A 72089-nucleotide genomic window follows, 5' to 3' on the forward strand; every position below is an offset into this window, starting at 1 on the left:
ATTTTTATTACTTTAGAACACTTTTAATTTTTGACGTTACTGTTCCTTTAAGCTTCACAGTGAATGATGTATAATTATTGTAACGCACTGAATAATATGTTGGCAGTTGGCACTGTTTAAATAAATTTATATAAATAAATACATTTTTTTAATAAATAATAGTTCTGGTCCAAAAATCACGCAAACTGTTACAAACAGCTGTTTATTAATATTTTATCTAAATTAGATGACCTTATTATTTTCTTATAAATGAAATATATATTTTGCACATAGAATACATTAGGCTTGGGGCAAATGGGTACATTTAATCATTATGACCCTATTCGCTAATGAGAAACAGAGCACATTAAAGAGCATTCCAAAGATAGTATTGGGGAGCTGGGAAAGACCAAAACTCTGCTTCCAAACAGTATCACTTGAAATATCTCCCACTGGGCTCTGACCAGTTAGCAAGGTCTGTGCGATGTAAGTAAACGGCAAAATGACAAACCTATTACTCCAATTTTATCAGAAAAATTTACAAGCATGTCTAAACAATTTTTTTAGGGTATAATTTTTTTTCAACAGTCTGAAGTAATTTTAAAGCACAATTACAGGTAGGGGATCTATTATCTGGAAACCCGAAATCCAAAAAGCCCTGAATTACGAAAAGTCCATCTCCCATAGACTACATTATAATCAAATAGTCAACATTTTGAAATATTGTTTCCATTTTCTCTGTAAAAATAAAACAGTAACTTGTATTTGACCCAAATAAAGATATACTGTAATCCATCCCTACTGGAAGCTATATCAGCCTATTGGGTTTATTTAATGTTTACATGGGGGGCCCATTTACTTAGCTTGAGTGAAGGAATAGAGTAAAAAAAAACTTTGAATTTCGAATGATTTTTTTGGCTACTTCGACCATCGAATGGGCTACTTCGACCTTCGACTACGACTTTGAATCGAACGATTCAAACTAAAAATCGTTCGACTATTCGACCATTCGATAGTCGAAGTACTGTCTCTTTAAGAAAAAACTTCGACCCCCTAGTTCGCCACCTAAAAGCTGCCAAATTCAATGTTAGCCTATGGGGAAGGTCCCCATAGGCTTCCTAAGCTTTTTTGGGTTGAACAAAATGGTTCGATCGATGGATTAAAATCCTTCGAATCGAAGGATTTAATCGTTCGATCAAATGATTTTTCGCTAAATCCTTCGACTTCGATATTCGAAGTCGAACGATTTAACTTCGACAGTCGAATATCGAGGGTTAATTAACCCTCGATATTCGACCTTAAGTAAATCTGCCCCCTATGGTATGAAGATCCAAATCATGGAAATATACGTTATCCAGAAAACTCCAGGTCCCATGCATTCTGAATAACAGGTCCCATACCTGTATATCCAGAATTAAAATGTTTGATTCATTTGTCAATGCAAAGACAATGTTCCATATCTAGCCCCCTCCACCCAAGAGTCAAACTCTATTTACTGTAACTGTAGCTACAGACAAGAATGCACTTAAATAAATAATTTTAATCTCACATTACACACAAAACATACTAGATTATATGACTTTTTTTTAAAACAAAAAATGTCACCATAACAACACCATGAGGGCACTGTAATACAATTTTCAAAAAGAACAAGAATACAGTTTTGCATATAGCAAATTTAATATTCATTAGGCTTTTATTGCACTGCAAATCTCAATTGTGCATTGCAAACTTTCAAGACTTGTTTGAAGGTGGAGTAAACTTTTGAAGCAAAAGTAATGACTTTTTCATTAAGAAGTTTTATTACATAAGCTGCACACTCGAATCACAATTGAAAACATTTGCAATCACTATCCTACTGTCACGTGAGGGACAAAGGGTTTGCAAAATGTTCACAAAGGGAAAATTGTTTACAATGCTAACATTTACGTTTTCATTAGCAATCAATATTGCATTCTCCCACATATGAGCAAATGGGAAAAAAAAACAAATGTTACTTTGGTTTGTTGAGTCACTAATAAATAATTTGAAGTAACTGGTGTATATTTATCTATGAGTTTCAAGGTTGTTGCTTACCTTCCAACATTTTTTTCGTTCAGTTGTTTTCAGATAGTTCACCAGAAATAAAGACTTTTTTTTAACTATAGGTACAGTATATCTAGTATAGGTCAATCTAAAAACAACTGGACTTGCTGAGTAATCAATGAAGACGTTTCACTACTCATCCGAGCATCTTCCTCAGTTCAACTGACTGGTGTGGGAAATTCTCGGCATATAAACTCTTCCACTAATCCATTTACAATGGCACATTGTAACTCTTCAAAGAGGTGACATCTGAAGAAACTCACAGAGGTGTTGATTCTGTGTAGTTGTGATAGGATTATCCAATGTGTCATGCAACTCCTAGATACAGGTGTTACTTGTGAGAGTTGCATGAATGGATGTGTGAAGTGTTCTGAATCCGCCGGGGTACAGATGTTAGAACAGCATTGTATGTAGCAGACAGGTGGTGTCGAAGGCCCCCACCTCTGTTCAGAGATGGTCTCTCCACCTTGACATGAATCGCCTCTTTCACGCCTCGTTCAAACCAGCGGTCTTCTTTATCCAAGATTTGGACCTTGCTGTCTTCAAAGGAGTGTCCCTTGTCTTTTAAGTGTAGAAAGACAGCTGAGTTTTGCCCTGTAGAGTTTTTAGATTGACCTATACTAGATATACTATGACCTGGATGAATGAAAATCTTCATAGTCATATAGGTACAGTATGTGACCAGTTTTCCAGAATGCTTGGGAACTGGGATATTCCAGATAACAGATCTACCCATAATTTGGACCTACATACCTTAAGTCCACTAGAAAATCATGTAAACATTAAATAAACCCAATGGGCTGGTTTTGCTTCCAATAAAGATTAATTATATCTTAGTTGGGATCAAGTACAAGCTACTATTTTATTATTACAGGGGAAAAAGGGAATTATTTTTAAAAATTTGGATTATTTTGATACAATGAAATCTATGGGAGACAGCCCTTCGGTAATTCGGAGCTTTCTGGATAAAGGGTTTCTGGGTAATGGATCCCATACCTGTATCTTCTATTTGTGACTGTTTTTGTAATATTGATTTAAAGATTAAAGTTTGATTTTTCACTTTATATCTTTCTGAAACAGTTCGGGAAGGGGGGGGGTCACTGATCCTGTAAACTGTTCTAAATTGATACAGTAGTTGATACATTTCTTAGCTGCTTCCCTGCTGAGCAGAATCCTTGAGTTTCACTAAAGACAGCTGTTAGAATTGATACAATAGTTGCTAATATTCCATATATGCTGCTGAAAACTGTATCAACAAATGTATCAAATTGTAACAGTTTAGAATCTGCACCTGGATTACTGAGCTACCAGACTTAAAGGGGAAGGAAACCTAGGTGGTGCAAAAACCCTCCCCCCTCCCGTTTGTTGCCCACCCTCCCTCCTCCCCCCTGGCCTACCTGTCCCGCTGGGCAAATGCTCCTAACTTGTTACTTACCCTTCTGCGCAGGTCCAGTCCAGGGAGTTCACAGACGACATCTTCTTCCACGCGATCTTCTTCCTGCTGTGAACGGCGTTTTGGCGCATGCGCAGTAGGTGGAGAAACTCAGTTTTTTTCCCTAAACATGGTTTATAGGTCAAGACCAAACAACTGCCAGAGGACATTGTTTCATGAGCACAGGGGTTAGTTCAGATGCAACTTTACAAACCTAGGCCATACTGCCATCTTTTGGTTCTTGTGGGTCTGTTGTTTGCACACAGTCGTCGCCATTGCCTATCACTTATTATGATTGTCATACTTTGTTTATGAGCAAATATGTGTTGTGGTCCTGCTGATTTGCTTAAATATGTTTGGCTGCTTCCATCCAATCTCACCTGCAACTATCAGGCCACACCCTTTAAGTTACAATAGATCACATCATACTTATTGTAAAAGGATTATCCTGCTACATAATGGTTTTGGTGGTCAAAATGGCATAATTGCTAGTGAAAACTATATGTTAACACCTTAATATATATAAAGGGAAATAATTTAGGTTCACGGACCAAACAGTGGATAATGTATTTCTTCAAATCATTATGGCTCTTCAGAAGGATTTTCCTAGTGTAGACTGCAATATTAACCTAAAGAAGAGGAACTGTGATTTTAGGACTCAAATCCAATTAATCCCCAGAACCATGTAATCCTCAAGAACACAAGAAGCCGCAGGAACCTTGAAAATTTTAAGTTACATTTTTTAGAGTAAGTTATACTGTCATGTTAGGTCCCCTGGAAAGAAAGGAATCATACTATACACTCTTCTTACTCACAAAGTAGGTATGCTGCCAAGATATGAAATCAAAGGCCTCTGTAGAAAGCATGCAAGCCAGCTTTTGAGTTTAGAAAACTGAAAGTGATCTGTTTAGGTAGAAGATTATAACAAAGGCTTCTCTGTGTCAATGATGGTGTGTAAATGTGTCACTTTATAGTGCTTGACATCATTAATAGTTAATGTTTTAAGGTAACATTTACCTTTTAGCATTTTCAAAGGCAGTACACAAACACTGACATCTTGTGTTATTGTCATAGTACTACAGTTATTTATATAGATTAATAAAACCAATGGCACAAATGGAGTGTTTATTATTTCTGTCTTGTGCCAAAAAAATGCAGTTCTGCAAGGTGTGGCGTATTTTGAGTATTTATTTCCATGTGTGTATAGGTGGAATCATACAAGCATTACTCGGATGTTCTTTTGGGCACTTAAGCAAATAGCACCTTTCTTTTTATCACTGTATAACGAGACATCATCATCATCATCATCATTTATTTATATAGCGCTGTCAATATACGCAGTGCTTTACTGCAGTTATAGCAAACAGGGAATAAATGGTGGATAACAAACAAGGATTACAGAATACAATGGGGTTAGAAGGACCTAGAGATTAGAGTTTGCAAACTAAATGTGAGGGTACAATTGAGACATTAGGATTATAATTATATAATTATAATTAAGGTACATCGAATAAGCCTCTTTAAACAGATGGGTCTTTAAGGAGTGCTTGAGTTTTGGAAAGTTTGGAAAGAAGGAGAAAGTCTGACGAAAGTCTGATGTTGAGTGGCGAGCTAGATGAATGAGTCTAGTGGCCGCGTTTAGAACAGATTGGAGTTGTGAAAGGTGACTTGTTGGAATACCTGTGAGGAGTAAGTTGCAGTAAAACAGAACTCATTATATTTCCTCCAAGATCTTCCCCTGTCCCTCAGATATCACTCACCGTAAACAACACCACCTTTCATTCTGAATCAGTGTTTTAGTTGATTCCGAACTGAGATTTTACAAGTGTTTGAATGTGTGGTGAAAAAGACAGATGAGAGTCTAAGATAACTCCTAGGCAGCCTGCCTGTGTGGTGGAATGAAAGGTGGTGTTGCTTACGGTGAGTGATATCTGAGGGACAGGGGAAGATCTTGAAGGAAATATAATGAGTTCTGTTTTAGAAAGGTTCAGTTTCAGGTGGCGCTGTGACATCCAGGAGGAGACAGCAGAGAGACAGTTTGTGACTTGGGAAAGGACAGAATTAGAAAGATCAGGAGTAGACAAGTAGAGTTGGGTGTCATCAGCATAAAGGTGATACTGAAGTTCAAATGACTGAATAAGTTTTCCTAGTGAAGTTGTATAGAGCGAGAACAGCAGGGGGCCAAGAACAGAGCCTTGAAGAACGCCAACAGAGAGTGGGAAAGTAGTAGAGGTAGAGTTAGAGAAGGAAACTTTAAAGGAACGGTCAGACAGATAAGATGTAAACCATGAAAGAGCAGTGTCCCGAATGCCAGCTGAGTGTAGAATGTCAAGGAGGAGTGCGTGGTCAACTGTGTCAAAGGCTGCAGAGAGATCTAGAAGGATTAGAATGGAATAGTGACCTTTAGACTTTGCCAATAGAAGATCATTGGTTACTTTGGTGAGTGCAGTTTCAGTCGAGTGTGATGGGTGGAAGCCAGATTGCAAGGGGTCGAGGAGGGAGTTGTGAGTGAGATGCTGGATCATACGTTTGTAAACAAGCCTTTCTAGTAATTTGGATGCGAATGGAATAAGGGAGACCGGTCGATAGTTAGTGGGAGAGCTGGGATCAAGGGAAGGTTTTTTGAGGATAGGAGTGATTAGTGCTTGTTTGTATAATGATGGAAAGGTACCAGTAGAGAGTGAAAGATTAAATAGGTGGGTAAGTGCAGGAGAGAGTGTATCAGAGATTGGGTGGAGGAGGCAAAAGGGTATGGGGTCAAGGGAGCAGGTGGTGGGTTTTGAGCAGGCAGAAGTTTGCTAACTTCATCTAGAGTTGCAGGGGTGAAGGAGTGCAAAGTAGATGTGAGTGGACTGCACGTTGGTCTGAGATTGTTGTCGGACGGTATGCTCAGCCTAATGAGATCGATTTTTTCATTAAAGAAATGAGCAAGGTTGGGCGGTAACATTAATAGGTGGAGGGGGTGGAGGGGGGCATGGGAGTGAGTTAAATGTGGCAAACAGCTGCTGTGGTTTGGAGGACATAGTAGATATTAGATAAGAGAGGTTTCGTTCTTTGGCTAATGATAGAGCTCGGTTATACCAGGAGAGTATGAATTTGAAGTGGATGAAGTCAGGATCAGTTTGTGACTTTCTCCACCGTCGCTACATCTTCTGAGGTACCGAGTTACACTAGTGTGCCAGGGTTGGGGTTTAGCTGGCCGGCTGTGACGGGTGGTAGAAGGTGCAAGGGAGTCAAGTGCTGTTGAAAGGGCATCGTTGTAGAGAGAAGCTGCCATATTGGGACAGGAGAGAGTATTAATATGAGATATGGATTGTGCTGATAGTGTTGATAATTGTTGTGGTTCAAAGGCATTAAGGTTTCTGTACGTGTGGGTAGAGAGAGATGGTTGTGAAGGTGCAGATGAAAGCAGTATCTGAAAGGAGAGTAGATGATGGTCAGATAGAGGGTAGGGAGAGTTAATTAAGTTGGATGGGCAGCATGAGTGGCAGAATATAAGGTCAAGAGCATGACCCTCGATGTGGGTAGGTGAGTCGGTCCACTGAGAGAGACCAAATGAAGCTGTTAGAGAGAGAAGTTTAGAGGTGGCAGCAGAAGCAGAGTTGTCAATGGGGATGTTGAAGTCCCCTAAAATGAGAGCAGGTGTCTCACTGGAGAGAAAGTATGGAAGCCAGGCAGCAAAGTGATCCAAGAAGGTGGAGTAGGGACCAGGGGGGCGATATATGACAACAACACGCAGAGAGATTGGAGAAAACAAACGTATGCTGTGGACTTCAAAAGAAGTGATGGAGAGAGAAGTCGGTGTAGTTAGATTTTGAAACCTACATTTGGGGGAGAGAAGTAATCCCACCCCACCGCCATGATGGCCATCCAGTCTAGGAGTGTGACTAATTGAGAAGCCTCCATAGCAGAGGGCAGCAGGTGAAGCAGTGTCTGAGGGGGAGAGCCATGTTTCAGTGATTGCAAGAAGGTGAAGGGATTTAGCTATAAAGAGGTCATGGACTGCTGTTAGTTTATTGCAGATTGACCGTGCATTCCAGAGGGCACATGAGAAAGGCAGGGAGGGTACTGGCTTTATGTGAATTACGTTTGCAAGATTAGAAGTGCGTAAAGTCTGAGAGACTGGAAAAGACTTTGTTGAATGCCTGAGAGTAGGAATAAGTGAGGGTACAAACGAGTGAGTCGGACCAGGGTTTGGGGAGATGTCCCCAGCTGCAAGTAACAGTAATAATGAGAGTGAGACAAGGAGTGACCTAGATTTGACAGTGCGAGCATTGTATTGTTTGATGGGATGAGAGGGGATAATAGATTTAACAATACAAGATAGTGTGCTTATATTGAGAGAGGGTGATGGGAGCAGTGAAGAGGAGATTACAATTTCAGGATAGTTTGATGGATGTTGGAGTGCAGAGGATATATGCAGAAGTATAGAGGAGAGAGAGAGAAAAAGAAGGCAATCAAATTAAACATAGTTAAACAGTATAATCCGTTTTATCTTGTTGATAGAAGAATTGATGAGCAGTGATGTCGAATGTTTGCTTGGAGATTCTGATCAAACTTTGATCCAACTGATGTCCAACTCTGTCTAACTCTATATGTTGTACTTAAACTTTCTGTACTTGAACTTGATGGACTTGTTGTTAAATCTGCCATAGCTCTCCTGCCATGCTCACCCCTGCTATGCTTCCCCTAGAATGAATGTCCTGATATACAGCAAGAGGGTCACATGGGTGAGGGCCAGCAATTGATTAATTAAGACAAGTTAAAGACAGAAGAATCTCTGAGTCTGGTCATCTAACAGACATCAATAGCAATAAAATGGACATACCAAACTATTCACTAAAGCAAGCAACAAATTGCTAGATAAATGTAAACTGATGCATTTTAACACCTACCCCACAATTGAATAATTGCCAATGGTAATAAAAAGATTTGCATCTTACAGCTCATACTAATGTAGCAAATGCAAATGTGTTGCCCTTGAAAAATTATTTGTAAATGGAGTTTGAAGGGGTAATGTCTATCCGGAGGGCTGTTACGTTCTCAAAAATCTGAGGCTTGGGGGCCTACACAGGTGTAACCAATTTGTGATCATGTCTTCCACATACTGTATGTACTATAGTACTAGGATGTGATTCTCTTTCTAGCAGTACTGTATGTGCATCTTTTCAGAAACTTGTTTCTACAGGGACAACATGGTGCTGCATCTTCCAGCAAGGATCTTGGGTTGAGTAGATAACAATTGCTGTAGGTTTGGTTCAGTTTTCACCCACAACCCCACTCTTTAGTCTACTAAACTCTAAAGTGCTGTGTAATGACAAACAAGTGTTTTATTGCTCACTATGCTGTACTTTACACTGTGTGGGTAATTAAAATTACCACTGTATTAAAATAATTTAACATAAAGTAGTACAGTATATCATTTCACCACTGTGGATACTTATACCCCCAAATCTATTCACCCATTAAGTCATAATGCCGTTCTGCATTTGCTACAGTGAATAGAGCATTCTGGTTTGTGTGCCTAATTTCCTTACAAAGAATCCTGTAATATTTTTAAGTTGGTTTTTGCTTCCTCGCTCCCTATTAACCCATCTCTTGTTTTCATTTTATATAAATCCTGGACTTGCTAACTTCTGACCCTTGGCTTCACTTTGTATCTGCCATCTGCTGTCTTTGCCATCACTTGGTTTGATTTAGGAATCTAGATCTAGTGTCCTCGATATTTTAATAAAGTATTAAAATTGTGATAAAATATTCCGTATACATTATGTACAGTATTAACTTTTAACCAGTCATAGTACAAATTTTCATCACTAGTTTGCTTACCATCTTCACTACTTCTTGAGACACATAAAAAGATGGCACGTGCATTGTGACTATATTCAAACTTCAGTTTTATACCACCAGATTTTACATTTTTACATACGTGTCACCCAGTGGTGTAACTATTTGCTGGTGGGCCCTGGTACAGAATGGGCACTCGGGCCCCCCCTATGAATCGCACGCTAAAGTGCCGCTGGCGTGCGCCCCATGTGTTCTAGGACATTATGTGTTCAGAAGGCATTATACATAGAACTGGCATTGTATTTATCCTACCATGAGCCACAAATGAAATATATAACTGCAGTTAGTTCACTGAAATGACTGAGGGACTGACTATTCAACAAATCCAGTGGCGTGACTACCAGGGGTGCACAGGGTGCAGTCACACACCACTGGGGCCCGGCGTTGGGAGGGAGGGCTGGACTAAGCACTTGCCCCCTCCTGGACTTGCCTGCAGAAGCAGCCTGGGACACAGACATTGACACTGCACTGTTTTTCAAAGTGTTTTCCCCCACTCCCTTGGACTATTTCTTATCTGCAGCCCGACATTTCATTTCACAGCTCCCTTGGTGCTCGCTCCTCCCTTGTCACACTGCCTGCCGGCGGATCAAATTACTTGGGCTGTGACAAGGAGAGAGAACATGAGCAGCAGCTGTGGAGCTGATTGGCCAGCGCTGTGGAGCTGATTGGCCAGCACTGATACTGCCCGCCTCCTTCAGTTCCCTGATTTCAGCGTGTGGAAAACGAAAACCAAGGAAGGAGCTGCTATTTATACAAGAAATTGCCACTTTGCCATCTTTGTGTGAGCTCTGGGGGTATTTATACTTGAAATTGCCACTTTACCATCCTTTATATTTAATAAAAATCGCCAAACTGGAATGATCCATTTGATGGTAGTGTCAGTAACAGAATGAAGATGCTATACGTATGCAATTTGTACTACTTTATATATTATATAAAAGCTTTGTGGATTCTGAAATTTGCCTCCTTGCCCCCCCCCCCCCTGGAAAATTTTCTGTGGACACCCATGTCTGTGATGCTCATGTGACCTCGCATCTCTTTTCCTGCCTTGTGCTCACATTCCAGCAGCAAGGTATGTGTCTATGGGAGTCGGCGGGATAAGTCCCTCACTATTAGCAGTCACTGAGCTGCTCTGACACTACCAGTTGCACATCCTGTTGTGGAGGGGGGAGGCTTGTGGGACTGGAGCTGCCACTAATTATACACTAATAATACTGCCCCCTGTCTAATCCATTATCTTTTCACCTTGGCTACAGAGAGCCTGGAAAAGGAGGAGGGTCAGGAGCAGCCAGCATTAGTGACTTTTCAGCAGTTCCCTTGATTGAGGTCCAAATCATCTCAACATAAATAATAATGTTTAGGTTTGGATGGGAAATAGATTACTCCAGCACATGCAGAAGGCGTCCCCCTCAAATAGAGTGACTGGAAAGTGGACCAGTAGCCAGCACAGGCAACTTAGAAAAACACAAAAGCAGAGCCACTGGCCGTGTGAGTGAGCTGAGCAGGCTGCAGTGTTTAAGGGTTAATAAGCAGCTCCTTCTTTGGTTTTCCTTTTCCTCGTGCTGAAAGCAGGGAACTGAAGGAGGCGGGCAGTATCAGTGCTGGCCAATCAGCTCCACAGCTGCTGCTCATGTTCTCTCTCTCCTTGTCACAGCCCAAGTAATTAGCAAGTGCTTAGTCCAGCCCTCCCTCCCAACGCCGGGCCCCAGTGGTGTGTGATTGCACCCTGCGCACCCCTGGTAGTTACATCACTGATCTCAATGCGTTCTGATTAAAATGATTTTCCCAACCATATTCTGTGCTCCCACTGCAATGATAGGTGCTGGGTCACAATGTGCTCCCCCAGCAGCCTCCAGGTTCTGTGACACCAATAAAAGCCTGTAACTGATACACAGCATTCCCCAGCAGCTGGAAGCTTTTTCTATGTAACCCCTGTCATGGTCAAACAACTACAAATCAACATTCCACCCCTCAATTCCTCCCTGCAACACTTCTTTATGCGGCGGTGCAGCAGTCCGCACATTTCTGAGCCAGCACAATTTTTTTTGCTTTTTACAACAATCTTAACATTCCCTGGAATGGCAGCAGCAATAACATTCAAGTTACATCCACCCACCCCATTATTGAATATGCACGCAGCGTGCTTACGTAATACAATTCACGTAACGTCAGATCCTTCTGTTCACATCTTGGTCATATGGTCGTGACATGACGTCTTTAACAAAGCCATGATGTTCCAGTGTGTTTCAGTGACTGCTGTGCTGAGCTCTGCACCATCATTACATCGTTAGCTTATTAGTTACTAGTCTGGCAGGCCGTGCTGGAAGCGGAGGTATAATCATTATGCAGATTTTGGAGCAATGCTTTTTATTTTTATATATATATACCGAATACTTTGACCCTACTCTACATCATTTGCTGAACTACGATTCCCAGAGTTCCTTGCGGCAGGAGGATTTAAAGCGGTCGCCCCCTATCTCGGTTATGTGTGAGTGCTGGGTTACTATCATCTTATTCTTAAAGGGGTTGTTCACCCTAAAATAAACTTTTAGTATGACGTAGAGAGGGATATTCTGAGACAATTTGCAATTGTTTGTCATGTTTTATTATTTATGGTTTTTGAGTTATTTCGCTTTTTATTCAGCAGCTCTCTAGTTTGCAATGTCAGCAATCTGGTTGCTAGGGTCCAAAATACCCCTGACAACCATGCATTGATTTGAATAAGAGACTGGAATATGAGTAGGAGAGGTCTGAATAGAAAGATGAGTGATAAAAAGTAGCAATGACAATAACTTTGTAGCCTTACGGAGCATTTGTTTTTTTAGATGGGGTCAGTAACCCCCATTTGAAAGTTGGACAGAGTCAGAAGAAAAAGGCAAGTTATTAAAAAAGCTATAAAAAATTAACAATGAAGACTAATTGAAAAGTTATTTATTAGCCATTCTGTAACATACTAAAAGTGAACCACCCCTTTAAACACACATATTTTAAATTATTATCATAACTCTTATAACCATTTATTTTAGGCAAATTAGTTTTTGCACAATGATGGAAATAGATCCTTTAAACCATATTTCCAACATACGTTATTCATAATTCCAATTTTAATTATTTGTGTAGCCACCTCTTTTGGTTCATTTCTCCAAAATGTAGCAAATGTTCTGAAACAGTTCTGCTCTATATGTATTAGTAAACTGGCTTCTTCTATATTGATTCAGGATAACCAAACAGTGCAGACAATATAAACAGTCAGACAGGTACTTACAGGTACTCACTTTAGTTGCAATTACATGCGCAAATAACTTTAAAACTACAGAAAAAAAATGTACATGTATAGAAAAGATGTTTTATTATGCAAAACAAATCTTTGATTGAAGAGACCCATTAATGGTAATAGTCTGTATTGAAATGTGTTAAAAACCACTGACCAGGTTTAAAAGCCTAGTTTGAATCAACTTTCAGTATGACGTATGTGACGGTTTGCGAATTTTAATTTTTTTTTTAATGTTTTGTGGGTTTAAGATTTCGTTCAGCAGCTTTTCAGTTTGGAATTTTATCAGCTATCTGGTTGCTAGGGTCTCTCATTTACCCTATGCAATGGTGTGAATGAAAGTAACTACATTGTAGCGTCATAGAGCAATATCTTTTTGGCTGCTAGGGTCAGTGACCCCCATTTGAAAGAGGCAGAAGAGAAATGCAAATAATTACATTTTTTATACAGTGCATGCAACCTCTTCCATCTTCTCTCCATTCTGGTCCAGATATGCACATACCTAGTAGGGTGAAAGCTGAACTTAGACACAAAAGTTGTCTTTTTTACTCTACTATACATGCGCATATCCAGGCCTGGAAAAAAAATGACAGTGGAAGAAGATGAACATCTACAGAAATACGCTGGGCTGGTGCAGTTTTCTGCTAACAGGAGCACCAGCCCAGAGTATCAGGCAAGCAATTCTAATCACTGAGGGGCAACTCCCTTTAGTTCTTATTGAAACAAACTTTTCTCTTTTAGGGGGGAGGGAGGAAAGTATAGGCAAATACAAATGTGGCTGTAAAGTGAGTGTGTGTGTAATGTCCTATCCTTATCATCATTTATTTGTATAGCACCCACAAGATACGCAGTGTACTTTTCAAATGATATGTACTCCATGTAAGAGCAGGTAATGTTTGCAGGGGTTTTTGCTGTCCCTGCAATGGTGCCCTTTAAGGAGAGTTTTTCATCTTGCCATTCAAATTATTTTGGCAGAAACAGCCCTGTTTAGCCCTGGAAAAAAGGTTGCCGACTTGTCTTTCTAAAGCTTCTTAGTGATCTGTGCAAGGAACAGAGCACTAGCAATTAAAGGAGTAGGAAAGTCATCTTGCACTTGGGGTTGCCAAATGTTAGGCAACCTTAAGTGAATGTATTGACTTACCTGAAACCCCGGGCTGGTGCTCCTATCAGCAGAAAACTGCACCAACCCGGAGTTCTTCCAGCGAGCACCACGGAGCAATCCTCTTCCGGCTTCTTCTTTATTCAATTTACCCGGGCAGACACATGCACAGTAGAATCAAATAGCAGACTTTTTAGTTAAAGTTCAGCTGTTCACTCAAATGCACATGCGCAGCCAGAAGAGGATTGCTCCATGTTGCTCACTGGTATAACTCCGGGTCGGTGCATTTTTTTTGCTGATAGGAGTGCCGGACTGGGATTTCAAGTAAGTAAATACATTCACTTGGGGGTGCCTAACTGTAAAATGACTTTCCTTCTTCTTTAAGGAATGTGGTGTTTCCTAGCCCATAGACAATAATAGATTTTAGTTGCATCATATAAATATATTTTAATTCATCCCATTAAAGAATTAATAGTTTGTATTGTTTGCTGATAAATGACCTCTGTTTTCACAGAATATTTAATGGAATCTGTAAGATGGCATCTGCTGAAGGCTTTGACAGTGTTGAAAAGTTGATTACTCTTGATAGAACAGATTTGCAAAATGGTTTGAAGGATGAAAATTGTCAGACAGAAGAGGAACAGCTCTCAATGGATTTTCTTAGTTTACTTGAAATCGATTCAGATAATGACAGTTTAAATTCTTTGCCACAGGAAAGTGGGAAATGGTGTTCGGTAAGTATAAAGATCAGATTTATTTAATATGCTGTTAATGGGCCTGAAATGGAATCAACCAGAAGATAATTTACATTTTTTACCATCAAGGACACTGGCCATACATTACTCTCAACTTTTTAATATACTGCTCCATCATCCCATCGCAGCAATGCATTGTTATACATGCAGTAGAACCAGTAGTTGCTAGAGGCCATGGCATACAAGGAGTTTTCAGTTTTTTTACAGATGGAACAGATTTTGGCACTAGAAGGCATGCATTTTGATACCGAAAATCCACCCCATCTGTTACTAATAGGGCAATGCTGTGCTTGTCAATGCACATTGATTTTGGGGCAGAGATAAATTGGTCAACGTTTTCTCGCTTGGCGTAGATTCACTGTTGGAGAAAATGTCTCATGACATGGACCTTAAGCCTGACATATTTTGTTGTGATATTCACACTGCAGATATACCCTTTTGCCATTGTCCTTAAAGGAGAATTAAACCCCATTTAGCCAAAAGTTCCCACTGCCCCCTTCTCCCTGCCTCCCCCTGCACAGTCTTACCCTTGAATAGTCTTGCACCTGAATTGTGTCCTCTCTAGAAATACTGACCGGACATGCAGTGTCAGTGGAGCTCACGGGTGCCATCTTCCGGCGATTTGGTATTCTTCACGTCTTCTTCCTTCCCTTCGGCAATTTCCGTTACTTTCGGTTAGGGATACACAGAATCCACTATTTTGGATTCGGCCGAATACCAACCAAATCTGAATCCTAATTTGCATATGCAAATTAGGGGTTTGAAGGGGAAAACATTTTTTTTAATTCCTTGTTTTGTGACAAAAAGTCATGCGATTTCCCCTAATTTGCATTTGAAAATTCGGATTTGGTTCGGCCGGGCAGAAGGATTTAGCTGAATCAAATCCTGCTCAAAAAGGCCGAATCCTGAACCAAATCATGGATTCGGTGCATCCCTACTTTCTGTGCATGCGCAGTTGTCACGTACAGGAAGATTTTTCAACTGCGCGTGCACCAATACGGCGCTTACATTACAAAGAATACCGAAGTGCCGAAGTTGGCCCGTGAACTCCACTGAGCTGATTCTGCATGTGCGGTCAGTATTTGTAGAGGGGACACAATACACTGTGCAGGAGGGGGGGCAGTGGGGACTTTTGGCTAAAGGGGGGGGGTTAGTTCTACTTTAAGTAATGGTCATAAAACTTCATAAAGTGTCTCCCCAATAACTTCAAATCTACTTAATGACATGCATGTATCATAGAAAATGAATTGCATCTTCAAGCAATATGTGTGTCACAAGGCAGGAAAAGTTACAATTGTGATATTTCCCATACAAGTTTGCAATCACCCTAAAAAATCATATTCTGAATAAAACATGCAGTCAAAGAAACATCTCAAGTATTACAAAACTTCCAGTGTTAGTCAAAATATTATCGGATATGTCAAAGTAGAAGTTTATTTTCAGATTAATTACCTCTTTAATTAATTAAAATATTCCTATAATAATATATATTTTGTTTTTAGAGAAATGTTTTAAGGAAGCAGAGGCACTGGGAAAAAATCACAGCAGCCAAAAAATGTAAAAGAAAACAAGAAAAGGAAAGAAGAAAAGCAAAGAATGCCCAGGATTTACAAAAAGGTATTATCCAATGCCCGTGTGCTGGTTCAAATCAATCACATAGTTTGTTAGCAAAAAAACCGCACCAACCAGGACTTAGTATAAAGTATCAAATATCAAAATTTATTTTCAACGTTTCGGCTCCATAGCAAGTTTTTGTTTCCTGAAGACGGCTCAAGCTATGGAGCCGAAACGTTGAAAATAAATTTTGATACTTTATACTAAGTCCTGGAGCTCCCAGAGTTTCAAATATGTAGATAAGTAGATGCCTGTGCACACAGGGAATTTTTTTAAATCAATTATCCTTTATTTTTTCTACGCTTCGGTCCTCTACTGGGGCCTTTCTCTATCGATACAATAAAGGATAATTGATTTGAAAAAATTCCCTGTGTGCACCAGCATCTACTTGTATGTATGTGTGTATATATATATATATATATATCTGTATATATATATATATATATATATATATCTATATATATATATATATATATATATATATATATATATATATATATATATATATCTATATCTATATATATATATATCCTTTAGTCTGTATCTGCAGAAATCAATACGTTGGTAAATATCTAACATATCTAAACATATTTATTCATTTAAAATGAGAGCATCAAGATGTACAATTGTAACAGTATGCAGGGGCGATCCTGGCCCCTCTGCCGCCTGAGGCAGCAGCAGTTGCTGCTGCCCCCCTCCCCCCGAAATTTGCTCTTAAAGTACCAGGAACAGCATTTTTGCTGCCCCTGGTACCTAGTGGGGTGCTGCTGCCTCATTGGTGAAGCACCCCTGACAGTATGTCTTCTTTTAATAGGAGCAACTGAGCAGAAGCATAGTAAGAAATTTCTGAAAGCTTTGACAAAAGAGCACCTGCTGGAAGCAAAAGATTCAGGTCCCAGACTTTGCATCGATTTGAGCATGACCCAGCACATGACCAAAAAGGTAACAAAAAATGTAGCCTGCATGCTTTGTTAGTCCAACCAAACAAAGACATTTCCTCCTACTGATTTTGTTTTTGCTTAGCAGTGTTCAAAACCACATTGTTGAGCCACAAAGGGGTGTTTCACCTTTAAGGTAACTTTTATTATGTTATAAAATGGGCAATTTATAAGCAACTTTTTAATTGCTTTTTATTATTTATGTTTTATAGTTATTTGCCTTTTTCTTCTGACTCTTTGCAGCTTTCTAATGGGCGTCGCTGACTTGTAAGGCTACAAATGTATTGTTATTGTTACTTTTTATTACTGATCCTTCTATTCAGGTGCTCTCCTATTCATATTCCAGTCTCTTATTTAAATCAATGCATGGCTGCTAGGGTAATTTGGACCCTAGTTAGCAGATTGCTTAAAATGCAAATTGAAGAGCTGCTAAATAATAAAAAATGAAAACCAAATGCAAATTGTCTCAAAACATCACTCTCTACATCATACTAAAAGTTATCTCAAAGGTGAACAACCCCTTTTAAAATAAGTAGAGAAAGAATAAGAGTGACTTATGTTTATAGAAAGAAAGCATTCTGTACAAAATACGGGCTGTAGCAATAAAGTTGAGAATGAAGTGGGGAAATAGTTACTTAACTTTCCATCAGTCTTGTTAATGTATATAGGAGGATTTTCTTAGAAAAATGTGGAGGGCCCATTAGGTAGTATCTAACTTATAAAGTAGTAGATTAGATTCAACAGTTGTTCCCCTAGCTTGGCACATAAGGTACAGGGTAGGGTGCATTATGTTCGCTGTAGGAGTTTTCTGTTATGCTGATTGGATAATACACACATAAGGAATGTCCAAGTACATTTCCATATCATGCACCCATGCAACCCCCCTTATACAGCAGGAACAGCTGTGCATGTAATTCACTACAAAGTGCAAATCTTTGCTTTCTAGTATCATCAGCCAAAATTTGCATCAGTTGGTGGCAGGCATCATTATACTGCAATTTCGGTATAGTAGTATACGTTGTGGATAAAAATATACTAGTTTCACTATTTTTTTCACATTGTTTAGCTAGCTTTTGCTTTTTATTTAAGAAAACTAAATAACAAAATGTTTTGCCCAATTGTAATGTTCAACATTTTGTACCCAACTGTAATGTTTGCAGTTAACATCCCTTTTTTGTTTTGATTATTTTACTCTCTATTTGACTTAAAGTTTAAAACACTTCCTGGAAGCTGGTAACCAAAAAGCTGCTGATTTTTTTTTTAAAGATGTTTAGGTCATCTCCTATTTTACATACTTAATTTTGTCAATAAATCCATTGCTAGGGTCAGTGTTTAACTTTCCCTTTCAAGGAGAAAGGTCCCCAGGTGGGTCCAAAACGTTGGATAAAATGTGTTTTCAAATGTGTGATCAAATACGTTTTTTGATCTTTTTCACCTTAAAAAAAAAAGTGCTGATCCATTTGAATGATGTATTACGGTTTTTGATCTTGTACCTCGCATAAATTCTTTTTTTGGTTTGAGTGCTGGCATATTCGAATTACTAGAGAGAGAGAGAGAGAGAGACTGACTGGTGATTAGAATTTCTCACACTATACAGTGTAATTTATGTACTATGTGTAGTTGTCATTGTTCATTTTGTTTGTTATCTTAGGAAATAAGTCGTCTTGCAGCCCAGATCAGAAGGCTCTATGGATCAAACAAAAAAGCTGAAAAACCATTTTGGCTATACCTGACCAGTTTTGTTGTAAACGGTCTACTATATGATGAATGTGTGCGAATGAATGATGGCTTTGTCAATTATCTTGTAAGTTAATTAAAACTGTTGTATTATTTTGTTACAATTAAATATTTTTAGTTGGTTAGAAACATTGCAACAGAACATACTTTGCAATTTTTTCAACCCCCCTTTAAAGAATAATAATAAATATCTACAAAATTTGTTAAACTACTTCTACTATCTTTTAACATGAAGGGGGAGATTTATTTAAATGTGAGATTAGAACTCACCACAGAAAAACTCACCGATGTTCTTTTCATTCCTATGATTTTTACAATCAACGGAATTCACCATTTGATAAATATGCTTTTAAAAATCCCATAGGAATGAATAGAAAGTGAGTGAGTTTTTTCTGAGGTGAGTTCTAATCTTACATTTTAATAAATCTGCCCCAAAATGAGAGAATCATATTATATAGGTTTTTGTAACACTGATCCTTTTCAATCTATTTTCAGAGGTAGGTAGTATGGGGGATTGTATTTTATAGCCTTTTGTAATACAGTTTCATTCTATTTTCATAGGTAGATACTACGGAAAACAGCTTTCTTGACGTATTCCCATTGGAAACTGTTGTTTATCTTACCCCTGATTCGGACAATGGTAAAAGCTTTAGACATGTAAGGGGTTATGTAATTAAAAGAACTAAGTTTGCCCAGGGGCAGTAACCTATAGCAACCAATCAGCAGGTAGAATTTCCTGGTCACATGTTTAAAAGCAAACGTCTTATTGGTTGCTACTGGTTACTGCTCCTGGGCAAACTTAGTGCCTTTTATTACATGTGGGGGTTAGTGCGTAAAAGGTCTATCAATTGATTTTTCTACTAATTTGGGTATGTGTGTATTTTATTTTTGCCTGTGCTTAATACCGATCTACCTATAAATTGTATTTGCCGCATAAAATTGATTGTACCGATCAGTTCAGCATGCATTAGGTATTTCAGTCCAAGTCATATTGATATAGAAAATCTTTAAAAATTCTATTTCTGGCTAGGTAATTCATTATAAAATCAGAAGAGCATAAGAGGTATAGTATGGAACGGGGTTTTAATATTATCCATGGCTACAGGATACATTATGCCATTACTCAAGTTTTTTATGATATTCATAAAGAATTCAGTTGACACATACATTCCACTTTGTTATATATGGAGTCTATACTGTATTTATGAAGTCCAGTATCAGCCTTGTATCATTAATTATCTACATACTGTACCTTTGAGCTGGTTCCTAAGCTCAGATGACTGATAGCAGCCCAAACTATGTTCTTTGAATTCACAAAAGAAAAGATTGGGATCAATGGAAGACATCTTCAGAGTGAAATCCTTTATGTCTAAATATCTATTGTAGTGGCTTTGTTTTGGTACAGAATCCCAAAGCATATGAAGCATCATTGAAATGTAAAAGTGAGAAGAGCTAGGGTAAATCGCATTGACACCAAATAGAATGGTACTTACTTCTGTACTTGCATCCTTTCAATTTTTTGCATTGCCTATGTGCACATCTAGCCTTTGTTCTAAAAAAAAGGGGGGGAGAGTAAAGATAAGTAAATTTAGCTTGTAATCCTCCACAATATATGTAAACACTCTTCTTAAAGGTCTTCATGATGATGGTGCCTAGCCTATCTGTACGTACTGTAAAAGGAGGTGCACAGATTGAATTTCACGTGATATAAAGAACTTCAAAATAAACAGCATTAATAGGCACACTTAGCCCAAGCAGGAAAGCAGGCAAACTCTATACTTGTTGCTAGGACTTGTTGCTAGGCACTGGGCATGCTTTTCTTACAATAGAGAATGCTTGGCTGCAATTAGAGGGAACCATTGAAAGTACAGGCCATTCCTATTGAAGAGAAAAATGCCCAGCTGCCAGTAATCGGCAGTAGGGGTGGTGCTTTGTCTCAGTTTCCTGGCTGTTTTTGAGAAATCTTAAAAAAAAAAAAATTAGACTTCTCGGAATCCTTCTGGATTACCCAGCTCATTCTTTCATAAATCTACTTGAGTGTTTAGAACTGATCCACAGCATGCATAATGTCCTTCCACTGTAATACATACAAGTGTCCATTAGATGGCACCCGTAAACTAATAGTGAAACATTTTTATTCAGTCTGATAGGCTTGATAAATACTTTTCATAAAGCTATTTGTTTTCTTTTCTTTGACAGGTCAGGTATTTTTCTATTGCACTAGGAAATATATACGTGTTTGAGTTGTATATTACCCTTACTGGACTCCAATGACTCATTTCATACAGGACACTTTACTTGTAGCATGCAATGGGCATCAGTGAAGTTGCGATGTTACCTTGACACTTCTGTATCAGTAATGTCAATGTTTCAAAAAAGGTAGAAAAAAAGGTGAAATACTTTTAGTGCAGCTTCCTCATCCTCTTCATCAAACTCCTATGCCAAAGATAGTTTGATAAACTAAAAGGAAACCTTAAACATATATGTGGTTTACTAGTTCTAAAAATGCTTCACTTTCTAAAGACCAAAATATAACTGAGAGAGTGTAGCACATATACAGGCAATAGTGTAACGTACAATCATGCACCCTGGTGCAGTTTGTGTTTTTTAACGGATTCCCAAAAACACATTGCAAGATAACCTAATTCCTCTGCAAATGGGTCAATACAAGCAGCTTTAAAGGAACAGTTCAGTGTTAAACAGGCTGTGCAAAATAAAAAAATGTTTCTAATACAAAAATGTTATGTATAAAGGCTGGAGTGACTGGATGTATAACCAAACAGAACACTACTTCCTGCTTTTCAGCTCTCTAAAGGTGGCCATAGATGCAAAGATCCGCTCGTTTGGCGATGTTGCCAAACGAGCGGATCTTTCCCCGATATGCCATAACAGGCATGGCTATATCGGGGGTAATCTGATTGTTCGACCATATGGCTGAACAATCAGATTACGATGTGCCATGAGCTCCGGCGGGATCGGTCGGGTCAAAATCAAACCTGACCGATCGACCAAACGTCCGATCTCCGCCGGGCGAAAGATGTCGGCACACGCCACACACGATCCGAAAATCGTACGAATCCTCGATTCGTACGATCCGATCTGTGTGTCTATGGCCACCTTAACTCTGAGTTAGTCAGCGACTTAAAGGTGGCCCACATGGGACATAACTGTTCAGTGAGTTTGCCACTCTTAGGGTAACACACAGAAAGCCAAGCATTATTGGAAAGCCTTGATTCCCTCTGGTGTTCCGTTAAATCACCACTGGAATTGATTCAATCATAGGTTATGGAAATCAAAGGCAAACCGCAGAATACCTGCTAATCATTGCTTTATCGTGCAAAGGGCCCTTGCTGCCCGAAACATGTCGTGTGGACAAGCACTGATTAGCAGGTATTCTGCTGTTTGCCTTTGATTTCCATATCCTATGATTGGTTCAGTGAGTTTGCAAATGATCCTCAGCATGCAGCTCAGATTCAAAAGCTAAAGTTATGACCCATGTACCCCCCTCAATTCTCTGATTGGTTACTGCTTGGTAACCAATCAGTGGAAAGCAAGAGAGCTGAAAAGCAGGAAGTTATGTTCTGGCTGTTATGTTAGACCTCCAGTCACTCCAGCCTTTATACATTACATTTTTGCCTAACTAACTATATTAGAAACATTTTTTTATTTTGCACAGCCTATCTATTTACCCAGTTTTTATTTTTATACTGAACAATTCCTTTAAGTAAACATTGCAGATTCTGCAATTCCTTATGTGGGTTTTGGCTAATATCCCTTTACTGCACTAGCATTGTAAATTGTTCCATGACGGTAATCATTATGCAGTTGTTCTCCTTATATATGATCAATGTACCTTAATCTTGAAGTAAGGTTTAGTCTTATCAATGACAAATTGATAAGAACGATATTTGCCTTCACTTAAAAAAAACTTGTATGATTCAACACTGAACCTTTATGAAGTATTTCCAAACTGCAGGAAGTTACTACTTGTGTGCAAGTAATTTATTCCATTTTTGTGTCTGCTAATTATTGTACAAGTAGCAGCGTTGCTCTTTAAAGGAATTGTTCAGTGTAAAAATAAAAACTGGCTAAATAGATAGCCTGTGCAAAATAAACAATGTTTCTAATATAGTTAGTTAGCCAAAAATGCAATGTATAAAGGCTGGAGTGATTTGATGTATAACAAGTCAGTCAGAACCTGCTTTTCAGCTCTCTTGGTTTACACTGACTGGTTACCCTGGTTACCAGGCAGTATCCCATCAGAGACTTGAGGGGGGGCCACATGGGTCATATCTGTTGCTTTTGAATCTGAGCTGAATGCTGAGGATCAATTACAAACTCACTGAACAGAAATGTACCATGTGGCCCCCCTTCAAGTCGCTGACTAACTCAGAGTTATAGAGCTGAAAAGCAGGAAGTTGGATTCTGGCTGTTTTATTAGACATCTGTTCACTCCAGCCTTTATATATTACATTTTTGGCTAACTAACTATATTAGAAACATTTTTTATTTTGCACAGCCTATCTATTTACCCAGTTTTTATTTTCACACTGAACTATTCCTTTAAAAGGGTAATGGCACACAAGATGGTTTTGTTGCTCAAATATTTTCCAGCTTGGTGAACAAGCAACACAATTCTGTATCACCAGCCACTTGTTTAAATGTGGTACTCTCCTGCACATGTGGGTGAGGGGATTATCACTAAAAAATGCAGTAGCCTATGTTCAAGCAATTATCGTCTGACCCACAGTGAAGGAGAATCTAAAAGTAATGAATAGGGGCTAATCCGGAGTGTTTTGTTTCCCAGCTTGCTGAATTTTCGGGTGACACAATACACCGAAACGCCCCATGTGGCACAAATCTTGATGTGATTCAACATGTAGCAGTGATTTTGGGTCTTGACTTTTATGGTTTGGATCTGCTTTTAGCTCTTGAAGATGTTGACCCAGAAAAGGTTTATGTGATTGGTGGTTTGGTGGATGAAAGTGTCCAGAAGGTATGTGTGGGATTCTGGTTTCTCAAGAATAATTTCAGTCTGGCTAACTAACATTTTCTTCTTTAACTTTAAAGTGATACACTAAAAATTTTATTTTTAAAATATTAATCTACATTAAAATTTGGCTATAGGTTATGTTGATCGAATTTTCGCTAATACTTTTGCTTTTATAAGTAATTGTCACTTGAAGTTCCTAAACCTGACTGTTTTGCCAACCTGATTGTCCCTTCTTAACCTGTCAGTTAGAGTTTCTAATGGACTCCTGCTGCACAAATATGGCAGCAGGAGGAACATGGGGGCAAGAAAGCTAATAAAAAAGCCTCAGGCAAATACTTTTATGGCAAAATTATAAATAACATTCAAAAACAATGTTATGATAGGTATAAAAAAGGTTATTTTCTGGTGTCAGTATCTCTTTAATGTGTGCATATGAAAATCTCTATATACACAGTATAACAGATGGAGGCCTCTGTATATGAAAAATGCAGCATTAGTGATTAAACTTTCTGATGAACTACTAGTTAGCCATACTGTGCGTACACCTGACCTTTAGGATAATACAGAATTTTTGGTGACCATATATTTTTCAATTTTTTTTATTATCAAAAAGTCAGTGTTAAGGTGGATATAGACATAACAATTGAAAGATCATTCGTTTTCAATATTCGAATTGTATTTTCAAACACTGGAATGTTTGGTATTTATTCAGCACAAAACAATTAAAAAACTCAAATGTAAAACCTGGGCCTCTAAAAGATTGCAAGTTCATGTAGAAGTAATGGAAGTTGCCCTAAGCAAAATTCAAGCTATTTTGTTAATTCAAGATTTATTTATTTTTTTCAATTTGTAAACCCACAAATTTGAAGTTTTCATGTTTGTATCCAATTGAGATTTTTATATTCAGTTTTTTTACATAAACACATGCAAATACCTCTAAAACCCCCTAAAATTCAACTTTTAATAAATAGGCCTTCACACATAGGATTTACTGTGCAAGATACTGTTTTATTATTACAAAGGAAGGAAAAAGTTTTTTTTTATTTGAATAATTTGATTAAAATGCCTAATAAAAGAAAACAAAATTCAAAGCAACTTTGCAATATACATCGATTACAAATGTTCTATGGTTTTTAAATTATTTGTAAATGCAATGCCATTGAAAGCAGTCGTCTTTTTCTATTGTCTGCCCCGATGGCTCAGTCTGTTGACAATGTAAGACAAGGCAGGTGATTAACAGACCTGTTTGTCTGCCTGGGGAACTAAGACTTTTGCAAACATTATTTAAAAAATAAAATTCAGGAGTTAAACAAATGCTGCTTTCAATAGCAATTGTTTTTACAAATAACACTGAAAATCTTTATTGTAAAAGTTGGTTAGAATTATGTTTTTTTAATAAGAACAGTTTTATTTTGGGGTTGATTTGCCATTTAATGGGGGCAAGCCTGACACTTTTTTTTTTTTAATGCTTCTTCACCTAGAAACTGACATACCATAAAGCTAAAGATCATGAACTTCAGACTGCACGACTGCCAATTCAAGAGTATATGGTTAAAAATATTAATATGAAGAACTTCCATTCTGAGATTCTAGCAATCAATCAAGGTATGAGCATTGACTTTATCACCAAGTTAGGTCTGTGTATATATCTGGATAAAAGCAAGGGAGAACTATAGCAGAGTATGTATTTGAATGGGTGACATTCATGTGTCCATATTACCAACTCTTCATTTCATAAGAGGATTTGGCCAATGTGCTCCCAAGCCACATGAAAACATAAACCTGAGTAACATTTAGAGGGGTATCTTGTAAGATGCCAAACACACTGGACAATTCAAGGGTGTTGCCTTACAGCTCTGCAGTCCTTACTTGCTAATCATCAACAAAGTGTGTTCATATTGAGCATGGGGAGACTTTGAGAAATGAATGGAGAGTGATATAAAGCCAGAAAAACAATGAAGAAAGTATTAAGGATTGACTGCATCCATTTGAAATTAGCCTGTCTTGCAAGAAGAGCAAAATAACATTAGACATAAGTTCCTCTTCTGATATACAGTAGAACCCCAATTTAAGTTTGCTAGGGGACTGAGTAAATTCCTGAGGAAATGTAATATCTAAGACGAGCATCAATTCCAGGTGAGAGTGAAATATGTAAAATCAGGGTTCTTCTGTTTTCAGTGCCTAGTAATAAAGTGAGTGCTCATATACAGTATGCATTAAAGGAAAACTATACCCCCCAAACAATGTAGGTCTCTATAAAAAGATACTGCATAAAACAGCTCATATGTAATATCCTGCTTCATGTAAATAAACCATTTTCATAATAATATACTTTTCTAGTAGTATGTGCCATTGGGTAATCATAAATAGAAAATTGCCATGTTAAAAAATAAGGGCCGCCCCCTGGGATCGTAGGATTCACTGTACTCATAAACATACCAACAAACCATACATGTTAGGTCACATGAGCCAATTAACAGACAGAGTTTGTCTTTTGCTTCCACACTTCTTCCTGTTACAGTTAGAGTTGAAGTATTTCTGGTCAGGTGATCTCTGAGGCAGCACAAAGACCATCACGAAATGGTGGCTCAAGGCAAGAGATGTAAAAAGGCAATATTTACTTAAATATATTCCAGTTTGGTAAGATTCTTTAATATGCCACTTAATATGATATGAACTATCTGTTGCTTAAGTGTTCATTTTGGGGGTATAGTTTTCCTTTAATGCAGTTTTGGTAGACGTTCCTGTATGTTGCAAACCACATGAGTAGGTATGTCATATTGACACCATTAACATCTGTAAATTAGGGTGTAGCTTTATGTCATCTTCATGAACATTTCCCATTTACATTTATTGGCATTTTGCTGCTTAAAACACTTAAATATAAAACAAAAATAACACAGTTTGTTCTTCCTCTACAGTCTTTGATGTGTTATCCACATATTACAGAACCCGGAGTTGGGTAGAAGCCTTGCAAGCTGGAGTTTCACCTGGAAAGGGCTATGTTCTTCGAAACAAAACCACACTAGAAGAGATATAGGATTCCAAAAATATGCTGTGATTTTTACCAAATCTAACTTATTTTTCCCAAATCTAACTTGTTTTGCCAACCTGACTGTCCCTTCTTAACCTGTCTGTCAGTTAGAGTTTCTAATGGACTCATATGGCACAAATATGGCAGCCGGAGGGGGTAAGAAAGATAATAAAAAAGCCTCGGGCAAATAATTTTATGGCAGAATTATAAATAGCAGTCAAAAACAATGTTATGGTTATAAAAAAAAGGTTATTTTCTGGTGTCAGTATCTCTTTAAGGTGTGCGTATGAAAATCTCTATATACACAGTATAACAGATGGAGGCCTCTGTATATGAAAAATGCAGCATTCGCAATTAATCCTTCTGATGAACTACTGGTTAGCCATAGTGTGCGTACACCTGACCTTTAGGATAATGCAGAATTTCTGGTGACCATATATTTTTCAATTTTTTCATTAACAAAAAGTCAGTGTTGGTGGACATAAGACATAACAATTGAAAGATCAATATTCAAATTATATTTTCAAACACTGGAATGTTTGGTATTTATTCAGCACAAAACAATTAAACTCAAATGTAAAACGTGGGCATCTAAAAGATTGCAAGTTCATATAGAAGTAATGGCAGTTGCCCTAAGCAAAATTCAAGCCATTTTGTTAATTCAAGATTTATTTATTTATTTAAAGAAGAACTGCACTAAAAGATTCACAGGACATAATCAGGATTTGAAAAGCGGTTTTCTGGATATCTAACATCTATTTTATAACTTATATTATAACTTTCGGTTGTTAACAAATATTTATTTGTGTATATACCTATTCTTATGGTTCTTAGTTGCATTTTTTTATGTTTTCAAATATTAAGAACTTAAAATCAGTTCTAAGGTTCTAAATTAATTTATGTATTTATTTATTTTTTTTCTAGAATAATTTGTTGACCAGGTCTACTGTAGTTATGTTTCAAAAAGAATAAGAGCCATCATGACATTATTATTATTATTTATGGTAACTGATTCTGAGTAACTGTTTTAAAAATAGCAAATGAAGGAACCATGGTTAACCAGTGTGAGTAGATAAATGCTCTGCTCTTCAGGCTAATTATCATACATTTTTCTTGCAATGTTTTTTTGAGTGGCAGAGGCCGCAGTTTGTCTTTGCTAGAGAGGAGAAATATGTCCACTATTACTACCCCCTGCTCTTCACTTACAGACTGCGCACAGCCAGCTGCAACTAACTAGGAAGGAGATTGCTGCAAGAATTAATGCTGGAAACCTTCTCTGTTTGTAATATTTTTCGCCTTTTTTCCCAGAAAAAATATTTGATTTGGACATGCAGTGTTGGAATGCCTAACAAATAAATGTGGGTTAAAAGTGGACTGTAATGCTTAAATATTTATTGCCATATGTTTGATGTATATCTCCTCCCTTCAGGTTAACCACTGAGCAAATAACCAAACTTTTAGGGGGTTATTTACTAAACTTTGAATGCAAAAATCACAAACAATTTGTGATTTTTTTAATACAATTGGACTTTTAAAAAATCACAAATATTTCGGAATTTATTAAACCCCGAGGATGGAAAAGTCCAAATCTGAAAATCCGGCATCTCAGACCTGTCGAGGTTGCATATAAGTCAATGGGAGAAGTCCCAATGTTTTTTTATGTGCGCTGGGTTTCATGTAGGGTTGCCACCTGGCCGGTAAAAATGTTGCATGATTGCAATGTTAAGTATAAGGAAAAAACAGAAAGGCCGGTATTTTTTTCTAGAAAATGTGGCAACCCAAGTTTCGGGCAATACCCCAAAGTTTTCGGGTTAAAATTACGGAAAAATCATGAAAATCTAATGAAAAAGTCGGAAAAATTCATGAAAATCCGATTTTTTGGCAAAGCAAATTTTTGGGATAATGAATAATAAATAAGTGTAACAAACCCGAGCGGATTTGATCAGAGTTTGTAGCAGAAAATATTGAGATAAATTCAGACTTTGATAGATAACCCCCTTTAAAGAAGAAGTCAACCACTACGTGGAAAAATCCCTCCCCCCCTCCCCTGTGTAGGCCCCCCTCCCTCCTCCCCCCCCCAGCCTACCTGTACCCCCCCCCCCGGCAAATGCCCCTAACTTGTTATTTATCTCTCCGTTCAGGTCCTCTCCTGCTAAGTTCACAGCAGCCATCTTCTCCCGAGTGTTCTTCCTGGATTCAGCTAAGTTTTCTGGCGCATGTGCAGTAGGAGGCATTTGCCGGTGCGGATCTACTGTGCATGCGCCGAAAGTCATGAAGTTTCCGAAAAAAAGAAATCGGAAACTTTGTGACTTTCCGGCGCATGCGCAGTAGCTCCGTACTGGCAAATGCCTCCAACTGCACATGCGCCTGTCCGCCCGACAGTTTGATCCAATATATCTTATAAGAAGGCTCCTTGTAAAGTACGGTTTCCCAAAACCCAGAACTAACTCTGATGTTCCGGTCTCTGCCCACTCCTTTGCCTTTAGCAGCTGTTTTTGGCTTTGGGTGGAGCACTCCACTACTCAGATGCTGCCAGTTCTTATTGCGGGAGAACCAGGGAGAGAGTTCTGGGCAAGCACAGGTACCAAACGTGTATGATAGGACAGCAGAGAAGATATGGAGTCAAGGAACAGGCCAGTTAAAACACACAAAGGCAATGCAGTAACAAAAGGGAGCAGCTAGAGCAAAGTTGAGGTCACAGGCTAAGGTCATACACAGAGAGCGGTCAAACGGTACCAAATCAGGAAATAGGAGAGTCATCAGCCAGGCAGGGATCAGTTCAGGCTGCAAGCAGCAAAGTCAGGGACTGGTAAGGGCCAATTAACAGGAACATGATCAGAAAATCTCATTATAAAGCACCCAGGAACTTTGGAAGGAACCTTTACATTGGACAATGAAAACTAGCCAGAGTGACCTTTAAATATTTGAATTTTGCTCCCTTCCGTGATGACGTGACGTGGCGCTCGGGTATTTCTGGACTTCCCAAAAGCACTGCACAACCCGGAAGAAGAGGACGTTATTGTTGTCTTGTCGATTTTTTGCCATAGTTTTGTGAAAAAAATTGCATAATCGTAGGAATTTCATGGCAAATCCATGCCTAAAATAATAGCAATACAATTAAAGCAGTATTTGGGTTTAAAATTATAGATTAAAATAAACAATACTGAAGTCCAACTAGCTTCCGTGAGATTTGAGGGGCAAAGGTTTAGCAAGACTCTACACTATGGGGCAGATTCACTAAGGGTCGAATTTCGAAGTAAAAAATACTTCGAAATTCGACCCTCGAATTGAAATCCTTCGACTTCGAATATCGAAGTCGAAGGATTTAGCGCTAAACGTTCGTTCGATCGATCGAAGGATTTTTCGTTCGATCGAACGATTAAATCCTTCGAATCGAACGATTCGAAGGATTTTAATCCAACGATCGAAGGAAAATCCTTCGATCAAAAAAAGTTTAGCAAGCCTATGGGGACCTTCCCCATAGGCTAACATTGACTTCGGTAGGTTTTATCTGCCGAAGTAGGGGGTCGAAGTTTTTTTTAAAGGGAAAGTACTTCGACTATCGAATGGTCGAATAGTCGAACGATTTTTCGTTCGAATCGAAGGTCGTAGTCGAAGGTCGAAGTAGCCCATTCGATGGTCGAAGTACCCAAAAAATACTTCGAAATTCGAAGTATTTTTCATTCGAATCCTTCACTCGAGCTTAGTGAATCGGCCCCTATATATTTGTACACTTTGGGGTTAATGCCATGGGTGATTTAGGTACAGTATGATTTGAGGAAAAAGGGAAGAGCGAGGCTCTACATAATATGATTGTAGATTATTGCCTAAATCCATAGGTTAAGGCACAATCCTGAAGTCCAGTTTCCATGAGATTTGAGGAACAAGGGTTTAACAAGGTTCTACACTACATATAATTGTAGACTTTGGGCTCAATGCCATAGGCAAAACAGCAATCCTGAAATGGTTTAGATATGTTTTTTAGGGAAAAGGGTAGAGCAAGACACTACATTATGATTGTAGCATTTAGGCGTAAATCCTTAGGTGGAGGCACAATCCTGAAGACCAGTTTAGGTAATATTTAAGTTTACTGCACTGAGTACTCCTGTGTTTGTTTCAGTGTCTGTTTTAGAACTCTGTTCAGCATTCTTATAAACTTCACTGAACATGGCAGTAAGACTTATTTGCGGACAATTTTTTAAAAATAGACAATTACATTTATTTATGTCTTCGGGCATAGTGCAAAATTTGCATTGCTCTATAGGCTCAGCAAGTTACCTGTAGTTTGGGGGAAAACAATGTACAATCTGCATGTGCTCCAAAAATAAAAAAATATCCAAAGTTGTTAATTGTCTTTGAAACCCACTTGATATTAAATAATACTAGAGCCTTAGTATGGTGGAGCAGAACATCTAATGCAGATGTTTGTGTACCCTGCTGCAGTGCAGTTTGTGCACCCTTACATATACAGTATATAGCACAACTGACATAATTAAAAAAAAAAAAAATACCCATGACTAATGAATTCTAAACATATAGGTTAAACTATGTTTTACTTTTTTAATTTAAAAACATGTAATGTAGGGGAACATGGAAGTTTATGGATCCTTTTCAGCCCACACTTAATGCCAATGAAGGCTACACTGCTCTGGAGGTATGATATCTAGAATGTAATCATGCACTTGAAGGGGCTGCATGTGAAAACCATGTAGTGACATTCCTGCATCTTAATGTCAACCTTGATGCATATGAATCTACAACTAGCTTCCTGTGCTATGTTTTCTGGGGGAATACTATCAAAATATCATGGGGAGAATTTAACAATTTGGCCTTTCAAGTAAAAATCAATTTCACAGACAACACTGATCCTGCGAGATTATAATGGATACCACTAAGGGGCAAATTTACTTATGGTTGAACATCAAGGGTTAATTAACCCTCGATATTCGACCGTCAAAGTTAAATACTTCGAATATCGAAGTCGAAAGATTTACCAAAATTCGTTCGATCGGATGATTAAATCCTTCGAATCGTTCGATTCGAAGGATTTTATTCCATTGATCGAATGATTTTTCTTCGACCAAAAAAAGATAGCAAAGCCTATGGAGACCTTCCCCATAGGCTAACATTGACTTCGGTAGGTTTTAGGTGGCGAACTAGGGGGTCGAAGTTTTTTTTTAAAGAGACAGTACTTCGACTATCGAATAGTCGAACGATTTTTAGTTCGAATCGTTCCTTTCAAAGTCGTAGTCGAAGGTCGAAGTAGCCAAAAAAAAACATTCAAAGTTTTTTTTATTCTATTCCTTCACTCGAACTAAGTGAATGGGCCCCTTAATGTCATCTCCAAAACAAGCCATTCGCTAGATCTTCATAATCTTCATTCCCTCTTTGAATCAATTGGCCATTTTGCGGATCATGTAGTTCAGAATGCCTCCATTGCGATAATCAGTTAGTTCCACATCCATGTCAAATCTCATGATGGCTTCAAAAGATTTTCCAGTGTCCAGCTGAGAAGCGACAGAATAATACATGCTATAAGATACCATGGCACTAACCTGCAAAATTCACTATGCCCATATAAAATCTGCTCTCTGAGTATTACAGGTATAGGATCTGTTATCCCAAATTCTTATGGTTTTCTGGATAAGGGATCTTTCTGTAATTTGGATCAGAAAAATTGGGAGGCCCGTTTATTAAAGGTATAATTTTTAATTTTTTTTTAAATTCGAATATACTCACAATTCGACTGGGAGGTTATTTAAGAAAAAAAAAATTAAATGGCTAATATTCGATCTAATGGTTCCGACCCGAAAATTTGAATCGTATTCGATTCGTACAAATCAAATTTTTCTCCCGAAAAAAGACTTGAATGTCAAAAAGACTATTAACATCTCCAAATGGCTCAACGGATCTCTGCCATTGACTTGTACATGAACTCGGTAGGTTTTTGGTGGCGAATATTTGAATTAGCTCTGTTTCCATGGCCAAGGTGTGATAAATCTCACATTTGAATAGGGGGATTAAAATTCAAATGTGTGAATTTTAACACTCAAATTTACCCGTGATAAAGCTGCCCCTAAGAGTTAAGTCTGCTTAATATCATTATAACATTAAATAAACCCAAAAGGATTATTTTGCCTCCAATAAGGATTAATTGTATTTTAGTATCATGTACATGGTACTGTTTTATTATTACTGAGAAAAAGAAAATAATTAATAAAAATCTGGACTAAATGCTTAAAACAGAGTCTATGGGGAAAAGCCTTTGTCTAATTAGGAACAGTCAGTAGAATGGGTTAACGGATAAGAGATCTTTTACCTAAGTTTTTACTCCATTACATTCCATATATATACTCCTTTATATTTCTAAAATTTAAAACTTAGCCTTGAAAAGACTAACCTCCAAGCTAACCAACGGACCATGAAGTTTAAAACTAGCACTGTTTTTTATCTAATGATAAAAACAACCAATAGGGCAGCTCTATTTGATATTTACAGTATGATGCCTCTGCATAAAGCACAGAAATTATGTATCTGTATTTATTTGAATTACATTTAAAAAATGAAAATGAATAGACTAAATACCAGATAAATACTGTTTATTTTATTTCTGGCTATAAAATATGACTAAATAGAAAGAATTTAGATTTCATTAAAAAGTAAACTAAATGAGTTTGTGAAGAAATTGTAAGGATAGAGCTATACATTTGCTTTTGTTCTGCAAGTTTACCTTTATTTTAACATTCATGCTAGGTCGGAGATCTTCAGGAATGACGATAGTGTAACGTTCTCGGCCACTTAAGCTGGCCATAGACGCAAAGATCTCATCGTATGAATCGAGGATTCGTGCGATTTTCGGAACGTGTATGGAGAGTCCCGACATTTTTCATCCGGCAGAGATCGGTCGTTTGGTCGATCAGACAGGTTAGGAAATTTCTGTCGGCTGCCGATAATATCTCTGCGTGTATTGCCGATCGTACGATTTTCAGTGGGAGACTGTCACTGGCTTTGTCTATCATACGATTGCTGTCAGGGCAGAACCTTGGCTGATTTGTTCTTTAACTACTTTATTTGGTCGAAATGGTAAGACTTTGATCTGAATGGTTAGTGGCAGGTCGGGAGATGGGAAAGTCCGATCGTACATTGTACATTTGTACGATTGGATCTTTGCGTCTGTGGCCAGCTTTAGCCCTAAGGATTCTGCTGACTCTCCAGGCAAGTACTGCTGAGGAATGATCCCCATCCCAACTAGGTTACTGCGGTGAATGAGTTTATAGCTCTCAGCAAGGACGGCTTTGATACCCTGTGCGATACATTACCATTGGTTACTTGCACTCTAACTGATTGATTCATTGGATATTGTTTGTTTTTGCTTTGTGCAATAGCGCATTCACCTAATAATCTAGAAATGCTCATATTTCATGAAAATAAAGAAACTTTGAATAGGCAGGTCCACTGCATAATTCAATATACAAAGTGTGAGAAAAATTCTAATCCAGTTACAAAGTTAAATTGGGTTGAAAAAAGACCAAAGTCCATCAAGTTCAACCTCTCCAAATGAAACCCAGCACACATACCTACACACACACACTGAAACTGGTGCATAATTAGAAATAAGCTTATCTCTTCCAAGATGGAAAACCAAAGAATTTGTTCTGCAGCCCTAGGCATTTCAATATAAGATACTCTACCTGTAAGAAAGGGCCTTTTGCAGCCCAATCTCTAGAACTTCCAGAACCATACTCTTTTCCTGTTAGGTAAAAAAATCAGGAAAAAATTTGTTATTTCTAACTAAGTTATATAAGAATGCTCCATGATTGGGAAAGTTATATATAATAATCTACACAAGTAAGAGGTTTTAACAGATAATAAGGCATAGAAAAGTGACAATATTATTATTACTTATATATAACTGGTCTGGATGGTATGCAACCATAGAGAGGGGGTTAAAGATATATTATACTCCTTTTCCAGATGTTTGAAGGGCAGCATACACGTTAAAAATGAGCATGATCGGTATTGAAGTCTGTTCCGTCTGTTCCTTTAATAAAAAATCCGATGATTTTTTTTTGCTATTATAAAGCACCAATAGCAAACAGATTTATTTTTCACTAAACTCATTCCCCTCCTCCCTTCACACGGTCATTTTTTACATAGGGAGATCATGAGCTCTGTATAAACAAACCTCTTCCTGCTTTAAGCACAGCCTTTGTTATAAGGATCAGCTTATTACACAGAGGCTTTATCTGTGGACTGCAGTTTCTTTGCTTTTTTTTCTGTGGTATTTTCCTTTTCTCGTAAATTTAAGAACAAGCTAAACGTATGTTAATCACAAACCCTGTTCTTTGAGCTCATACTGAACTACAACACTAGGAGATCTAAACATTGGTGCTGAATACAGGATAAAGCTGCAGGAATCCAATGGCTGTACTTCAATAGAAAAATATAAAAGACGTGTAGTATGTTAATATAATCAGTTTACGTCGAAAAACCTAAAAAACACTCCATAACAAAACTGTGATTCGTGCACTCCGTATAATGGTGCAGTGCTGCATAGTGTCAAGAGTACTGCAATGAAGAGAAGCACAAGGAAGACACTCACAGTTTCATTAGAAGGGGAATGTATTGTTGAGGGAGACTGCTTATTGATTATCTTGTTAAACAAACGAATATTGGCAAATGGTCCTCTCACCATGACAGCATCATTCCCTCTTTGTGACCAATAAGAGTTAAATTAACCAGAGTTAACCAGTCCAGAAGAAAGAAGATACTTGTGAGTTGCAATATATGACACACTGTGTTGTTTACAGCAGCGATATAAAATGTCAGGTTAAACTGGAAAGACTCATGGGATAAAATACAAAGCTGTTTTCAGGTCCTCTGAAAGATCATTTACCCTTACTTTCCCCTTTCCTTTACTCTTTTGTGAGTTTTTAATCGGAATGAAACATATGAGTGCAATCTCAAATGCATTGTTGGTTTAAGCCTTGAGGGTGCTGCACCTTTGTTTTTTTATTATTGAATTTTTTTTGTTTCACGCCAAGATCTCTACTTAAAGGATAAGTAAACCTTAAAAATAAATTCATGTGTATATTGATGAGGGTCCTATACCAATCACTTTTGCAATGTACATGTATTATAATTTTTTTGTAATTTCAAGATATTAAAGTATACATGTGCTATTAACAAATGAATGACTTTTGTTACAACAGCGCCACCTGCTGGTCATTTTCCGACCACCAAAGGAAGTTGTCGGAAGAAAGAAAGAGGCTACTCTGATGTTCTTCTGCGTAGGAAAGATTTCAGAAAGGTTTCTAATTTTTTTCCTAACCAGAAGAACAGAGCAGCCTCTTTTTTTCTCCTGACAACTTCCTTGACTACTTGGTGGTCAGACTGGTCAGAAAATTACCAGCAGGTGGCGACCGCTGTAACAAAATTCATGCATATTAACAGTACATGTATCCCTTAACCCTTTCCCCACCAGCCGTTTCGTCTTAAATGCAAACATCTACTGCCAAACAGTTTTTAGACTTTTTGTACTCTTCATTTTAAGGGTCTTTTAGTTTACCCAGGAAAATAATATATTGTTTTTTTTCAGGACAACCTGGGCTTTCAGAATATGCTATAATTTTGGTGTAATTCCACTTCTGTAAAAAGATATAGGATTCTAAGTGTCTAATAAAACGAAGAAAAAAAAAAACATGTTTTACATAGTACGATAACATATATCAGAAACATAATTTATTTTATGTATGAGAACACAGCAGATTTGGAATGGTCTATGTCTCCTGAACGTGCCAATGCCAAATATTGCAAGCCCCCTGGCCCAAAGACGGACCGTCATGCTGAGGTGGTCTGGTCTGAGGGCTTGGTAAAAGGTTTACGACTCTGCCAGGAATTTTTGGTCTTGCCCCCCCAACGGCCTCTTCCCGAGGTCTAATGTCGGGGGTGAAGCTTGTGTATTCTTGTTTTGTGGGCCATGAAAAAACTTCCCTCTTCGAAAGGGAGTGCGTGCCCTAGGTTGTGGTAGTAAGGTACTCTTACCACTGGTAGCCTGACTGATTATCTTATCCAGATCGGGTCCAAAGAGTAGCTTTCCTTTGAATGGGATGGAAGTACCCCGAGTATAAGCCGAGTTTTTCAGCATCCAAAATTGTCGCTCTGCACTCATACTGGTTTTGCTTGAAGCAATCATGTCCATCTTTTGAGTGGCAGTCTTACGGCTCTTAATTCCAATATGTTTATTGGGAGTTTTGATTCCTCTGTTGACCATGGCCCTTGTGCATCCCTGTAGGCTGGCATCCATGGCTATGATCTTCCAGTCTGGTGTTGCCCGTGACTGTCCCTTGCTGAGGTTGCAGGGTTTCAGCCACCAGAGAAGAGATTTCCTGGTCAGTTGGGACAGAGAGAACGTTCGGGAGAGAGCTCCCCCTTTCCAAACGGCCAGTATGTTCGCCTAATCCCCCTGCTTTACCTTCTGCCATCCTGCAGAAAAACTGTGGAAGGTAGGCGTGTGGGGTGAGAATAGTGCTTTCTGACCTTTGATGCCCTCTGTCTGCCAGGGGTAGTTAGCGGGGTAGTGCTGCTTATAGGCAGTTCTGGCGTTGCGGCAGCTTTAAAATGGCGCCCGTCTGGATTTTATGAGAAGGCTATAGAGAGGAAGAGGGAGATCTCTCCTTACCTGGGAGACTCCTCTGTACCTCAGCCCTGTCCACCAGTTAGACCTTCTGATCCTCAAGGAGCAGGGATGTCTGAGGGGGATTCTGACCAGCCTTTTTTGAGCTGGGAATTCTTCCCCACGGTGGAATCCCTCGTAGAAGGCCCCCCTCTAGGATGCAAGGGTTACACCTGCTCCTGGGGTGCCTGTTGTCATTCCTGATGAAGAAAAATGTTTTTAATCTACATCAGTGCGTAGTCCATCCTCCCATTAGCAGGACACTTCAAAAACTAATTGGAACAGTAAGTGTGTGGGGTCAAGCTGGCTATCAAGAAACACCTTTGTGCTGTAAGTAAAACAAGAAAAAAGTTCATGGCTAAGATTCTTTTTTGGACTGAGGAATTTAAGGGGGACGGTATAGAATGTAGAAAGAGAACAGTGGTGGCCTAAAATAATGATCCAACAGCTGGTTCTGCAGGGCAACAGAAAGATTCTTAATCATACAAATACACAACACACTTCCTAAATGCTAACTTGGTATTCCATAATAGTCATTAATAGAAGAATTGGTACTGATACATACTGTTACATTGCTAACTGCCACAACACTTTGCCTGCCACACTCTGCCCGTGTGTGCCACACTTTGCCTGTGTGTACCCCACTCTGCCTGTGTGTGTGACCCACTCTGCTTGTGTGTATGCTCCACTCTGCCTGTGTGTGTGACACACTCTGCTTGTGTGTATGCTCCACTCTGCCTGTGTGTGCCCCACTCTGCCTGAGGGACGTGAGCTGGTAAGGTTTTTTCTGAGGGTTTGGTTAGCACTTGGCAATTGTTGTTAGAGGCCCTAAGTCCTTATCTACTACCCTAGGTAGTCCCCATCCCTGCTTCCTCTCCCCCCCACATATTTAGTTACCCCTGAAATTGCCCCTAAGAGTTTGCTCACAAATCTGGGCAGAGTAAGCGCAACGGAGCTCAAGGGCAGCACCATATATGCTGTGTTACCTACCTACATTCTGCGCTCACGAGCACCTGTGTACAAACTCATTGAAAAGAATAGAATATGTTTCTTGCTGTGCTCCCCTGTGGTTGAACGCATTAAACCTGACCACAGGGAAAGGGAGCAAGAAACTCTCTTGTGTAAGAGCCCTTAAATGTTAGTTTACGCTAATCAACTTTGTGCTGGAATCAAGGAAGCAGCGTGTATACTTAATGAAGTGGTGCAACACTGATACTGATGTACTAACTGTACTTAATCAAAAATTGGGAAAAAAATAAAATTCACACATACTGAACACACTTAATTTTAAATACATTACGGGCAAAGTCATTTAGTGCTGACTAAGATTAGATAGATTCCATTATTTTATTATCTGGAACAAAAGCTTCTCTAATCGCTCTAATTGATTGTCAATATGGCACACCACATAGAAAGTGTAGTAGGTACCGATTTCTGGTCTACTGCAATAAGCCAGCAAGTTGTTTCATTTCCTAACATATGGCACAAAACTATACAGTGGGCACATGTGTAGGGCAATACACAATATTTTATTAAGGTTCTCTGGGCTTGTGTAGTGTAATGTAGTTACTGCAACATATACATAACATTAGTGTCGCTAGCGTATCTTCGAACTGCTTATCGTATTATGGCTAGCGCAACTTTCCAAGCGGTCGGAACCCTGGACGCAACTTCGGATTTTCGTGAATTAGTGTTGTCCAGGCGAAGCTACGCCCTGGCGAAGTGTTGCGATGTGATCTAAACCGTCGATGGCGCAATTTCAGAGGTAAATAAATTTGCCTAGAGAGTTTACTGCAGGGCTGTCCAACCTGACATTTGTTCAGATAACGATGACATAATCATCTGTGCTGGCAGGGAGGGGAGATATTTGGAAACAGGGGTACTTTTATTTTTTATAATACATACATTTTCAGGAGTCTTGTTACACCAGTTCTATCAAATGAATGGTCAGAAAAAAGCCCTTTAGCTGAATACCTATGGGTGTCATTTTTGTAATTCTTCTATTCCCTCTTTCACAAAACATTTAAAAGTAAAGCTTAGAGTGCCATCTACTGGTCAGTATGACAGGAACTAAACAAAATTTTTAATTCTCAGAATCCGCTGCATTGCTCTTCAAATATTTTCTGTTTCTCTTCAGTTCTATTATTTGGTTATTTGTGTGTGACAATTCTGAAACACAGACATAACAGCATAAAAGACTAGTGCAATACATATTTAAGATTTTTCCATCATGTCATTTTCCTATACGTTTCCTAATGTACTTCCCCTTTGCTAAATTAAATGTGTCATCTATATTATTGTGGGTCAGTGATGAATGCCATCTAGTGGATATTTACACTCATAACAGGGCAATGAGAACACATAAATAGGTGCATGTTTGTAAATGCCTAACAACAACAAAAATGTTTAAACATTAACTAGTTATCACCGCTTTAAAACCATGTATAAGCTGTTAAGTAGACTAGAACATGTAAAGAGACTAGAACACGTAAAGATAAACAAAGGTCAGGGAGTGGATGGTATTTATTCCAGGGTACTAAACAAGCTTAGCTCTGTGATTGTGAAACATTTTAACTTAATCTTTCAAGTCTCATTGTGGTCTGCCATGGTGCAGAGAAACTGCTGATGTGGTGTCACCAGGCAGAAGGAATCCTGTTCCCAGATTCAAAACTATAGGCTTGTTCGTTTGACATCAGTGGTGGGAAAGCTATTTGAAGGTTGTATTAAGGGATAATATACTTGACTTCATTGCAAATCGTAATACTATGAGTTTGTGCCAGCTTGGTTTTATGCGTAATAGATCTTGTCAGACTAATTGAATTGCCTTTTATGAGAAGGTGAGCAGGGACCTCAACTCTACAATGGTAGTGGATGTGATCTACGTGTACTTAGACTTTGCCAAATCAGTTGATACAGTGCCACACAGAAGGTTACTGCTTAAATTAAGGAATGTTGGCCTGGAACATAGTATCTGTATCTGGATAGAGAACTGGCTAAAAGATAGACTACAAAGAGTGGTGGTAAATAGGACATTTTCTAATTGGACCAATGTTGTTAGTGCAGTACTGCAGGGCTCTGTACTTGGTCCTTTGCTTTTCATCATCTTGTTTATTAATGACCTGGAGGAGGGCTTTAAAAGTACAGTTTACATTTTTTGCTGATGACACTAAATTGTGCAGAACTATAATTTCCACGCAGGATGCTGCCACTTTGCAGAGTGATCTGACTTAACTAGAAAATTGTGCAGCAAACTGGAAAATGAGGATCAGTATTGATAAATGCAGGTTATACACTAAAAGACAGTGTGTTGGGAGTTTCCTTAACTGAGAAGGATCAAGGGTTTTTTGTAGATAACAAGTTGTCTAATTCAGTGATATTCTGTGGCCACTAAAGCAAATAAAATACTGTCTTGCATAAAAAATGGGATAAAAACTGAAGGGATGAAAACATAATTTTTGTCTCTCAATAGGTCATTTGTAAGGCCTTATCTGGAGTATTCAGTGCATTTTGGGCTCCAATCCTTAAGAAGGATATACATGAGAGTGCAGAGACGTGCAGCTAAACTAGTTAAGGGGATGGAATATTTTTAAATGAGGGTAGATTGTCAAGGTTGGGGTTGTTCTCTCTGGAGAAAAGATACTTGCGAGGGCACATGATTACTCTTTATAAGTACATTAGAGGACATTATGGACAGCTAGCGGGAGATCTATTCTTACATAAAATGGATCATCGGACCAGAAGCCTTCCTCACGAGAGTGTATTTTTCCTCTGCAACCAACACTGTCCCTTCATCCATGTTGATTAAGGCCAGGTGTCTATGATCTCAGCATTAAGAGCATATTTGAGTCAGTCCCTTCCTGCATCACTGCTAGATCATTAAGGTGAACTTGTCCCCTTGTTCCTGCTCCAGCCTTATTTCTTTCATCATTACTTTGTTGCTTACTCTGTTGTTTCTTATAATGAACCTCTGGATTCAGACTCTGCCTGTTTCCTGGTTATCTTCTATGAATGCACTCTGCCTGCCCCTAAACTTGGCCTGTCCTGACTACGATAGAAATCTGCTTGTCTCTGACCTTGACCTGTCCCCGATTATGGCTAAACTCTGCCTGCCCCAGATCTATTGACTGCTTTAAGACTTGCTCTTGCTTGACTTCCTAACCACAGGTTGTACTGGACTTGTTTCCATCATTTGAACTCATTCTGCATTGCTGTTGTCTTCCATTGTTACCATTAAATCATCTTGTTGCACGTCATATGGCTACCGCTTTTGTTCTACCCAGCAACATGCATAATCTGGGTTACACAGCACATAGGCTCTCTCCTACAAATCTCTAACTTGAGACAGTTATGACAATCCCCAAAGAACACTGTAAAATCACCCAGGAATGTTTAAATACAAAACTATGTTTTGCAGTAGACTATAGTGATCTGAAAACTGAGTGCAGTAGTAGAATGTTACAGAAACCTCAGTCATGTCTATCGGAAGTGTTGGATTTCAGTTATTTCCAAAGGGTGTGTTCCCAAATATTACATCTAGGGTATCATTTTTCCAGGTCCAAAAGAATATTTAAATTCAGAAAGCAATAAAACAGTTTGAAAAATGAATAGTGAATCAAAGTCTGAAACAGATTTAAAAAATAATCGGTATTTCATGCTTTTGTATCCAGGATCATATAAAACTGTAAAATCTTTTAGGACTTTAGACAATTTTTCTTAAAAATAATATGAATTATGCTTTATATACTGTGAATTCGCTGTGCACACACCAATAAAATGCACTCAATGTATTACAATCTACAGTAAGTATTGAAATTACATATTTTTATATATTCCCCCTTGTTAGCATCATTATGTTATATTGTTGCAGTTATTTGTGGACAGCTAAAGTGTGTCCAGCCAACGTACATCAGATTGGTTGAAGGTGTAATATGACAGATACATCTGTCAGTGTTTTAAGGTGACACTATTGAGGGGCTTGTACAGATGTCTCCCACCCTAACCCCTCTCCACATGGTCTCATTTGATGACATGATTGACACGATTGAACCAGACCTCACAGCAGTCACTAGCCCAACCAGCCAGAGAAAGGAACCTGCTGTTGTCAGCCCATAAGTTTAATTTCAAGGACCATGAGTTTTGTGAACAGACAAAATAGATTCTGAAGGCGAGGCTTTGAATCCAACAGAGATAAAATACTTTTACAGTATACCTGCAAGGGGAACAGATGTTCTTACTGGACTGAGCCAACTTCTTCAACAAACGGTCACACACTCCAAAAAGTTATGTAGGACAACAGAAAAACAAAAGCATTGGTGCTATGGATAGTATTCCATGGTGTAATGTACGCTTGTTCTGTTGTCAACAGCTTGTTCATATTTGCAGAGCTCACGTTAATTTATAACAGTACTGGAAATCTGAATATATATTAACTATAGCAACTAATTTTAACTGGATTAAAAAATAATAATATTAACAACATTAAGCCACATAGCTCACATCCTGTTTACAAGTTTTTTAATAAATAGCTGCGGTATAACTTTTACAAAAAAAAATCAAATCATCGTAATAATATAAGCCCCCTCACTGCAACAATTTCAAATACTGGGGATTGGATTCAGTCAGAGAAAGTCAAATACGGATACTTTTAAGGATCGCACTCACTGGACTTATGCAAAAAAAAGATGCCTTTTATTAGTAGTAATAAAGGGCATCTTTTTTTCTGCACAAGTCCTGTGAGCGTGATCCTTAGAAGTATCCGTATATATATATATATATATATATATATATATATATATATATATATACATATAACTAGATAGGTGCACTCAGATAGCCATGTTAATGCCTAGGTGCTGGAGAAAAATTCATATCTATCTTCCTGATGACGGCTTGAGTTTGTAAGCCGAAACGTTGAAATAAATCTAACAGCTTTTTTTCACTTATCAAGACCACATTACAGTCCTGACGAATGTTTTTGCGAAACTGCCGCAAAAATTAGTGCGCGCATAAATATTGTGGACACCCATTAACTTTAATGCATTTGGACAAATATATATATGTTATAGAAAGAAGGCAATAGAGCCCTTTAGCAAGCTTAGGCACATGATTGTTCCTTGCAGGATCACATCTGGCCCATGGGCTGTTCATGATCAAAAATGAGTTGCAAAGGTTATCATATTTACTGAGATCTATATGCCAGCTTCAGTATATCTCTCTTGTAGTGTTTTGCTTCATTTGATTTACGTAGCTCCTTCAGTTACCGTTTGGTCTGCTTTTTCCCGTACAATGATTGAGAAACACCTTGATTTACATTTAATGCTTTTGACAGTGATGGCATTACTTTAGAAGAAATCTAAATGTTATCGTTTGTAGAAGGAACTTCACAATACTTTGAGGAAACACAATCTGATTTATGAGGTAAGTTGGTAAGTATATTAGATATAATCATATCATATAGCAAGAATGTTTGAGGTTTGGCTGCTTTCAAAATTTGTCATTTATTTTGTCGCTTGTGGACTGTTTCCAAGGATGACCAGTTGATCAAAAGTTCAGAATGGTTACACAAAATGCGTACAAGAGTGATAAATTCTCAAGACATCTTGGAAATTTGGCCATTGTTACTGTTCTGTTCCGTCGAACAACATGACAAAGTTGGTTGTATCCTGAGATAAGGTTATTTTGCAAATATTTCTATGTATTTCTTTAAAGGAGAAGGAAAGGCTTTGTACACTTGGGGTTGCAACAGAATTTTCAAAACTACGAAAAGATTACTGTAAACCAGTTATGCACAAATTAGGAACTGCCCGTTTCTAGGCCTTCCACAAAACAATTATGATATCATGTGCTATTGTATCTATTCGTAGTTTTGAAAATTCTGTGACTGTCTGGACATTTTTTCATTCGAATTGAGATTATGGACTGAACAAAAAGGAGATTTTTGTTATCCATACTATGAGCACCTACAAGATGACATCTGCACCTAATCACTATTGATTGACATGTACTGTTTGTTACCTCACTTCCTGTCTTATACCTTATAAGCTTGTTTCACCTTATAACCTCTACATTTGACATCCAGCCCGAAACATGTTGTGTGCAATAAAGTTCTGCCTTGATTGCTTTCTCTCAGCCTCCTAAATAGTTAGTCAGTTTTCTATATAATATTCAGTTGTGCACCCAAAACATTCTTGTATGTTGGGACTGAGCTGCCTTACTGCATACTCTCAAATGCACAGTTCAGAAGCTGTTCTGTCTTTCTATGACTTGCCTCTATAGGCTGTGGCTATAAACTACGGCTCTAATTAACCTCTAATTAAATCTGTCAAAAATGAATTACTACTTTAAAAATATTAACAACAAAGATGAAGAGGCAATGCTGATTTTCAAATGGTGTACCTAAGGTACCTCCAAATTTTGTCATTGTGCAGAATGTAGCCAAACGTTTCAGGAGCCTTGTGCCCCCTTCCTCAGTGGAAGTGCACAAGTGAAAAAAACAAATACATGCCAAACAAATAGCCATAACCTGCCTCCACCCCCCTCAGAGGTTTAAACTGTCCAATCGGCATCCAAAGTAGTTGTGCGTCATTTTGTATGGCATGTATTTGTTTTTTTTAACTTGTGCACTTATACACTGAGAAAGGGAGTGCGAGGCTCCTGAAACGTTTGGCTACATTCCACACAATAAAAAAATGTGGAGGTGCCTTAGGTACACCATTTGAAAATCAGTATTGCATCTTCATCTTTGTTGTTACTATTGGTATTTCACGCTGGGTCACGTGATCGGAAGATACGCTGCAAGTTAACAAGCTGTACAAAGTATCGTGAATGTATTTGAATTGTTTCATATTACTTTTTGTTCGAATAGGTCAGTTTTCAATTGAATAGGTCCGTATTTGGCCGAATTTGAATCATACGAATCAAAGGAATAGCGCATTTGATCATATTTGATTCAAAGTTTTTCCCAAAAAAAACTTACATTTTTCAAAGTCCACCAATTGACTTCAAACTGGTTCTAGGAGGTCCCCAATAGGCTAAAACGGCAATTTGGCAGGTTTTAGATGGCGAATGGTCAAAGTTGAATTTTTAAAGAGACAGTACAGGATAAATTTCGGTGTTCGAATTTTTTTTCAAATTCAAATCGAATTTGGACTATTCCCTAGTCAAAGTACACAAAAAATAGCTAGAAATTAGAGTTTTTTTCATTCGAATATTCACCTCGACTTTTGATAAATCTGCCGCTAAGTTGATCCATTATCTGGAAGCACCAGGTCCTGAGCATTTTGGATGATAGGACCCATACTAGTACTTGTACTAGTACAGGTATAGGATCCCTTATCTGGAAACCCGATATCCAGAAAGCTCTGAATTACGGAATGGCTGTCTCCCATAGACTCCATTTTTTATCCAAATAATCCAAATGATTTCCTTTTTCTCTTTAATAATAAAACAGCACCTTGTGCTTGATCCAAACTAAGATATCATTAATCCTTATTTGAAGCAAAACCAGCCTATTGGGTTTGTTTAATGTTTTAATGAATTTCTAGTAGACTTAAGGCATGAAGACCCAAATTACGGAAAGATCCGTTATCCGGAAAACCCCAGGTCCCGAGCATTCTGGATAACAGGTCCCATACCTGTACTTGTTTTTGAACAAGTGTCAAGCACAAATGCAGAGTGCTGTTCAGAGTTGCATTTTGCTCCATTCATGTTTCCTTGCATTTTTAGACGCAACATGTTGCATTTTCTTTTGCTAGCTGTATGCTCAGAAATAAATAGAACAGAGGGTTGTGTTTGGAACTGACAAAAATACATTTAGCTGCATATAAAAAAATTATATAAATGCAAAATAAGCATTTTTCCATGCTCCGCATGTGTTTGCAAATGATTAAAAATACTTGTGTGTAAAAGCCTTTAAGGTTTTATCATTTGATTACTTAGGTATAAATCAATTGCATATATAGGTTAATGCCCAAAGGGTGCCCTGGAAGCAACACCTTCTTAAGGCCTCCCTTTATCCATGAACCCTGTACTTTGCATCTTTTTCCAGCAAGGAGTAAATCAACTGGTGGTTCGGTATAAGTAAAAACAAAATATGTATAGAAGCATCTTCATGAACAACTGAATGCTCTCCGTAGTATCTTAGAAAACTACATATAGGATGAAAGATAATGGACCTTTAGCTTAGACATCCAGACTACAGTTTTTGGTTGTTGATAGCACAAAGGGTAAAACAATTTCAGAAGGGAAATTTATGTGAGATAATTAATGGCAATTGTTGTACAAAGGGAAATCTCTATGGGAATGGAAGGGATTGTTGCAAATATAATCTGTTGGATCTTTCATTTGTTCAGTAACTATCCATTCTTGTTGGGAAAAGTCAAAGTTATTTGTTTAAAATTAGCCCCAAACTTTAGTCCTGTAAAAATAGTGTTCTTTCTACATAAGTGCAGACCTAAATCCTAACGTATGTCTGTTCTTCTGGCTGGAGTGTAATCAAAGAAGAAAGCCTTTTTAGTTGTTTACCAGAACTTTAAACAGGATCAAAATTCTTATAGAAAGCACTTATTTTTTTCTTGCTTAGGCCACTCAAATATGTTCAGGATCAAATGTTTTATTGCGCCACAGCCTGAATATGATAAAATAAAATTAAACACGTTTCCAGTGAAACCCGATACACAGATTTGCAGGCTTCTTATGACATTTTTCAGCTGTTTTCTTTGGGCTTTATGAGAGAACAATATTTTCGCAAAATGGATTTCCATCTCCAAGCATAACAGTAAAACAAAGAATTTTGTGATCCGATGTTTGGCACACAAGGTAAAGCACTACGTTAAAAAATATGTCATGCTTCACCCAACAAAGGGAGGCCACAGAACAAAATACATTATCACAAGGAAATAGGCAGCCGATTGGGTGGTCCCTCTAGCAAGAGGACTGAGATGCCACAAACCATAACTTCATAAAATACATTTAACGGTGCTGGCGGTCATGTCCTTAAGGTGACCTATATTTTGATTTTTTTTTTTCAAGAAATAAATCAAAAATTAAAAAAGAAAAATCTGAACTATTACTGATTTCAGTCACAGTCCAGCAATAAACCAATGTTTTTTTATGTTTCTTATTTATGAATTTTTGTATAGAAAATTGAATAGCAAGAATGAACCCACTGCAATTTACTGTTTAAAGTCTTCCACTTCCTTATGGTAATAACGAACTGAGACATTTCTGGTCTGCTGCATTTTTGAGCAATATGCTTCTGTCACCAGACAGGACCCCACACTTCACAGCTATTGATATTGAATAGGGTGTACACCTTACAATAATTGAAAAAACACTTGGATGATAATAGCTAGAGATCACCCTAATAAGGAAACCCCCAATTCTCCAAACCTGCCTTTCTAAACTTAAAAAAACAGGCACAAGAAAACTCTTAAGTTCGAGGACTGGTACTGCTCTGGTAGACATGACAATAGCATAATGAGATTATGAGTTTTCTCTGCCTTTTAATTCAGTAAATTGTTTAAGTTCTTCAGGTCTAGTGCCACAATTAAAATAGCTATGTATTCCTAAATCCAATAAATCCACATACCCACTAAATCCAGAACTATTTGCATTTTTTTCCCTTCACCTAATAAAAGGGAACTTTCTCATGAGCCACTGGTTGGGGATTTCTGATGTAGAGAACGGGTTTACTAAGATGGAGGTTGAAGAAGTTGACTGGCCTACACAGAGTACTGACTTTGACCCAATGTTCCGACATCTAGTGGAAAGCCTTCCCAGAAGAGTAGAGTCTGTGACAGTAGCAAAGGGAAGAATACCCTTCTATTACCATATATACTCGAGTATAAGCCATCCCGAGAATAAGCCGAGGTACCTCATTTTGCCTCCAAAAACTGGGAAAGCTTATTGACTCGAGTATAAGCCTAGGGTGAGAAATGTAGCAGCTTCTGGTAAGTTTCAATCAAAAAATTGAGGGTTTCTGCTCCCATTGGAGGTGCCAGCGTCTCGTTTTTGGATGCCGGCGACCATTTTTGGACGCCGGCGAATATTCTTGGAGACTATTCTTGGACGCCGGCAACTATTCTTGGACGCCGGCGACTATTCTTGGACGCCGGCGACCGTTTTTGCACTTGACCCGAGTATAAGCCGAGGTAGCGTTTTTCAGCATATTTTGGGGGCTGAAAAACTCGGCTTATACTTGAGTATATACGGTATTATTATTTTGAAATAATTTGCTGGGTAGGTAATTCTACAGATAACTTAAGTAATGTGTAACTGTTTTCTTACAAAAGCAAAGGTGCATTTCTGCATTATTCTAGATTTTACTTTAGTCTGAAAAAAAAAACAGTCAAAGAATCTGACATTATGAATCCACTTTAAGTGTTTTTTGACAAAATATTGTGAAACAGCATTAGAGATTGCTGCGGATCATAGTTTGATTTTGTCATATACATTGTCTAATCCCTTTGTGGCATGGTTTTTCTTTTTCTGCATTTTACTTGTGTCTTCTTTATGTATCATTTTAAATTTTGTTCTCTATAGGGATCTGAAAAACAGAACCATAAACCTGCAGGCTTTGCTGCTGTCCTTGAGAGTTTGAGATGTATTTTGACAGATTACCAGAGCAGGCTCGAAGACACATCTAATGAGGTAACACTGGCACTGTTTGGCTCCAAACACATAGCCTTCGGCCTACTGCAGTTCTGCTCCTTTGCTTGTTACAAAGGTTGGAAGACTGGGAATTGACAATTGACAGCTTTTCTGACACTGCTGTCATGGATTTCTTTCTGCGGTTGCTTGAGGTACTGAATTACTAAGGGTCATCTGCTGGTTCAGTAACATTTTGAACTTAGGAGCTTCCAATAATTTTGTCTTATCAACTCAGAAAAACAAGCCCTTACACTTTAGCCTTGTGGAAGCAGCTTACAATAGAAGTCATCTTGAATGCAGAACACAGGAATGCAGGATCATTAGAATACTTTTGTTATTCTATCTCTTCAATAAGTAACTCTATCTATCATACCAGGCATTGGTGTTACAAATGCGCAAGGTATTAGTTCAGATTTGATTATTATTGTACTAAAACAAACCAGCTAAGGTTGCCATGTTATTCATGTGTATTGTGAAATTATTTGTTTTACTGAAACATACAGCCCATGCTAGGCCATCCTTCCAAGTAAATGCATTTTACAGCATCATTTCTGTTACAGACCAAATTATTTTTATATTAGCAAAAAATATCTTGATACAGATGGATTCTAGTTGTTGCAGATAACTGGGCATAATAAGGAGCATTACTGCCGAATGATACCAAAATCACATTCTGTTCTAGCAAATAAGGGAACCATTTAAAGCTGTTCTCTTGCTGCGTCACAGTATTTGTTTGTACACTAAGAGCTCTATTTATCATACTGTGTAAAACAATGAACTCCAAAAAAAACAGTGTAAAAAACTGTCTGAAATAAATATTATTATTGTTATATATATGATTATGCTACCCAAATGATGCATCTGACACCATTAAGTTACATAACTTCAGACTTCAGTCTGAAGTCAAAGGGAAAAATTCAAGCATCAAGTAAGTTCCAGCTGAAGCTGCTTTGAAAAAAAAAACACGTAAAAAAACGAAATGGGTGAAAACAGTATATTGCCATAGCATTAAACTTATCCGTTTTTTAATTTTTACACAAAGTTACGTGGTTGCTGAAAATTAATACACAACTTTATAAATATGCAATTTTTTTACATGGCAATTCCTGGGGCATTGGTGTATTTGGTTGCTGCTTTTTGCCCGAACAGACTTTGAGGAGCTCAATTATTCAATATACAGTAAGACTGTAAAGCAGTGGCCCTTCAGCTCTGAAACTTTCAGTACCTACAACTGTCTGAAAGGTTGAGTAGTGCTAATCTAAAATGTTACTCTTGTAGCTTTGCTTTGGCTGTAATGCTCATATTTTTTTGTGAATTACATTTATCCTGTCTTCACTTCTACAAACAGCTCTGCTTCTGTTAAATATTGCATCACATGGATAGGGAGCACCCCACTGGCACTGACAGCACAATTCATCCATCACTGCAGTTACATAAAACTCTTCCAGTGAATGTGTAAACCTGGGAACCCTGTAGAATATTGTGCATTAGACAAAACTGGTAAAAAAAAAAAAAACATGAAAATGAATCTTTATTCGTTCATTTAAAGCAAGCATGCAAACATTCATCTACACAGTTCACTTTCAAGTCAGCCATTTCCTCAGAAGTTGAAAAGTCCCACCAGTCTATATTGGAAGGTGTCCTAGTAGTTGTAGCACTCTCCATAAACTGTCCTCATTGAACTCTGTAGCTCTTTAAAATAAGTGAATAAAAATGAAGGATGTAAGTGTTACACTATTTAGAAAATGGGGTACATGAGACTCTTTCCTCTCAGGTGGGCCACTGTATTATTAGAGAAAGGGTTAAACAAACAATTCTACAGAGCTCTCAAATAACTTGGGGCCAGTGGTTATTAAATCAAATGAATCTCTTGGACCATCTATGTGTCACGATCGCCGCCCGGAGCAGGACCAAGAGCTCCGGGCGGCGCAGCTACCACTTCCGACGCCGCTCCCAAAATGGCGGTGCCCATGGCCGCCACGTGGGTAGCGGCGCCGGCGCAGAGACGCCTGCGCGCAAGTGCGCAGGCGCGAAGACGTCACAATGGCGCGACGGACGCAGGCGCAGCGCGTCGGTCGCAGACGTGCTGACGCCGACGCAAGGGCGCCAAAAAAACCCTTTAAAAGGACGCCTGAGGCGCCAAGATGGCGCCCGAAAATAGGATCTCGTTCCTGAGAAGATTCCTGGGTTTCCTGCTCCTATTCCTGTGGATATTCCTGATTGATCTCTTGTTATTGACCCCCTGCCTGGACTTTGGACTCTGTTTGTATTCTGCCTGCCTTGTGACCTGTTGCCTGAACTCCATTACCCCTTCTGCCGAATCCCTGGATACCGCGATCCTGATCCCTCCTGAGGGGCTTCCTCCTAGATCCGGACTACTCCCCCAGAGGGAACTCCCGGTTCCCTGACACTATGGTTCAGCAACAGTATTTACATGTACTGTATATCTGCTTTAATTATGTATTAAAGTTAATGCTTAAAGGAGGTGTCATATTAAGAGATACAAGAAGGGGTATGATGCACGGGGAAAGGCTTGGTTGCTTATAACATCCCTGGGCAGAACAAGATATAAACTGATCTCTAACTAGGATTTATTTCACTGCATTCACAAATTGTGCGCACACACAGCTAACACCCAGTGAACTATAATATCTTTGTGCCATTTGCACAACATTTAGCTGAACCCCATATTAAGAAAAGCATCTGGATACACTGTAAAGTTTTTATGTTGTATTCTAAATTCACCGCTGTTATATTACAATAAGATTTATTAGTTGTAGGGATAATTACACGCTAGCTGATATGTTAAGGAGAACTTGTTCTTTTGATGCATTTTTGGAGCATTTTTTCCTTGTGTGGAGGGATTGGCGTACGATTTATTGCTCTGAGACATAATTAGTATAAACCATGCAAACGAAATCCTAGAAGACATTTTCATGATGATTTGCTCAAATGTACTTTGTAATAGATACAGTCCACAGAGTTATTTTAAGCCTACATTTCCTATCTTTAGCATGTTTTCCTTACTGTTGCCTTACTATATGGTAATGCACAACCGTATGACTAAATTTCAGGTGAGATGGTAGTATAGTACAGTATGTGTGTGGCACTGCTGGAAGAAACACTAGGAGCAAATTCTAAACACAATATGGATGTTTATTATCAGCGTGAAAGCACAGGAACAGTTAAAAGGATATATTTCAAAGGAATATCTCAACAGCAAATCAGATAGGGAGCAGTCTGCCCAACATCCTTACAATGGCCATAATCCAATTTACAAAACAAGGTTGATCTGTCCCCAATATGTCCACCTTGAATCAATGCAAGCCATCAAGAGAGGACATGAACAGGTCAGTGTGGTTATCAGTCCGAATATCAGTCCGATTTCCAGATATAAGTCCAGTAGGCCAATTTGGAGAAACTCCAGATATTGGCCAGGGCCCTCTTTTGCTTATAACAAGGTTAAACATATAGGAAAATAGTGGTGTCACTCATCCATAGCTTCAAGAACATCTGGTACAGCAAGTACATTTTAAACCAAATGTCCCCATAGTTGAGCTTCAAAACACCTTCATGAAAGAGCAAACAAGCATTCTCAAATAACACTTTTGTGCAAGCAATAGGTGAAACACATCTAGAAGTAGTTGAGATATTTCTTCCCTGGAATTCCTAACCCACTTCTCTCTGCAAAATACTTGTGAAATGGAAAAAATCTTTTTGAGATACATAGAAAAAAAATATAATACATAAAACAGGACACTATAAATTGACAAATATCCTATAATATTTGTTATATGTTCTAGGGAAAGTAGTTTTACATATACAGTATGTGCTTTGGGAACGGATGTGGCTACAGAAAGCTAAGAAAAAGCTGCACATTCCGTATCTGTAATGCACATACACATCGCTGCTCAAACGCACAAAACCAGCCAGAAAAACCATCACAGTCTGGCCGAGTGGAGCTGTGGAAGCACTTCAGGACTGTTTTGACTGCACAGATTGGAACATGTTCAGGAAGGCTGTTACCCACAATGGCTCCATCAACTTGGAGGAGTACACAGACTCTGTGACCTGTTACATCAGCAAATGCATAGAAGATGTTACAGTCTCCAAAACTGTCACCACGAGAGCCAATGAAAAGCCCTGGTTTACAGCAAAGGTTCGTGCACAGCTAAGAGAGAGAGATGTCGCTTTCCAGTCAGGGGACAGAGTTGCTTTTAAAACAGCCAGGGCCAACCTCTCTCGAACCATCCGACAAGCAAAGCAGGAGTACACACTAATGATTCAAAATCATTTTGACAACACACAAGACTTATGGCAAGGCATTCAGGCTGTCACATAGGACAAGCCTGCGAGGAGCAGCAGCGCCGAGGACGCCATACTCCCAGAGGAACTGAACAAGTTCTACACATGGTTTGATGCGCTAAACAAGGAGCCTGTGAGGAAAGACACGCCTCCTCTCACCGACCAAGTCATCTGTCTACCCACGGCCGACGTGAGGTGAACCTCAACCAAGGTCAATCCACGAAAGGCTGCCGGACCAGACAACATTCCTGGTCTTGTGCTCAGAGACTGTGCTGATCAGCTGGCTGACATCTTCACTGACATTTTCAACACATCGCTAAGCCAGTTGATCATCCCCACACGCTTCAAGTCCACCACCATCATTCCAGTGCCAAAGAAAACTTCAGTGACCTACCTAAATGACTATCGCCCTGTTGCACTAACCCCGGTCATGAAATGCTTCCAGAGACTTTTGATGGCACACATCAAGAGCACCCTCCACCGCTCACTGGACCCACTACAATTTGCATATCGGCCAAACAGGTCAACTGAGGATGCCATATCTTCTGTACTCCACCTCTCACTAACTCATCTGGACAAGAAAGACAGTTATGTGAGAATGCTGTTTATAGTCTTTAGCTCAGCATTCCATACCATCATCCCTCAAAAGCTGAGTGGGAAACTAAGCGAGCTGGGATTAAGTACCTCTTTGTGCAATTGGATCTTGGACTTTCTGCCAGTTCGCTGATGACACAACTGTGGTGGGGCTCATCAGCCACAACGACGAGTCGGCGTACAGAGATGAGGTTCAGCAGCTGGCGGTCTGGTGCAGTGAGAACAACCTGTCACTGAATGTGGAAAAAATGAAAGAGATGATCGTCGACTTCAGGAGAACTCGCCCTGCTCACACACCGCTCAACATCAACGGCTCCACAGTAGAGATAGTAAAGAGCACCACATTCCTGGGAGTCCACATCTCTGATGACCTCACCTGGACCACCAACACTGCCTCCATCACCAAAAATGCGACTGAAACGGGCCAGCCTTCCGCCTCCCACCCTCACAGTGTTCTACAGGGGCACCATAGAGAGCGTCCTGACGAGCTGCATCTCCATCTGGTATAGTAGTGCCAGCTCTGCTGACCGGAAAATTCTACAGCGGACTGTCAGAGCAGCTGGCAACATTATTGGAGCGGCTTTTCCACTGCAGGACATCTTCCACAAGCGCTGTGCATGAAAGGCCTCCTGCATTGCACTGGACTCCACACACCCCTCACATGGACTGATCACGCTGCTTCCATCTGGCAGACACTTTCGCAGCATTAAAGCCTGAACAACCAGGCTGCACAAAAGCTTTTTTCCCGCAAGCGATCAGATTCCTCAACTCACTGCCTGCCCTCCCACTACATTCCAGACACACCTGAACTGTGAATTTAACTTTGTGAACTGTTAATTTATTTGCATAATTCTAAAGGTTTACACATGTATATATCCAATTTCTGCCAATATATTGCACATTTCAAATGTTTACATATTTATTGTGTATTTTAAGTGCCTTTTTCTGATATGTACTAGCTGGAGCCACGTTGTCTTGTCTAACTGTGTATTCGTATACTGCTGAGATGACAATAAAGTTTACTTTGACTTTGACTTTTTGACTTTGAGATGAGTTATTGCAAATTGACTAAAATCAAAACAAGCCAAGCACATAGGCCATAAGGATGGACGCACAATCAATGTTATTTTCTTTCTGCAGTAACACCTTCCAGGTCTTTTTTAGCTAGAGGAGTGAAAGCAGCAATAGTCATTAGTTTAAAAAGGCCTTCTGAGGCCCAGTTGCAGAGTAGCTGGGAACGTGTTACCTACGGCAAGTTTCTCAAAAGGTAGAAGGGTTTCATATGTTCCTGAAAACAGCTGAAAAGTTTTCTCAGCAGGCCTTGGCTGGGTAACCTGCTCTGTTTCAATTCCAAAAGCAACAATAGGAGAGGCTGAAGGGGGTGACTGTTAGGAAAGTAAATATAGCAGGCTGACAAAAAGAATAATCTGCAGGGGAAAATCCATTGAAATGTATGCAAGAAAAACTGATGATTTGCCATTGAGCATCCCAGTGGGCCTTGCTTGAGGATATGTTGTGCATAGGAATGAAATATTTATATTTTCTGAACATGATAACAAGCCCTTTCCGTGTTCTTATGATTCCGTTTGCTGTTTCTAGAACATAATGTGCTTTTGGTTGTCTTTAATTAACTCCTTTGTTAAAGGTCTTTTGTATAAAGAGAGAAAATTCTGTTCAATTGCTAGAAAGCTGGACATTTATTAAACTTTCAATTTTGTTGTGAATGGTGGTCTTGCCCCCATCATGTAAGTGATGGTACTTGGTCTGTATAGGGTAGACTGTAAAGGGTTGGGGTTGTTTTCTCTGGAAAAAAGATGCTTGAGAGGGGACATGATTACACTTTACATGTATAATAGAGGACATTATAGACAAATAGCAGGGTTTCTTTTTACCCATAAAGAGGATCACTGCACCAGAGGCCACCCCTTCAGACTAGAGGAGAAGAACTTTCATTTGAAGCAACGTAGGTGGTTCTTCACATTGAGGACAGTGAGGTTGTGGAATGCACTGCCGGGTGATGTTGTGATGGCTGATTCAGTTAATGCTTTTTTAATGGCTTGGATGATTTCTTGGACAAACATAATATCCAAGGCTTTTATGATAGTAAAATCTATAGTTAATATAGATATGAGTTTATATAGTGTATGTGAATCTACATTCGCCAAAATGACAAGTCACAGAGAATTTGACTATTATTAAAAAAGGCAAGAAAGACAATTTGATAATGAAAAGCTCAGCGCTAGAGAACTTTATCGCCATTTCGCCAGACGTATATTTGCTCAGGTGAATGATCGTTAATATGTGTACATTTTCCAATACATTACCCTTTTCGCTAATGTCTACTTTGCCAAGTTCTACCTGGTGAACTGTTAAGATGAAGCTACATCCTCAACATTACTATGTCAGTGACATCATATCCTGTATTCCAAAAAGTCATAAAAAGAAAAACGCTGGTGATTTTCCATATTTAAATGTGGGATTGTGTTTAAAAGCAATAACTGTTAAGTAGATATTATTTACTCTTTTTTAACCATTTGAAACTCATGCCACATTTGTTTTAGTGTAGACTTATTTTTAGGACAATTGTGTTTTGCTTCCTTGGACATTTTTAATAAGTGGCCATTTCCAGCGATATCACCATCACTAATAAATGCATACATATGACCTGTATGTACCCTCCATATTTAAATTGACGTAAGTTCATTTGCTGAGATTAATTTTTCGCATATTGATGAATACGCATAGTCATAGCAAGTTAATGTCTGATGTCGTTGTGCAAAGTAAGGCTTGATTTTTGATTGAAATTATTATTATTTCAGGTGCTCCCCTTGAAATGATGTTCCCCTTGGGGTCATTTACTAATTTGCACTGTAATTAAAGGAAAACTATACCCCCCAAACAATGTAGGTCTCTATTAAAAGATACTGAGTAAAACAGCTCATGTGTAAAACCCTGCTTCATGTAAATGAACCATTATCATAATAATATACTTTTTTTAGTAGTATGTGCCATTGGGTAATCATAAATAGAAAATTGCCATTTGAAAAAATAAGGGCCGCCCCCTGAGATCGTAAGATTCACTGTGCACATATACAAAACACATGTAAGGTCACATGAGCCAATTAACAGACAGAGTTCTGCCTTTTGCTTCCTCACTTCTTCCTGTTACAGTTAGTGTTGTAGTATTTCTGGTCAGGTGATCTCTCAGGCAGCACAGATAGAGTCACGAATGGTGGTTCAAGGCAAGAGATGTAAAAGGGCAATATTTATGTAAATATATATTCAAGTTTGGTAAGATTCTTTAATATGTCATTCAATTTGATATAAACTATCTGTTGCTTAAGTATTCATTTTGGGGGTATAGTTTTCCTTTAACTGTATTTGGACTTTTTAACACCTAAGGACTCTTTCTTCACCTAAGGACACTTTTTCCATCTAAAGATTGCTTCAACACATTATTTATACTGACACTATCACTTTAAAATTGGATTATGGACTTAAGGAAAAGAAATTATGAATGCGTTGCATCACTGGTTTCTTTTAGACTTGAAAAAGAGTGTGTTGTATAAATTGATCCAAATAAAGGGGGTTGCAGTTTAACAGCACTGCTGGGCCTGAACAATAATCAGTTTCTACCCAACACTTTGATTATCCTTTTGAAAAATGTTTGTGTTATTTAACCAATATTAACAAAAATATTTTTGTGTTATCTGGTGCATTAAAAATACACTAAATATTGCCCTAATTAAGGCAAACAACATTTATGTTAACTTAAGGTTTCATTTTATGTTTGATTATGTGGTATGAGTTAAAGACTAGTAAGTTAGAGGACATTATATACAGAGAGAATCTTTTTTCACATAGTGAAAAACAACATAGTGCAGGGATTTATGATCAAGAATCATTTAGATTGATCAGACCCTCTCCTCGTTGGACTGAAACACAGTGGGATCCTCGAAAGGAAACACAGTTTCATTCTTTAGATTTCCATTTTCATGGAATTCTCTATAGGCTAAAGCATGAAAACAGATTTAATTTTCAGGATGCAATCTGCTTTGTTTATTTTCGGAATACTGTTGTTTGGATTTGCTTCCACTCCGCAACAGAAACATTCGTGAGATTAGGCGCCAATGCTGGATGATTGGGGCTGTCTGTGTTCCATTTTATCCTACAGTTGAGAGTTTAGTTGGGGTTGAAATCATGGCAGTAGGAAGTTCTGATGCAGGGGGAAGACATAAACATGTCTGAAAAGAAACCCTTTATTAATTCACGCTGACCCTTTGGCTAAGCACTATGGTTTTTCATGGTTTTCTAGCAACAGAAAATGATTTTTCCAGTTCTTCTAACTTACATACATATTGAAAAAAAGAGTTTATGTTGTTTCATACCCAGTTAAACAGGTATGAGCATGTTTTTGATGTATTGCGAATGTGTGTACATACCATATGTTATTACTAAACTAGTGTCTGCATTACAAGCACAATTACTAACTGGCCCTCAAGGAGCAAATTGGAAAATTGCTGCTCTCAATATGCATCCATGATCACAATCTTTATATTTATGTAGACCTTCAGTAACTCAGCCCTACGTGCTGCTGGTTTTAGTTAACCCTGAGATCAATAGGCAAAGACAAGGAACCAGTTCCCAAAGATATCAGAAAAATAAGGTAAAACATCTTTAAAGATTGGTAAATAATAATCAGCATGTTCTGTATATTTTTGGCTGTGATGTAACGGAATGAAAATCCCTCTTTTAACTTAGCTGAAGTAAAAGAGGAGGGGAACTATATAGCACTCTTTCTGAACTTGACTATCATTTGCAGAGGGGCCTTCAGTCTTAAGCTCTGAACGTGTTGTTGTGAATTATGTCAGTTACATTTGCAGCAAAGAAGGGCTGATTTACAAAGGCAACTGGAAGTGCATTGCACTGCTGGTGGGCATATTGATACCATTAATTACTTGCCTCCAAACATGCTCCCTGTAAAATTGTTGTACTTGGCACCAGCGAGTCTATCCCAACACTCTGTTGTAACAAGTGCAAGTGCTCCTATTGACACTGGGGAACCCCAAAATCACCTTGAACATTGCAGTAAGTCCATGATTTCCTCAGCATGCTACATTAATTAGGTGCAGCTAACATGCAACCTGAGAAAAAATGGTAAAAACCGTTGCAGAAAATGGACTTTGCATGCTCAAATCGGTTGTAAATGATCCCTAAATTAAGATGAAGAGGTGAAATGTTGTCTTGCTTGACATGCAAATTTTACAGGCATTTCAAGTCTCATACCTGATCTAGAGAATCAATATTTGGCAAAACTGTAAACAGGATTCTAGAAGCTAATTAACCCTTTATTCTGGAAACTGACTAAACATGATTAGAAGGAATGAGAATCTAGTTCTTTAGTTAATGCTCCATAGTTTAAAAAGCACTTCCCTATTTAGCTGTGTTGATCAGCTATAACTCCAAGCCTTGGACTGTATTCTCAGATGGGGTCAGCTTCCCTACACCAATAAACACAAGACAAATTAATACTGTTCAGGAAAAACGTTTTTTATTTATCTACCTATTCTAAGCTAATTACTGTTATATATACAAATGTTTGAGCCAAGTGAGCAGAAAGAAAATATTCTTTCTGTCCTACTTGTAAGTGCAGACTTTTAAATTATGCCCACGTGAAGCAGCTGGAATAGTTCAAGACATCAGATAATGATTAAAGGAAAGGAAACTAGAAGCCTGACTGGATTGTAAAGTCAGCATGTCTAGAGCCTTGTGGTTGGGTTCAAAATGTGTGAATTGATCCTGGTTCCTGGCATTCGTATCTCATGCCAAATGGCTGATTATCATGCTTGAATTATTACAGTCCAAGCAAATGGAATTTTATGGCGACAGACTAAATTGTGTTCAAAATAGGCCCAGTGCTGGATTTTAGCAACTGTTTATTCAAAGGCAGGTGGCATTTATTAAAAGGACAGTAGCACCAAAATACAACTTGACACAAAGTAAAAGCATGGTTTGTGGTAGAAGGTCTTCTTTCGCGACCCATGATCTTTAATTGGAATGGGAAGACATCTTTATTTGCCATTAACCATTGACAACATGCTATTATTGCTGGTTATAGAATCTTATCAACACCAAGTATTATAATCAAAAGTAATGTAACTCTTTTGACACCCCTTCTGTCGGTGTTACATGCCACATATGGTGCTTACCTGATGGCACGGGACAAACCGGAGCCACTCTGCAGTGGTATTGGGAGAGACTGGGTAACTGGTACTTACTAGTGCAGTGGCTCCATCTAGTGGGATCAGGGAATGCACCTACAGGTGGCCCCACTAAGAAAACATAAATGGTAAGTAAATGGGAAACTAATGCATACAAAACTCATGACAAGTGGCAATGGGGTCTCACTAACTATCTAAGGCCAGTAAAAAAAATCTCTCTAACTAAAGAAATAAAGTATTTTCTTTAGTCCTCACTCCCAAGAAATCCTCAAGTGCTCCTGTAATAAAATTGATGGCAATACTCACTTCCCAGTTGCTTAGGATACTTGTCAAGAAATATTCAGGCAAGTAAATTACTTATAAATATGCAGAGCAACTTCTGCCAGGCTCTCCTGCTTCCTCTTCCTGCCGGCCACTACCATGCTGCTGTGTAATTTCCTGCAGCCCTGAGATCACTGTACAGCTGGTTGCTAGACATTACTCCATTGCTGGGAACTGCTGCAGAAGAGGGGTAAGTGCAAGGATTCTGCACTACCTCCCTACACTAAGGGGCCGATTCATGAAGCTCGAGTGAAGGATTCAAAGTAAAAAAACTTCGAATTTCGAAGTGTTTTTTTGGCTACTTCGACCATCGAATGGGCTACTTTGACCTTCGACTACGACTACGACTACGAATCGAACGATTCGAACTAAAAATCGTTCGACTATTCGACCATTCGATAGTCGAAGTACTGCCTCTTTAAAAAAAACTTCGACCCCCTACTTCGGCAGCTAAAAGCTACCGAAGTCAATGTTAGCCTATGGGGAAGGTCCCCATAGGCTTGCCTAAGTTTTTTTGATCGAAGGATATTCCTTCGATCGTTGGATTAAAATCCTTCGAATCGGTCGATTCGAAGGATTTAATCCTTCGATCGTTCGATCGCAGCATTTGCGCTAAATCCTTCGACTTCGATATTCGAAGTCGAAGGATTTTAGTTCCTAGTCGAATATCGAGGGTTAATTAACCCTCGATATTCGACCCTTAATACATCTGCCCCTAAGCTAATATATAATAAAAGCTATCTTGAAAACATGTTCTTTTTAGGGAGAGACTGTCCCTCAGGTTTATGGTCCCAGTTAGTAAATAACTGGAAGTCTGTAGCAAGGTAACTTCACTCGCTCCTTACTCATACAAGTAAATACAGTCAATAAAGACCGAGCCTAACTAATACTTAACCTGCAATACAATTAAAAATATACACTGGAACCTTCACAATTCACAAATGTTAACTGAACCTGTTGAGAATGTCTTTGTGGGATTGTGTGTTTGATGTGCACAGACTTCTAAAATTATATATATATATATATAATTATTTTTTATAATACACATTTTAATTGATTATATATAAAAAACAGTTATGTGACACAATATTAAATTACAGTGCACTGATTATAAATGGTAACAATACCATTCATACCATTCGTACCATTCATGGATATTGTGTAGTATACAGAGATATGTAACCACATTTTGTAAAATACTGTATTAGAATATAAGAAGCCTTGCAGGAGTTCCACGATTATACAGTATAAAAGCATGAGGCCAAAAGTCTAGTGAGACACATATGAAATCACAAAACACCATTTATTAGGATACAGTATATTTTACAGGATATTTATGGCTCTTGTGTGAAAAAATTTATAGAAATAGATGTATAGACATATAAAATAAAACAAGGAGAGCACTCCCTTAATGCAAGTTACTTTCTTGGGTGCAGGTAAAGTAACAATCATAGAAAGGCATAACACCACATGCATAAGGTCATGCAAAAGTTTAGTTTATTGAACAACCTGAAAAAAACCCCAACAATGATCAAGGTCATTGTTTGTGTTCAATAGTTGGCTTTATCTATATCTTATAGATAGATAGATAGATAGATATACACAGAGACAGATACAAGAAGTCCTCTGCACTCAGAGACCAACTACAGTCAGGTGATACCAGTGGTGGCCAATAAAATCTCTCTCATAAAAAACTTTTTATGTGACAAATGCAAAAGTTTAGTTTATTGAACAACCTGGAAAAACCCCCAACAATGATCAAGGTCATTGTTTGTGTTCAATAGTTGGCTTTATCTATATCTAATAGATAGATAGATAGATAGATAGATAGATAGATAGATAGATAGATAGATAGATAGATATAGATGATAGATAGATAGATAGATAGATAGATAGATAGATAGATAGATAGATAGATAGATAGATAGATAGATAGATAGATAGATAGATAGATAGTTATACACAGAGACAGATACAAGAAGTCCTCTGCACTCAGAGACCAACTACAGGTGATACCAGTGGTGGCCAATAAAATCTCTCTCATAAAAAACTTTTTATGTGACAAATAAAGAAATCTATCTATCTATCTATCTATCTATCTATCTATCTATCTAGCTTCCATCTATCTATCTATCTATCTATCCATCTCCTCTCTCTCTCTCTCTCTCTCTCTCTCTCTCTCTCTCTCTCTCTCTCTCTCTCTCTCTCTCTCTCTCTCTCTCTCTCTCCAGTTTAATATTATGCTAGGAATAGATATCACCGAGTAACCAAAACCATATAATCATCTCAACACGTTACTATATTAAAACTAAAAGCACATGTAGCAATTTGGTCGCCACTCCCCTTTATTGCAGAATGCTACTTCACAAAGAATTCAGGATATCTTGACGGTTTCAAATTAATCTTACATGTAATATTGTGCTCCAGTACTACATACAGCACTAGAAATATTTTGAAAAATGCTTTATAAAAACATACTTGTTTAAAGTAAGAGAACTTGATCAAGCACCTCTTCCATGTTAACTTCTTCAGTTGCATATACATATCTGAAATTGTATTCTCTGTGAAGTCTAGGGTTGGGAGACCTGATTTAAACGTAATACTTTCTTATATGTTTTTCTCTTCTAGAAGTTACCTTTCCTGCTTAAAGGAACTGTAACACCAAACAATTCAATTAATATACAATAATTAAAATATAATGTACTTTTTTCTCTGCACTGGTAAAAGTTTTGTCATTGCTTCAGAAACACACCTGCTATAGTTTATATAAACAGAGCTGCTGCGTAGCCATGGGGGTCGCTATTCAGACTGAAATAAAGTTAAATGGCAAAGGTTTCTTAGCAATTAATAGATAAATACACTCCAGTGTATTCTACTGAGCTTATCTGTTATCTGATATGTAATCTGTGCCTTTTCTAATTTTTTTCCAGTTTGAATGGCTGCCCCCATGGCTACACACCATCTTGGTTATATGAACTATAATAGTGTTTCTGGAGTAAACACAGACATTTTTGGTGTTACTGACTGTTCCTAAATTTGAAATAAATGATTGTTCTATGTTACAGGCAGTTAATGCAGGACAGTTTTGTTTGCAAGAAAATGTTGATGTTCAGATCCTATTCCTAGACCTTAATAAGGTTAATAAAAAGGTAACTACTCTTCAGTGACCCCCTTACTTTTATTAAATCCAGTGACTTCTGTCCCTTTTAAAGTATCATTAAGAGGGGACAATATTCATCTTTTTTCAAAAGGAATTTGTGTGTGAATAATTTAACACCATTAATTATTTCTTGCCTGCATCTCAGTTTGATGCCTCTACTATGGACACATAAATGTGACTGTAGCCTGTACAGTATCTCCAAGATGCACTTTCTGCACAGGACATGCTAATGCTACCAGTCAGTGGTAACCATAGGGACTTAATTAAAAGAAAATAAATTAATCTTACTGATGAGGCAATTCAAAGGACATAGTCATTTACACTAATCAACCAACTCTTTTAACTTAGAATAAATCAGACACAAGATGCAGTGATTCGATGAACGTTAACTTGGGATTATATATATACTGTATATATATATATATATATATATATATATATATATATATATATATATATATATATATATATATATATATATATATATATATATACACACACACACTATATATATATTTCCTGTTTAAAATTTCTTAAAAACATAATGTTAACTCACTAAGAAATGGGTGTTCCATCCACAGGGAAGATTTTTTCTGTATCTTTACTCATCACAATTTTTTGGTGCCTAAAATGCCATGCACACTATGTAAATCCACTATGTCAACCCAAACTTGGGACAAACCATCATTTTAATATATTCACACTGAAATATGTAAACCAAAAAATTAACCTCTTACACCTGCTTATATAAACCAGTGCTTGATAACGCAATGTTTTCTTTATATACTGCACTGTAACCAAAAGGAATGATTCAAAAGGGAAATTCAGTCAGACCTATTAGAAATATTCCAATTTTTCAGACTATATGACTTGCATGGACACTTGGGGGATTAGTTTGTCTCTGTATGAAGATGGGAATGTCCTCCACCTCATTGTGTTGGTACAGCTTAACCTCAAGGGTTTAATTATCTTGCCTCTATCTTGCCTCTCAAATGACATTTCAACGGAAAAAGGGTTCACACCTCGAAAAACTTTGTGCAGCTTCAGTCTACAATAAATATGGCTCTGTGCCATGTGACCTGCATTGCTGTGTTGCCGAATTTTCCTTTTGTCTGATCTGCACCTGGTACTCTCATAGGCATTAGCGTGGTTAAACATGTAACAAAGAACTGTAAATGTATAGCAAATGAAACACATCAAAATTAGTTAAAATAGTAATTTTCAAAAAAATGTAACAACATTCATTGACCAGCTATCAGAGATAAACATTTAAAACAGAGATAAACATTTAAATAAATTAAGTAATTAAACATTAATACAAAGCTCCTGCATTATATGCTAACACACTAGCACCCTTGTTGTATACATACACACTCAACAATACACTGGCAGGTGGTCACCAACATATCCACAGATCACAGACACTTTTACAATCACAGATGCACATTGGCACCCACTTATGCACTGACTCACAACCCCTAGCGTTCACAGACACTGAAGAGTCATGAGTGTGAGGTGGCCTTTCCCAGAGTCTTCTCAGACACAGATTCTGCTGTTCTGATGTTGAATCTTTATAGGGGAAAAGCTGGATAAACATACCCAATTTCATCTGAGAGAAATGTACACAGTTCTGCCACACAGGATCTCTAGAAAATAGAAGCAATTCTGCATAAACATGTATGTATAACTGGGGGGGGGGTCTATGTTTAATGATTGGTAAACGATTGTCACAGTGGAATTTTTGATTGTTGCCTTATTATTATATGGAAAAATAGATGGTTCTCACATGCCCAATGCTCTTGCAATGGCTGCCAATGTTTTTAGGTTTTGTCTGAAGTGGTTAAACGATCACTGGATAAAACATTCTAATAAAGCTGTGATTGACCTCCACCCACAAGTCAGTCAATTTTGCAGAGTAGAAAAGTACACACTGGGAGGACAAGTGTAACAATAAGCATAGTAATGGTATAGTATAAATATACAGGGGTTAAGTGCCATATGCTAAAAGACACTGTAGGGAGGCCCCTGTCCCATTGAGCTTACAGTCTAAGAAAGTGAATAACACACAGACTCAAATTAGAGGTTAGTGTAGAGATTTTTGGGGATATGCCCTTAAATGCCAGTACTGCACAGACAAGATACAGTATGTTTTAGTGCACAAAAAGGTAGAATCTGACTTTCATTTTGATGAGATTTAGAAAGTATTCCCTATGGAGGAATTCAGGAGTGGAATTGCAGAGGTAAGGTGCTTCAAGGTAGAAAGATTGTAGATGAGAGATACCCATGGGTGTGGATACAAATATGGTGACTCTGAGAAGAGTAGAGGAGACAACTAGGAGTGTACAGTGAGACAAGGGAAGAAATGTAGTGAGGAGCAGAGGAGTGATGGGCTTTGGATGTTGGCAGAAGGATTTTGGTCCCTCATAGGAGAGAGCATAAGGATTCTAACACAATATTGGCAATATTATGTAGGAAAAAGGAAAACATCTATTTTTCTCTTGGACTCATCCCGGCATATTTACATTTACAGAAATTAGTTCCTGAACTGGGTACCAATAAATTATAAAAAAACAGCATCAAGTGCTACCACGGACACCCCTAAGTTTACAGTGTCTTATTATAAAACTGACCATGGTGAGGGAAAATGGAACAGTAGGGTCCACAATCCCAGATTAAGTCACACCTAAATGCTTGCTCACTGTAACTACTGTTTAAACTAAACAATACAATTACTATGGAATTCTCTCCCTGAATCAGTTGTGCTGGCTAGGGATGGATGAATTTGACCCACTTCTCCGAAAATTTGCTGCCGGTGAAATGACGCAATGCAAAAATTTTTTTTTTTTACACACGCTGCCATACGAGTCTATGAGCATCATTTCTGCGGCGAAACAAGGAAAAAAAATGTGCCCATCCCTAGTGCTGGCTGATACATTAAATAGCTTTAAGAAGGGGGTGAATGGATTTTTAGATAATGAGGGAATACAGGGTTATGGAAGATATCTCATAGTACAAGTTGATCCAGGGACTGGTCTGATTGCCATCTTGGAGTTAAGAAGGAATTTTTGACCCTCTGAGGCAAATTGTAGAGGCTCCAGAAGGTGTTTTTTGCTCTTCCTCTGAATCAACTAGCAGTTAGTATGGATATATATAGACGTACAAGGTTGAACTTGATGGATGTGTGTGTTTTTTCAACCTAACCTACTATGTTTCTATGTAATAACTTGCAAAAAATTAATGACCTGTGTTTGACCTGTTATTGGACTCGTGTGTAATATTCTTTAAAGGGGTCAAACTAGACCCCTTAGTGGCCCTGATTGGGAATCCCTTAGACATCAATACTGATGCAGAACATAGACTCCTTAATTATATACTAACAGCATATAGACTGGGGGTCACCTCATGCTGGAAAGACCCAGCCCCTCCCTCAATATCTGAGGAAATATGCAAAGTGGTGGACATGAGAGAGATGGAATACATGACAGCTAAAATTCGAGACAACTTTGATAAAGTATGAGCCAGATGGGATTTATTTACTACCACAAATACTTACTGTCCACATAATGCCTGACTACCCTGAACCAGGATATGTTCATCTGGATTCCACATTGGGAACAACCTGTTTCCCATCTGGACCCTTTGTCTACTACATCATTGTTTTGTACGTTTAAATACCTCTTTTTTCTTTCCTGCCGTACATGAAGTATACATTTCCTGAGCTTGAGCTGAACCCACTATTCACTCTCTACACTACATCTCCTGATGTATCATATTAATCAACCTTACTGCTTTTTGAGAGACCAGTAATGTATGCCAATCTACAATATATGGTATATGACTTTCTCTCTGTTTTGTTCTGTTATAAAACTGTTAAAACTTTAATACAACTCTAAGTTAAAAAAAAGGCTTGGAGATGGACCCAGCCAAAGTAAAAGCAATCCTAGATTGGGCACAACCTCAGTCAATACATGCTATCCAGAGATTTCTAGGGTCTGCTAACTATTACAGATTACAGATCCAGGCATTGTGGAGCATTTTTCCCCAATAACTTTGCAGTCATAGCTACTGCCTTGGATTTGTCCTGCTTTCTATTATAATACTGACTGTATCAATTTGGGTGTGGACACAGGACACCTTGCAGGAGAATCCACCTACATATACTAAAGGTGAGCTACAGCCTATTTATAATTGATTTACAGATCCAGGCATGTGGCCAAATGAAGCTGTAGATGCTTTCAAACTCCTAAAAGAGGCATTTACCTCTGCACCCCGACTGCTCAATCTGGATTTTGCTCTTCATTTTCTGGTAGAGATAGATGCTTCTAAACTTGGAGCTGGGGCAGGCCTGTCGCTGGCAAGGTTCATCCTTATGCCTTTTTCTCAAACAAAAATTCTTCTTTAAAATGTTCCTTCCTCTGAAGTTAACTATGGTATCGGTAACAGAGTTATTGGCTATAAAATGGGCTTTTAAGGAATGGAAGGGGTTAAACATATAGTTACAGTGTTTTTTGATCACAAGAACCTGCTATATATTGAAACTGCTAAACACCTACATCCTAGGCAAACTTGTTGAGCATTATTTTTCACCCAATTTAATTTCATTATAACCTATATGCCAGGTTTTAAAAAAATTGAAGACTGATGACTTATCTAGAAGTTTTCTCTCTAGCCCACAAGAAATTCTTGAGCCTAAGTCCATTGTTGCTAAGGAATGGAATTGCGGCTACCATGAATCCTGACCTGAATCCTTAATGGAAGCATAAACAAATTTACCTGCAGATATGCAATCTGGTAACCTCTTAATTCCAGAAAATTTACGTGAGGCTGTCATGGCTGAAACTCATGATTCCAAAATAGCCGGCCATCCTGGCTAAAAACCTGTTCATTGGTGACCAACTTTGAGGCAAGATGTAAACAATTATATCAACTTCTGTCCTGTATGTCAGTGTTCCAAGCCATCCAGGTTCTTACCTCAGGAATAGCTTCAATCACTTCTTTTCCTGACAGGCCATGGAGGCATATTTCCATGGCTTTAATTGTTGATTTACCTCTTTCTAATGGGAATACTGTTATCTGGGTGGTGGTGAATTGGTTTAGTAAAATGTGTAATTTTGTTCCCCTTCCCACCCTCCCCTCTGCAAAATTCCCTTGCTTAACTTTTCTTTGCTTATATATTCAAATTTCATGGGGCCTCATTGAATGTGGTCTCAGATAGAGGGGTTCAATTTGTCTCACTTCAATTTTGCTCACTTTTCTACTGCTTACCACCCAACAAATGATCAAACTGAAAGGACAAATCAGTCTCTTGAACAGTACCTCAGGTGTCACATTCCATGTAATCAGTCCTTGTGGACGGACTTCCATCCATGGGCTGAGTTTAACAAATAGTAATACTTCCCATACTTCTACTGGGGAGCCTCCATTCTTTACAGTCTATGGGTTACGCCCAAGGGGTTTTTATTTCTCTGATCAAAGGTTCCTGCTGGTAATTCTTTACTTGAACATTATTATGGAATTTGGCAGAAGGTGCTGAATTCTATATCTTCTGCTGTGGTTGCCCATGTGGTTGCTGACAGACACCTGAGTGAGTGATCTGATTATCAGGTTGGCGATAGAGTCTGATTGTCAAACTGAAAGGTCAAATCGGTCTCTTGAACAATACCTCAGGTATCACATTCCATGTAATCAGTCCTTGTGGGTGGACTTCCATCCATGGGCTGAGTTTACAAATAATAATACTGCCCATACTTCTACTGGGGAGCCTCCATTCTTTATAGTCTATGGGTTACACTGAGGGATTTTTCTTTATCTGATCAAAGTTTGGAGGTTCCTGCTGCTAATTCTTTAGTTGAACATTATTATGGAATTTGGTAGAAGGTTCTGAATTCTATACTGTATCTTCTGCTGTGGTTGCCCATAAAAGAGCTGCTGACAGACACCAGAGACAGTGATCTGATTATCAGGTTGGTGATAGAGTCTGATTGTCTTCTAAGAATATTCCTATTGGCCCTTTTTCTATTCCTGAGATAATTTATTCTGCTTCTGTTTTGTCTTGAACTCAAAATTCATAATGTCTTTCATGTATCGATGTAGCTCAGATCCGTTCATCAGCAATCTCCTCCTTTCCGGTTATGGTTGATGGTCAATCCGAATACTTATTAAAAAAATGAATTGACCCTCGGCTCTCCAGAAGTAAATTACAGTATCTGATACACTGGAAGAGTTATGGTCCAGAGGAGAAATCTTGGGTTTTTGCTTCTGATATTCATGCTAGTCATCTCAAGCACCAATTTCAAGCACAGTTTCCTGATAAGCCTAGGGGTTTGGTGGCCCCGTCTAGAGGGGGGTTAATGTTAAGGTACCTGATGGTCTAGTGATCCCTGGTGGGTTTGTGGGGAGGCAGCGGGGACGCCCGTTGTTTCATGTGCGAGCACATCACAGGACTTGGGTGCGTGCAGCCATTGCGATCAGGTCTTTGTTTTGGTTCACCCTAGCGAAGTGACAATGCAGCGTCATGATGCTATCATGCGCGGCACAAAATTCAAATATTTAAAGGGACTATGTACTTAACACCATTGCCCAACATAGGTTCTGTTTGCTAATAGCTCCTGTGTGATTTTGACCTGTTACCTGACTCTGATAATTGCTGCTTGTCCTGAATATTTTGCATGTTTTGAGCACTATTTTTGTTTCTGATTTGGTACTGAACTGCTCACAAAGTATCAACCCATGCCTCTTCTCTGAATATGTACTGTTTGATCCCCCGTGCATCTGTTTTATGCTCTGGTTTTCCTTGCCTACAAAAAAAGTGTGGTTGACTCATATCATATTCCTTTTTTCCTCATTGCTGTGACTGTGCATAATGCACCAAGATTTCAGTAGTAGCCCTAGCATTAAGAGATGGCATTAAGGAGCATATGACTGACTGTACACTTTAGTTGGCATAGTGTTTCAGAGCTGTAGACTGAGAACATTGTTTGTAGTTTTAATTATCGTGTTAAATATATAACCCTAAGAATGAGGGGCAGGCTACTCCTACTGTATCTTTAATGTGGTGCTCAGTCTATATATTATCCATCTGTTCATCCATCCATACATTTTGGATCACTGTAATATCTGATTGTTCTTTGATTTGCTCAATATTTATTTACTAATGCCACATGTTTTATACTGAACATATATATTTTTTATGGTGTCTTAGCTGGTTTTGATTTTTTTCCTTTATATTATTTTGGCTCAGGACTGCTTATTATAAAAATATACTTGCCATAACATCATGTTCTATATTTGTAATCAGAAAGATCTGTTTGTAGCATATTTCTCATGTTGTCAATGTGTTCTTTATTTTTATATAGACCATTGCTGTCTGACAGAAAGTTTCCAGACCTTGGCTCCACCAACATTGTGTCCTTATGAAGCTGGAATCAGAACAATTGTTTTGCATACATTTCTCATATGGTGGAGTAATAAACAGCTTGGTTGGCCATAGTTCAAAACCAGGCTAGTTTGCTTGCAATGCATCATTTTGGCACTTTCCTTCTGTAATGTCCCAGCAGATGCAAGGGGAAGTTCCAGAGGTTTCTGCACATAACGTGGGACAATTAAGGTCAATGTAAGGTTCATAATAATGCCGTGCTGGAGCTTATATATAGAAATATTTTTGATTTAAGAACATTTCCACAGAGTGATTTCTTCTTTAGTAAAGACATTTTAATCATCATAACTGAAAAAACTGTATTTTCTAATACCTCATTTCTGTATTTATTTAAACCTGCAGGTAGTTGTTATGGGTTGTAGTACACTGTTCTCCTACAATACACACATAGATTTATTTTTATGATCTGTAAAGCACATTGATTCAGAAATGAAAGAGGCTGGTGTCCTGCCTATAATTCTTGCTTATGACATCATTCATTTTTTTTGTTTGAAAAGAACCTACCGTCTCTGCTTCTTTGCATTACAAATTAAGCAAGAGTGCTGCTATATTGTTTGCTTTATAAATACAGAATCTATCTTCTCTGTAACTGCCCTTTAAAGACTGAGCTAAAATATCACCAAAGTTACTAAATAATTTAATGCTATTCGAGTAGTTCAATTGTGTCCAGAATCTGAAATGTAAAAAACCAGAGAGAACAGCTTTACTTTTATGCCAGGATTTTAGAGGCCAAAGTGTCTTGTTATTATATGTCTAAGGGTTTAGAATAATATACACAAGCCTGAAGTAAGACAGAAATATGCTGCTTGCTATATGATCTATTAGTTTTGACGAGTATAATGAGAGTGTGCTTGAACTTCCACTAGCAAAATAGACTTGTTCTGTTCATGTATTGGTTTGCCACGATTTATTAAGAAATCTCTTTCTAGAAATTCCATGAAAATA

At 38.2% G+C, this 72089-nt stretch overlaps 1 protein-coding gene across 3 annotated transcripts; it reads left to right on the top strand.

Moving 5' to 3' along the window:
• Positions 1-11499: 11499 nt before the first annotated feature.
• trmt10b.S (tRNA methyltransferase 10B S homeolog) lies at positions 11500-26975 on the top strand. 3 transcript variants are annotated; one of them, XM_018243742.2, is made up of 9 exons: positions 11500-11831; positions 14228-14447; positions 15971-16085; positions 16897-17024; positions 18672-18824; positions 19319-19397; positions 23686-23753; positions 25232-25355; positions 26672-26975. In XM_018243742.2, the coding sequence occupies exons 2-9, from the start codon at positions 14250-14252 to the stop codon at positions 26788-26790; spliced, it is 984 nt and encodes a 327-aa protein (XP_018099231.1). In that variant the 5' UTR covers positions 11500-11831; positions 14228-14249; the 3' UTR covers positions 26791-26975. The 3 variants fall into 3 exon arrangements, with proteins under 3 accessions (XP_018099231.1, XP_018099229.1, XP_018099232.1); XM_018243740.2 differs by having other exon boundaries at positions 11500-11675; XM_018243743.2 differs by lacking the exon at positions 18672-18824 and having other exon boundaries at positions 11502-11675.
• Positions 26976-72089: the final 45114 nt, after the last annotated feature.

This window comes from Xenopus laevis, chromosome 1S (assembly GCF_017654675.1).
Source record: "Xenopus laevis strain J_2021 chromosome 1S, Xenopus_laevis_v10.1, whole genome shotgun sequence".
Taxonomy (NCBI): Eukaryota; Metazoa; Chordata; class Amphibia; order Anura; family Pipidae; genus Xenopus; species Xenopus laevis.

Bases quoted from the DNA above. Each gene is read 5' to 3' on its own strand.
- trmt10b.S (XM_018243742.2), top strand. From the start codon at position 14,250: ATGGCATCTGCTGAAGGCTTTGACAGTGTTGAAAAGTTGATTACTCTT. The intron at 14,448-15,970 runs GTAAGTATAAAG...TTTTGTTTTTAG, and splicing joins AAAGTGGGAAATGGTGTTCG to AGAAATGTTTTAAGGAAGCA. The intron at 16,086-16,896 runs GTATTATCCAAT...TTCTTTTAATAG, and splicing joins TGCCCAGGATTTACAAAAAG to GAGCAACTGAGCAGAAGCAT.